This window comes from Trichogramma pretiosum, unplaced genomic scaffold (assembly GCF_000599845.2).
Source record: "Trichogramma pretiosum strain Unisexual culture from Peru unplaced genomic scaffold, Tpre_2.0 scaffold80, whole genome shotgun sequence".
Lineage (NCBI taxonomy): Eukaryota > Metazoa > Arthropoda > Insecta > Hymenoptera > Trichogrammatidae > Trichogramma > Trichogramma pretiosum.
The window spans coordinates 577,557-646,735 of record NW_019641650.1 but is presented as its reverse complement, the minus strand read 5'-3'; the positions used below and the strand labels follow the sequence as shown (position 1 = coordinate 646,735).

The following is a 69,179-nucleotide window of genomic DNA, read 5'->3' as shown; positions in this document are numbered from 1 at the left end:
TCGAACGCGCCACATGTTACGAGGAAAAATCCTGTCGAAAATATCGAGCACCAGCAGCGAAGCGACGAAAAAAAAAATACCGACAAATTCAATCGTTCGTGTAAAAGCTTCTGGTGGAAAAAGGAAACACGTGTGCGCCTGGCTACATGCTGTCCAACAACAGCCGCATTGTTTTCATTATTAGGGACCCAAACTCGAAGCATACCGCGGATATTGCAATTAAATTGCCGTTGAAAAAAAATGTGAACAAAAAAAATCAAAAAAGAAACTGGGCGAAAGAATTGAACTTTAGCCGTACTCGCGCATATTATAAATAGAAAAAAATTGGTGACGCCGCGATTAGTCGCTTATCGAGCTTTCACGCAGTCTATATATATATGAAATATGCAGCGGTTTTTCGTGGAAGCTGTACAGGTCGCTGCTGCTGCTTCAAGTTGCCCAATCGGCCGTGTACACTCGTGTTCGTTACACAAAAACGAGTAGCTGTTTTTAAAAATAAAAAGCTGACCGCGCGATGACCACCGATGGAGGTGATGTGTGCTGCGCGCCCGCGCGCGGCACGTCGTAACGAGCTCTTTCTTCTCTCGCTTGTTTTTTTTTCTTTCTTTTTTTTTAGTCAGCCGCGCTCGGTAAAAGTTTGCTCGAAAGCTCGCTCGCTCGCGCGCGCGTCAGCCAGTTATAAAGTTTCAATTATCGAATCTCTCTGTCTCTGTCTCTCTCTTTCTCTCTCTCTCTCTCTCTCTTTCTGGCAGGATACGGTCGATATAACTCGGGGCCACTCTTGGCTCTTTGCACTCTTGTAACACGTGGTCGCGAATGCATATGATGGAGAGAAAAAAAACTCCACCGCATTTCGCGTAGACAAGGTACAGAGAGAGAGAGAGAGAGAGAGAGAGAGAGAGAGAGAGAGAGAGAGACGCGAGAAAGACGAGGTTTATTGGCTTTTTCGGCTCGAGAATCGAGAAAAGAGGTAAAAGGCTTGTGCTTTATTGAAGCCTATCGCGATTAATCGTTTGTGTTCTTTGCGCGCGAAAGCTTTATAAGAAGACCCGTTCGCCTTTAGCCCGAGCAAACAAGCCGCGATCATCACATAGCCACCGTAGCACCTTTCTTCATTCTTTTGTACACGTCCGCACAGAATCGAGCTTCGTTCAGTTCTTCGGTGACGACTTTCTGCGGCTGCTGCTGCTGCGCTACGTGTTCTGCGACGTGGTGCTGCACCTGCACCGCTCGTTCCGGGGCCGGCAGCAGAGGCCGCGCTGTCATCCGCCGCTGCCCGAGCCCGAGCTGCTCGAGCACCCGACGCTGCACCACCTCGTGCTCGAGCTGGCCAAGTGCCTCGACGCGCGAGATCACTTCGCCGACGGCAACGAGCTTGCCTGACCCCGGCGTTTGCCGGCTTCGGTCGACTTCGCTGATCAGCACTGGTGAGTGGCTAGAAGAGTCAAATTTTTCGTCTTATTCATATACTACCGATGTGACCTTTCGAGTTATGTATATCGTGGAAATTTTCGCGATTTCAGGGAACAACAGCAGCAGCATCGCGCCACACCGAAATCGCATCACTACGGGCCGGCCACTCGCGCAGGCGACTACGACTACGATTACGACTACGATTACTCGGGCTCCGGCTACAACTACAACAATAAGATGAACAGCCTGAGGCACTAATTGCCCGTCGTCACGTCTCCGCTTCATTATTATCAACAATAATGGCATGTACCATTTGGGATAATTGACAAAATAAGAAAAAAAGAAGATTATAATATACAATGTAGGAGTTCACAAAGTGCACCGAAGCGCGTAAAGTTTGTTAGAGTGAAGGTCGAGCGACGCAGGGCCGCGCCTCAATCATATTTTTCTACGCCATTTCAACACGTGTTTCGACTTTAGACGGGTGGGCTCCTTATTAAATGCGAGGACCTGATCTTGCCGCCTCGTGATGACAAGACTGCAGCGTTTCAACGTACACATACACACAACTACAAATGTACACTCATCACACACGGACGATGCCCGGCCTTGAGAGCTGATGTGCTTCGATTGATAATAAATAATTATTAAAAAAAAAAACTGTTACTTGTAATTGAGCCTGAATTGAATGAAAAAACGTACCGAGAGGTCCCATTCGCGGCCTGCTATATCGTACGAAGATCGCGAAAACTCGCTACTTGTGTCGGCTAATCTAAATTATAATGCTAAAAAAATACGGGCTGTTGCGTACCTTATATTCTGTCATATCGCCTGCATAAACACACTTATATATAAATTATACATATGTATCGAGTAAACAAATCAATGCCACTATACATTAACAAACAAAAATTGCATATACATAATATAAATATATAAATAATGTAAAGTCACCACAAGAAAACGTCCTCAATCTTTAAAGAGCTATATATTATATACGTACTTATGGCCTGGATGACGTTTATCGTGATCCAACTTTAAAACAAAGTACTATTATAAATACCCAAATCGAACAACATTGATGTGAACATTTTTTTCCAAAATCCTGGTTTCTTGCGTAACTTTCATATAGAAAATTTTAAAGTTTAACTTTATAATCATAATTATCATAGTAACTTTTATGATCAGTCTAAAAAATGAATATCTTTGATTTTCATTTTTATCAAAATACAGTTGATGTATTTTTGTCATAGTAAACAAATAAGCCCAACAAATGTAAGCCGTGGATCTCGAAATTTGCAGATACTTTATATTTCATTGTACGTATCCAGATCAAGTATTTACTTAGTACTCTGTGACTGGACTCGATCTCTATGAACGTGATCCAGGCCAAATATATCTATATACAGCAACGCACGGTGCACGTGTCAGTGTCATGACTATGAATTCACGCATACACATATATATTATATATATTTCTTTATTTAACGCTCACGTGCATTAGAAATTATATGTATACAAGAAAATTACAAATAAATTGAAATAATCATCGCGATTGTAAATATGCGACAACAGAACTCATATCTTTATTGAATTTGGACTGCGCGGTGTCTCAGCGAGGTGCCTATCTATAAATAGGAAAAAATTATGTGTACATTAAAACGCGATTAATACGCGAAAATTTGCAGTGCGGTTTTGTCTTTTCCTCATTATAGGAAAAAAATTAACTCGTGATGTGTATATGAGTAGAGCTTGCAGCGATATAATAGCACAACACTTTGATTGCTACTCTTTCGTACAAATAGCTAACACATATATTTCGATTGTTTGCGTTTTCAATCAATATAAAAAGAGAAGCGCACGCAGCCGGTGAGCTGTAAATTGATACGGAGTACAGAACGCGAAAGTTCGAAAGCGCGTCACAGCATTACGTTGAACAAGAGCTGCTAAATATCAATGTTCATCGCGTCTCCCTCTTGATGTAATCTATAGCTTCTTAATACGAGTGACAAAAAGAGCCGAGCAAAAAAAAGCTTTGGGATGATAAATCTCTATTTTCTGATACCGCTAAACAGTACGTAATTATAATTCCAAAGATAAACGGTGTTGTGAGTGCGATTGAATTTTTTTGGTATAATATACTGACTATTGGCCGCGTGCAGTATGGCTTGAGAGAGAATTTTGTGTATAAAAAATTACCGCATTAACTGCGTTGTGCAGCGTGAGATAAAAAGAGTCATGGTGTTTTTCGCAAATTGTAATATAACAATTGTAAAGTTTTTAAGCTATACATAAATATACATAACTAACATGAAGAAAACTGTATAACTTCTATACAAATCTTAGACTTTAGCTAGGAAAAAAAATTCAATTTACAAATATAATATATTAATAAGTATATGAAAACGATAAGACAATTTATGGACTATTAAAAAAGAGAGAATAAAAATAATGTTGTGAAATACTCACTATATTTAAGTTTCTTAACAAAAAAAAGCGAAGCGTCAAGTGTAATTATGAAGCTTATTGATATTCGCCACTTGGGTTGGGTTTGAAAACTATATAAATTCATTTTTACAAACGATCGACAAAATTTTTAATCATATTTTTCGTAGTCAATTTATACCTTGTATAAATGGACTCGTATCTCTCGATATATAAAGTATACGCTGCCCGGCTAACCAAAGATTTTTCAGCAGTTTCTCTGCCTCGTAGAGTACGAGACAAAAAAGTGATATATAAAATTCAAAACGCTCACTTATATTTCGTCCTACACCCCGTAACTATATCCACTGAAAATAATTTAATGCCTAATGATAACAATTTGTATTAAGTTAACTTTTTATACTTGAACCTTATAAAATACTTGAAAAATCTTCTATCTGGCCGAAGAGAATGTCATTAAGATACCAAATAACTAATTACAATTCACAATGATAAAGTTGTAAGTTTAAGAAAGTTGCATACCTAAAGCCTACGATTAACTCTATTGTTTTACAAGTTAGCCCCTACGATAAACCTTGTCATAATATAGTGCTAAATAAATGAGAAATATTTATCGGACGAAAAAAAAGAAAAGCCTTAACAAACAACTTCATATCTGCAGCCAAATCTGCAATTATCATCGAATAGAAGAAATAAATTCAAATAATAAACTCTATACTGCGTCTGTTTACAAGTAAATTATGTAATATTTATCAATACGCAATTGGGGTGAATCTTCAATGAAAAAGAGACTCGTAAAATTGTTCTCTTTGATCTATTTAGCGTGTGTGCGTGAGCGCTTGTGAATGTACTGTGATTTCCCTTTTTTACAATTTAGGCCTCGGGTATGGTCAGCTGATTGCAACTGGTGAATTCTATTATATGATACTATTGATTCTACTTTTACTGATAGTTATATGTTGAATCGTAAAATATATTGTTCATTTTATTCGCAAATTATTTTTACTCATTAAATCTTGTTTTGAAGCTCATTTATTTCAAAACTATTATATTAAAATCTTATAAACCCTACACTAATAAATTATTTCATCATAAAAGCCTTTATAAAATTAATTTTTAGGAGCGCCAAATAAAAAGCGAAAATTGAATGCCGGCACATTGATTAAACATCGATGCTATGTACTGGCTTTTGTTTCCTTTATCGGTGTAACCTTTTATGACAAAAATATAAAATATCGTTACACATATTTCGTTGAACATGAAGTATGATAATATTTGTCACTTATCTATTGTTTCACGATTTATTGAGTTACATGAAAAACGTCTAATTCTCCAAATTATTCCTTTTTGATCTCATTGAAAGAAGAAAGATTCCCAGATTACTTGAACGATAAGTCTGAGCGAATGAAAAGATTATATTGTTGATCGACTTGGAAGACTCTAGTAGTTTTCTACTTATAAATACGTTATGCATATATGATATATATATCTATATGAATCGAGCATATTGATCAGTGGCTCTCGGAGTCTTTTGTAACAAGAGAGGAAAAGTAAAAGAAAATGAATCAGCTAAATCGCTAAATATATTAATAGTTATGTACAATGATGTTACCATTCAGTGAACGGGGAAAGTGATGTACAATAGGACTTCCGAATGGTAGGGATGTGCTTTGGAGGCAAATGTGCGTAATTGAAAAGAGAAAAATGATGAAAAAATGTGTTGTTAGCGCGAGTATGTAAGGAGGTGAAAAAAAGCGCTTTACTATAACGTGTAAGTGCATAGGCATGCGGGGGAATCATGTTTTTCCACGTGGCTTAATTCGGTACGTGTGATAATTTATAATGAAACCTGTAAAAATAATTTTATACAAAATGACGACAAGACAAATCTATGAAAGCAAAAAATTTACTATAATATAATAATGCGAGTGTATATTGTGAAAGGCTACCCATGTTGCATATATGATAAAAATTTGCGAGCGCGATTATATTGCGCTCGAGCGTCTCGACTCGAGTGCATAATATATGATGTGTATATGCGTACACGAGCTAACGTTGAAAAAACGTGTATTCTCGCCTGCGAACGAATTAAACGCCGCTCCCACGAACTTGTGCGAAAAATGTTGAATTATATAAGCTCTGTGTTAAATGAATAAAAAAAACGTCATGCTCTTTTTGAGAAAAAATAACTATAGACCGTCATTTGGCTCTATTTCCATCCCTCAACATTCAAAAATTGACAATATAAAATTTTTCAAAAGTACTTTATTCCAGTATAGATTATATGCATCTCAGGTTTGGGGGTCAACAATTACTTTAAGCTTCCCTTCTTATTTGGGGTGTAAATGGCTCGAATGAGATAAATAAGCTGAGAGATCTACATTACCAACGCAGGCAAAGTATAATAACTGCTGATATCTGAAACTCGAGTCGTGGCAGGTTGAGCACGTTGCATATATTTATAATATGAGCAAAAAGTGGAGCAGCACCTCTGACGTCGACGTCATCGCGGCAACGGTAGGTATATACCGAGAGATGATCAAACGCATGCTGACGTCGATTTTTGGGTGGAAATTATGCTCGCTTGCTCTTGCTCGCTTTTCAGTTCGCGAAAAATACCTCCTCTGGATGCGAGAGCTTAAGAGCGAGCTATAAAACATAGAAAAGCTCCGACATGCGCACAAGCTCTATATATACACCTGCTGCTGCTGCTAGTTTTCTGTGGCCGTACTCATGAATCGGCCTCGTTTTTCGTAAAATTTTCTCGCTGTTTGCCGTTGCCAACGATTCTCTTCACGAAAAGATAATATCACCTTGTTTATATCTTTATCTCGCTGCCCTGATTATTTTCCGATATTTGCATTTTGATACTCTTGTTCGTGCTAAAGCTGTTCACAAAACTTTTGTTAAAAGCAAATGCACCCGTGACTTATTTTTAAATCGAATAATAATTAAGATGTAGTTATGCTTTCCATAACGAGTTTAAATTGTATTTCGATTTTCAATTCATGCAGTACAGTGGGATGATTGATTCGAAAATTCTTTTGAGTTCCGAATTTTTGATTTCTCTTTGAAAGATATTTTTTTGTCAACGAAATTTATTTTTTAGTACTCTGGTAGAATTACTTGATACGTTTATGGCTAACTTTCGGCTAACGAAAAAGTTTCGTGGACATGCAAGGGTCACAATTATAATAGTGATTTTTAATTTTCTCCGTTTGAAATGTAAAACTACCAAGAAATAAAAAGGGTTCACTTCAAAACAGCAGATCACATCATTATCCAAAACTGTGCTTCAACTTAAACAATTAGTCTGACTTTGCCACTTGCAGATTTATAGACAGAGGTACTTGCCATCTAGAAGTGAAGGCTTAAAGTAATATCATTCCATGTAAATGATTGAAAAATCTGGTCTAATTTTTATGGAAACAAGGTCCTGGGCTAATGCGAGGCAGTGGGGAGGAGGAATAGTAAAATCTCTCCTGCGCACGGGGTACATAATCTCCTGCAGGCTTTCTCAGGAAAGAACGACATTTCAATTTATACTCGAAAGACCCTGCTTCAACTTAAACCATTATTTTTACTTTACCATTTGCAGATTCACAGATCGCCATCTAGTAATGGATAATCAAAGTGGTATTATCTCATGTAAATTTGAAACGTATAACTTGTACTACGGTAATTATATTGAATTTGTTTAATCAAATTTAAAATCATTATTGTTAACTGTACTCAGAAACATGTATGCGGTAATGGACTTAGTTATGTCGCATTTATTTAAGATTTATTGAAATAATGATTCATTGGAAAATTTATTGAAATAGTATCTGTTATAAAACTATACTTTGAATACAAATAAACACTTTCAGATTTTTAGAGCATTCGATATCTATTGATCGAGGTTTGAAATGGTATTACCATAGAATTTATACTATCTATAATTATAAGTAAGTTTTGTCCAAGAAACTTATATGAGAACTCATTGAATATTTTTATTAGAGTTAATACAATTGCAATAATTATTTTTAATATTTACATTTGAAATATTCAAGATCCATTGGATTGATTTTGTTATTTGGAGTGCTAACATTCAGAAAATTATCATTAATTGTACTCAGATCCTCTTACGTAAAAATGAATTTTATTACACGATACATTTTTCTCAAGTTTTATTTACTCAAACAATTACTATTACTTACTCAAAAACTTTGCTTTGACTTATACAATTATCTTGACTTTGTCACTTGCAGATTAACAGATGGAAGTACTCGCCATCTAGCAGTGAAAGCTTAGTTTAATAGTGAAAAATGGAAGTAATTGAAAATTGGTCAACATTTTTTCAAACAGTCACATTGTTCAGGCCATTTTAAAAGCGTTTAATACTTGTGACATAATTTTAAAAAAAATAGTCAAAAACAAACCAATTAATGGTAATGCATTTGAAATCATTTTAAATTGTTATTTTTTGGTCATTTCTAGTGAATTCATACCAGCGATCCGAAAGTGATCCAGTGTCCCTGTCGCTGCGCAAATCGGGAAATGCTATTTTTGGGCCGTACTACGGAAATTGGTATACAAGCCTAAGGTAATCGGATTCGCCTTGGCAAATAATTACATATTCCCTGAGACTTTTCTTTTGTCGCGGCCTAGGGCAATAAGATAAATACTATTTCAATGGCAGAAGTAAATTTGATAACAAACCGTATAATAGCAATTGAATATTTTCAGATCGTCACGATAAAAGTGTTTCAAGCGAGTGAGCAAGCTAATGAGCCAAAAATGCCTTTACAGATAGCGATCTACAAACGGCAATCTGCATACACAATGTTTCAAGTACAGTAAGCTAGCTACCCAATGAATCGCGCGCTCGTGTATAGCAAAAACAGCCAGTGTCAACACTGCCGCGCGTTTCGAATTTACACCTCGCTTCGCCAGATCTCTCTAGGTATAATAAAGTTTTTGCGCGCCTGAGATCTTGAAAAGACGCATAGGCACACACACACACACACACAAAGACTCGAGCTCATCTGGGCTTTAACGAGAAAGAGAGACAGAGAGATAACCCTGCGCATATAGTTGCAATATGAGTTGCGAGCGAAGATACGCGTTGCGAGCTCGCAGATCGAGAAACGCGAGTTACGATCGCGCGCGCCGCGGTCAGTGGCGCAGTGCCGTTGTAGTTGTCTCTCTTCGAGTCGAGCGCGGAGAGAGAGAGAGAGAGAGTCGCTCGCCGTCGACGCGACCTTGCCTAAAAGCTTACTCAAGGCCGCGACGCGCCGAACTTCTCTCTCGCTCGTTTCCCGCGTATTTCCCATCCCCGTATGATATAAACGAACCCTGCGAACCCTGCGAACCCCGTCTGGATGGGGTCCAACGTGATCCAGACATCGCCGAGTGCTATCGAAGTTTTGCGAAGATCGCCGTGCAGAAAAATGTCAGTTTAGTGTTAGATTGTGATTCGATTATTTTCCACGATCGTCAGAGTGAAAAGTGTCGATTTGATAGAAAAGAAAAGCTTGATAAAGTGTGCCGAATTCGAGTTGTAGTGAGTGCGAATCATCACCATCAAATCGTTGTCGATCGTTCGCAAATTGTTTTACACAGCGCCGACGTCTGTCTGCAGATCACCAATGTCATGGAGTTTTTCGTGGCTACTTTCGCATAATCACTCGCGATTCGCGGACGTATGGCAATTAGGTTTATGTAAAATACAATAACACGAGAATAAAGCGGAGCCAGTGATCGAATCGCATAATATAGCCGCGTAGTATGAGCGTATAGCTGCTTCTGTGTATCGTCTGTGTGTGTAGGCGCGCGGAGGACAGCCAATTGTTCAAGGCCAGTCGCGCGTACACGTATAGACGACGTTTTCACGATTTTACTTTTTGCTCTCTGCATTTATTCAAATATTATTATATCGCATGGAGCGACATTATTTATTTTCTTTTACATAACGTGTATATAATGCAGTCGGTCGGGCGCAGTGCTTGATATCGACGTTCCACGAGAGAGAGAGGCCGCCCGAGCGTGTGGGACGTGCACTATACCTTCCGCAGCGAATGGAAAGCATGTCGAACGAAATTGATAAGATCGGGTATTGGTTTGTTTGCTGTTTAGTGACCGGTTAGTACGGAGCTATGTATACTTGTGTCGATAGTACAAAGTTGCTCTCGCTATTTGGAAAAGCATCTGTCAGACGTTTAAAAATAGCGAACGATAATTGGCTATCGATTACGGCATGCAATTGTGATCTATTCTTGTTGCTATTGGCAGGTCTTTAAATTTCCGTGCAGCCATATTTTTACCGAGCGAGCCTCGAGTTCGTCTTTGTTTTGAGGCTGTGAATCGGCCTTTCGGTCTTTTTTTTTTATTCGCTTCGACCAGCATCGGTTCTATGATTTTCATATCGTGTGGAAAACGCCGTTCCGGCCGAACGAGCCGCGTGCAATATGTGGCCTCCATGTCGCCGCCACCACCGAACGCATTCGAAAACACAATTGCGGAGCAGCAGCATTCGAGAAGTCGATCGGTTGCACGTGCTTGGGCAAGCGTGGCGTGTGCCGCGCAGAAAAGCGACTTTCGATTGCGAAATCGGCGCCAACGCGCGCGCGCGCATCGATGTCAAATAGACCGAAATCGTGTGCCTCTTGTAGTTTGTTTTTTGTTTCGGACGATAGCTTATTCATGCTTATCGAGGTGACTTTTTTTGTCCACTTTGTACACAGTTTGATGAAACGCCGCCGCGTCAGCTTGTTGCAATTGACTATCATAGTATCACACTTGTTTACAATTGTCATTTTCAAGTCGGCGAAATCATTATAAGCGAAGACGACAAAAACGAGTCCGCGACGAGCACGAAAAATGTATAACCCGAGCCTTGAAATTGCGATGCTGCAGGTGACTGTCTGTGCCTCGAGGAGCGACAGGAGGATGCCAACGAAGGAAGACGTCGAGTGGAGTAGTCGCGGCGCCGAAAATACATTTTTAGACGGTAAGTGCAAGAGATTTGAAGTAGCTCGAGCCCGGCTCAACATCGAAATCAGCAGCGGCGGCGGCACGCATCCAGCAGCAGCTGCACCGCATATTGGAAGCCTAAGCTATACACATATATAGCAGGCTCGGGTGGTGGGAGCGAGAATATATAGAATAAAATATATACGATGGAGCAAACGCGCGGGCGTACGAACGGCGCGGCTCCGACGGCGAGTCCGCTGCGGCGTAGTCTGTCGGCGACGACGACGTCGGGCGCCACCGCCGCCAAGACTCCGGAGGTGCGCTGCGCCTGCCAGTACTTCGGGAGCTACTCGCTGCTGCCGGAGCGAAGCGCGCTTCTGGCGGCCAACAAGAGGCCCCCGCCTCACCTCGCCAACGTCAAATCCGCTTCTACTGCCGCAGCAGCGTACGCCAACAACAGGCGGCCCGCGGCAGCAGCCGGCGGCAGAACCGTGTGGCAGAGACCGGCAGCCGGTAACAACAATAGACAGCAGCAGCAGCAGCAGCAGCTCACGCAGTCGCGGCCCAACGGTGCCGCAATGGGGTGAGTTGTTCTACTACATGAACGATATAACAGAGGGGGTGGTTCGCCTGCGCGCCCCAACTCGACGCCGCGTCGTCGTATCGATCACACCCGCCGCACACCCTATTCTCTCGCGTCGCTGCTGCGTGCTGGCCGCACAGTCCGACGATATGCTCAGCCGCGAGAAGAGGGTTACGTTCAGATTGCGGTAAGGGTAGTAGTCGTCGTCGTCGTCGCGAACGAGCAATGGCCTCTTGATAGTTGTATCTCGTGCAGGCGTCAAAGATATATATTCGCGCTGGTGCTCTGCGGCCGTGCCAAGTTTATATACCTACATCGATAGCGGCCCTCTTCGATCCTCCGCCCGCAGCGGTGATTTCGACGAATTGTAACGAATCGTTTGCGCGGCTGCACCCCCGCGACCGCTGCCGACGACGCCGCCGCTGTAAGCACACATACGCTCGGGGTGTGTCGATAAATATAAATCGTTCCGCATCGCAGTTATGTAAGTCGCGCTACTGTATGATACGCGTTTAACACGAATACTCGCAAGTATGGAGCATTACGGAGCAACAGCAGCTAGTGGCAATTCCACCGCTCGATCGTCGTCGTCGTCGTCGTGCATCTCTGCCGACTATTTTCGTGCGTCAAGCTCGTCGTCATTCTTTTGCTTTTCGAGCCTAATTCGCGACTTTGCTTTTAGCACTCCACTCGGTACGTACTTTGCTTCTTTTTTTCTTTTCTCTCTGTGTATGTCTCTCTCTCTCTCTCTCTGTTCCTCTCTCTTGTATACGCACGCACTACATATAACTCATGCATGCGCTCGCAGTCCAGCAGTGTTTCAGCTCGTACATCTATATTTACGTATGTCGCGCGGCAAAGAGTGCTACAGTACACGTTCTCCTCTCTGCTGGCAGCTACTACTACTACTCGTTCTTTTGTACTTGGCTTTTGTGGAAAATTTACGTCGCTATGTTCTCGGCCTCTCTTCCAATCCTTCCAACTATGTATATATGTGTGTACGTGTGTTTGCGCTTATAATACAGAGTCTCGACTTTGCGCTAGGGGAGCTTGCAAGCGCCGTATAGTATAGGTCTAGGCATACGTGCACACCGACACACAACAGCTCCGCCAACAGATCGATCGTCGTCGTCGTGTACATCGCCTTGCGCGCGCGAAAGAGCTTAGATATTCCTCGAGATTTGCAGTATAGGTGATTGAACCTCGTGGTGGTGGTCGCTTTGCACCAAAGTAACAGCAGCTAGGCATTAACGCCGCAGCGCGAGCATAGTTATGTACTAACGCGCTTGGGCACGCAAAGCTTTTCAGCGAAATAATGTAATGCGGCATAGATGGCTGCGCTATATGCATGTCAGTACTCATTACTCATTGACGTATATCGTATACACTTTTAATGAGAAACGTACCACTGCAAGTACGTTTTAGAAAATTTCGACTGTTGGTGAACACTTCAATAAGCACAGCTATAGAGAGTTTTGTTTTTGGCGATATTTATGTTTTTTCGCCCATCTCGACTAATCCGTGTCAGACGAGCTTTTACCTACTTTTCGTTTGGAGGAGCAGCAGCAACACGTTCGACTATATTTTCTTTGCGAAAAACGTAGTATATTTTTTCGACGTTCCGACGATGTTTCCATTGAGCCACTAAATGAAAGCTCCCGTGAGCTCAACTGTCAGGACGCGACGACGGTTGACGAGCGATCATCGACGTCGCAGCTTGCGCATCACCTTCGTGCGATTCTTCTCTTTTCTTCCATGTGGCGCATCGTCATCTCTGCCGCATATACCGTCGTGTACAGCAACGATCTATTTTCACCTCTTTCTCTCTGCCTCGCAATAGTAGTAGTAGTAGAGAATATAAGTCGAAAAACAAAAGCGACTGCAGTAGTTCGTTTTTCTCTTGCTAATTTGTTATGCGTTGCGTGTGTGTATGTGTATAGGAGTCGGACAGGCATGTGCTGGCTAGTTTAAAATTAAAGGCTCTCGAGAGAGAATCTCCGCACACGAGTGCGAGTTCACGGCCGCGGAGTCTCGGAACAGTACATATGCGTGCATAGGAAAATGCCGAGCGAGTCGTTTGCCTTATAGGCGCCTTTTTTCACCCGGATTCTCATCGTCTCTCTGCTGTTACTGCTGCACAGCGCGAAGAGAGGTGTATATGCAGCCCCAATGAGAGACGACACGTACGTTGACCATCTATTTAAGGCCCGTAGACTAGAGCTACACGTCTATCTATAGAACCTCGTCGCGGTGAACTATGTGTTCGTATACGGCCGATGTGTGATTATACGGCGCACACCGGTACCTACGAGCTGCGGCCGTTGTCGACTGCAGTAGTGTCGCGATGGATACGCTCGAGCGCACTTCGATCGGCCGAATTTGACCCCAAACACGGTTGCAGTTTGTTCATTCGACCAACGCCGACCCCTGACCCCGCGTCGTTAAAGTTTTTCGTGGCAATTGATATCGAATCGCGAGGAATTATGAAGAACAAGCTGCACATCGTCGCCAGTGTCGAGGAAGAGAAATTAGCCGCGAATCGTCATGCGTAAAGTTTCATCTCGACTTATATACGCGCGATATTAGAGATTTTTCTGCGCTTGCGGCCGTAGTGAAACTAACTCTCTCTGTGCCTACCGCTTTTGCAACACTCGACGCAGCTATATATCTACCAATCGGCTATTTTTTCTGCTGACAATAAGTGTTGTTGTTGTTGTTGTTGTTATTGTTATTGTTGTCGTTGTGATCGTTCATTATTACTTTACTTTATACAATTTATCACCTTTGTTGATCATTCGATGAAGTATGCTTTTATATTTTTTACTAATTTTTATTTTATTTTTAAGAAGCTCCGTGTGTTATTTTTATAAGGCATTAAATTAAGTTATTGTTTAATTTTTATTATTTGTGTACCAATAATGTTCTCAGGTATAGCAAACATTTTATTGGTACACAGCTTGAGAATCAGTTTCATAAATCAGTTGAACTTAATTGAAACCAAGCCACACTGCGATCGCGCGCACGTATGCAATATCCAGATGCACGAGAAACGGGAGCGAAAATATATTAGCACCGTGGCGCAAATAACTTGAAAACATCCGTTCGAAATTAGCGCTCCTCATATCTGACCGAGTTGAAAAAGATGATACTATTTTGCTATTGGAATTTTTTTCAGACCGTACAAACGAATTTCATTTCGGAATTGATCATTTTTTAAATGGATATTTTAAAATTAATGTAGAATTTCAACTTTTCTTGACATAGTCCATACGTCCTTATAGCGGCTTTCATTCGATTGACGTTGAATGATGAATCAAAAATAATCATCTAGACATTTTAGATCCATGGCAAATGTTATTGTTACACGCTAGACAGATCTCGTGTTTATTTTTCAAAGTTGAAAATAAAACAGAAACGAAACATCAAAGGAGGTTTATAACGTAGTTTTATAATTCGCATTTGCTTGTCAATCGATCGGTAGTCAACTTTATTTTAAATAAATCGGGATTTCGCGTTCTGACCGATCCTTAAGTTCAATGCCAATTTCCAAAATAGATATAATTTATAGATTTGCTATGATTAGAGCTCCGACGCTTAAAATGTATTCTTACACAAATTTTACGTAAAAAAAGTGAGCGTAAAAATTAATCGAGAAATCCTCGTGCTTTGCTTATTTTTTGATCGACAGCGATAACGAGTATGAGCCGGTCGGTCAGCCGGTGGTGCGGCTGGCGCTCTCGTCGAGCACGGTGGCGGTCCGCATGGTCGCCCCCGTGGTCAAGATCACCGACACGGCCGTCGCGGACAGCGACGACAGCATCGAGGACCGCTACCGTTTTCAGCAGCGGGCCCTCATACTCGACGGCGACGTGATCGTGCCGCTGGACGGCAGCATCGAGGACAACGCCATGGCTGGAAAAAATCTGGGCGACCAGACGATCGACACTTTGGGGGACGACGAGGAGCTGTCGTCCGCGTCGTCGTCGCGACCGCCGATCAGTGGAGCGCACAGACAGCACAACTTCGAGTTGGCTGCGGCTATCAAGGAAGCCAGACAGGAGGCCGAAACGAGAAAGCAAAGTTTGGTAAGAAAGCTATTGTAATCATTATTATTGCAACGAGAAAAAAAAACACGAAATATCGTTAACACTTGCCTTGCTCTTATTTATTTTGTTCGAGAACGAGCTCGGAATCGCTGACTAGCAATTGGTTTTGTTTTATTGCATCTTTCAGTTTGAGCATAGAACAAACTATTCTTAGAAACAGATAGCAAATTAAAGAGCTTTTCATCGAAAGCTTCAAGTAACAGCAAATAAACTATTAATATTGAACTAGCATAGCTTTTTACTTTGTTAAAAGTAAAATAAAAATTTTGGTAGTACAATTGTGTAGTTACAGTTTACACAAGTTAAAATTTGTAATTAGAATATATCCTTTGACTTATAGAGTTAATTTTACTTAACCACTTGCGGATTTACTGATAAAGGTACTTGCCACCTAGCGGTGGAGGCTTGAAGTGGTATTATCATGTTCAAAATTGTTGAAAACTGTTCGAAATTTTTTGAAACAACTAACTTGTCATTTTTAAATCATTTAAAATGCACTTAATATTTTCAACATGAATGTTCAAATTATTAACAGAAAAATCACCAAAAAATAATCCAACTCGCGGTCACGTATAAAATATTTTAATTTGGCATTTTTTAAATGGTTATTCACACGCACTTATTTAAAATTTTTAGTTGTCCACAACATCAAAGTGATGCAAGTAACTTTTGTGAATTTATAGATCGACGAAGCAGCAGCAGCCAATGTTGAATCTCCCCTTCGCCGAGGCGCCCGCGACTTCCAGCAAAGACTGAAAAATCAAGCCGGTCGAATACACTCGAGACTCAGCAGCATCCAGAAGCCGACGTTCGGCAGACGAGCGAAAACGCCGACCATGGCCAAGCCCATGAAACCCAAGCCAAAGACAATGACCGTCCCACCCTCGCCCAGAGCCGAGCAAAAAGCCAGCCGCTTGGAACGCTTTCGAATGGCCCTGCCGGAACGCCCGAAATTTCACCTGCCTGACAAATCGAAATTTCACCTGCCCGACAAATCCAAATTCCACCTACCGGAGAGGCCGAAATTTAATCTTCCCGACCGTCCAAAGTTCAACATGCCCGATACTACGAAGTTGAGGAGCCACCTGAAGAAGCCAAATATCCAGATGCCAAAATCGTTCAATCGCGTCAGACGCAGTGCGTCGCAGCGCGTCACAAGGGTAAGTATAATTGGAAAAGTGTATCGGTGCGCACTTGGCACGTCGATACTAATCAGTCAGAATTTGGAACGTACACAGACTCAAGAGAGCGTCGAAACGGCTGCCGTCGCCGCCGAGGAAGGAGCTCAGCAACGTCGGAGCATCTTCGACTTCTCGACCTATCCTCGGCCGAAAATTTTCGAACGCAAAGCCAAAGCCAAGGCCAGCGGCGAGGAGTTCGCCACCTCGTCGCCCAAGGAGTCTCGCGCGCAGTCGACCGAGTCCTGGTCGACGTTTCCGCGAGTGAAGAAGGCCGGCCAGTCTCTGGTGGCTCGCTGGTCCCAGCGCTTCGGGGACACGGCCCCGCAGCATCACTTCCCCGAGCCCGAGGGCAGCGTGGATCGCTCGAGGCCCTGGCGACATCCGTCCCTGGAGGAGCCGAGGCTGTCGCTGAAGCCGCAGACATCGCAGGACGACGAGCAGATGCCCTGGGAGACGGCCTCGAGGAAGAACTACGACCTGGAGGAGGCGAGCGTGCCGCTCGAGGAGGACGAGGACCGATCCTACGGAGCCAGCTTAAAGGTGGTACATACATGTTAAAATCTCTTGGGAATAATAGTCTTTCGTAATCTGCCGTAATCTGCTTGATGTTCTTTTTTTTTATACCGCTATCTTGCACGATTTACTTTTTTTGTTTATTATTATTATCAAAGTGGGCTAGTGCTGGAAATGGGCATGTAGGTATTGTGATTTAATTTTTCATTTGGATTTCACTTTTTAAAAATGTTTAAGTTATTTAAATTTTATTATTATTATTATTATTATTATTATTATTACTACTACTCTTTTATTATTTCTATATTATTATTTCCATTACAAATTGTGTCATGTAAATTTGTTATTCATTATGGTGATGGCTAATCATGTTATTATTATATTTAATAGGCGTTGGATTTTGTTTAATTTTAATAATGGAATATGCAGGAGGCGACTCGAGACTAAAAACACTTCTCCACCATTTTCCGTGTTGTTTAGCGCAGTGATTTGTACATTTGTAATGATTATTCCTGCTTTATTTATTGAGTATATGTAACTACTACTTCTATTACTTACTACTATGATTACACTTTATATATGCAGATATATTACAACTACAACTACAAAAAAAAACGGTGATGAGACATTTGTTGCACGTTTTTTTTCACTTATCATGCACTGATGCGTACTATATATATAATTGGTTGAAGGGTTTGTTTTCTGTTCATGGAAGCGAATGACTTAGCTAAAACAATATATTTGCGGAATGTTATATACCATCTGTTGTTTATTGGCATTTGTTGGCACCATTTATAATAACCAAAATCAATTCATGGCAATGGCAAAATTGTGTTGCATTTATCCCGCAAGGACGACGTTGTTTCCGGAAATATCATTATGCTGTTTGTGCCGGTATTGTGTCAGTATTGTGTTTAGATGCAGATATACATTATTATACTCACCAGAGTAAATAACCATTTTGGAATGTTCGAACTATTTTTTCTATATGCTTTGCATCTTTCTCAGTGATCCTTCACCATTGATAAATAATATAGCTACATTTTCTGTCATGAATATTACATTGCTGTGATATACAACTAGAGTATATACAAATATATAAATATATATAATATCTATATATTTTTCTGTAATGTCCGCCTTTTTGATACGTACCTATTTTATAGAATGAAGGCTGCAGTGTGTGATGTTCTTTATATATACATATTTTATTACTATTCTAGAGGCTGTGATATTGTTATAACTTTTTCACGTAACTAATAGAGCTATATATATAAATTGGACCTGTTGTCTCTTGTATAAACAATTGTTATTATTATTCACTTTGTAATCCATGCAAGTTTCTTCTCATATCATGCGTGGCATAAAACAAAAAAAAAACAAGCTTTACTCCCGAATGTTAAACAAAATAAAAAAAAAACCAAAATCTTTCATGCACGTTTTTAGTTGCACCGATTGATTGACCGATTGATCGCCCGGGGTTTTTTCGTAAATTGACTTGTACAGTTGAGAATCATCCTAGAAGGCAAGAACAAACTAATACAACTTAGATATTTTGCATAAGCGAATGTGCTAGATTTTATATCTATATATGCATTGAAAAAATATATATATATATACACACGTACGCGTATATATAAATTTATATATAGATAGAAAAACATTTGATGAATTTTGATTCATATTGCTGTGTTGCTGATATATATCACGAAGTATCCAAATAGAGGCCGCATATTTGACGATTTAGTGTTTTGGAATAACATTATATTGTGCATCACTTTTAGGCTGTAAAAAATAATAAAACGCAACCGCAAAACGTAAGCCGAGCGAGACTCATATGGTCGAGATGTTGAACTTTGATTAATTATTATGGCTGTTGAGAATTTGCATCCAAGTTTCTTCTCTCATTTTATTATCACGCAAGATCGACAAACCTGGCTTGGAATGATACATCATCGTTTAATGATTATTATGTACTTGCACGTTATTGGAATTTTGCACCTGCATACGAAAACATAAATAATAATACTATCAATGGTTGAGGGTTTTTCTTTAATTGTTGGTAACATTACATTAGATACGTCATAATGTATACCCAGCATTGTTGATTGAGCATATTCTCCACTAGATCAGTATTATTGAAGTATCTAATAAAATGCAAGAGTATGTACAAAAAAAAACAACAAAGTTTTAATAACAAAGTAAGCACCAAAACAGTTTGTTGATCCACGCAAGTGTGTAGTAGCAAATCAGTCAATAACAATTGGGAATGCTCGTCAATAAAAAAAAAAATAATAGTCTCATTACCGCATTTACAAAATCTAGGCAATTTGTGCAGATATCCAACTCTCCATGTACAAACCGCTCTTGTGAATGTTTTTTTCTCACTTTGCCTCTCTACTCGCAATTGCAACAATTATTTCTGGTGATACTTTTTTGTATGTTTATAATTAATATAATACCATAGAATGAACTTTCTATACTATCGCCTCTCTGTATATAATAAATAATTATATATATAACATATGTGACAATTTGGCAGTGATTAGATATGCGACATGCAGCAGTTATCGTACTTTTACAATATATATCATAGCTTAGGCACGACTTTTTTTTCTTACTCTCAGTGTTAATTCCGTAATATTATACGTAAAACATAATATGTCCGCTTCTGTATATTTTTCAAAATTCGTGCAATAAACAACAAAATATATTGTTCATCATGCATATAATATCTCTTGCACTATTTACAAATATATATATTCGTTGAATTGCCTAATAGATTGTTGACATGCGAACTCTTTTGATAATTCTGTATAACAACGCTACATTTTGTTATATCCACGTAAAAAATAATCATGTATGGCGGCATCTTTTATTCTGTTTTTTTTTTTGGTATAATTATGTGCAAGGCTGTTTACCAAAGTGATACATATATATTTAGAGGAGTGAATAACACAAGTAAAAGGACTTGAACTCTAGACTTTTTTTTGGCAGTGCACGTTTATGTATACATGCAGATATATAACATCTATACATATACATATATTACGACTTGACGCATAAGCTATTATAATATATGCATATATATACATTTATATATGTATTTGTTATGAGTTTAGTGCTAGGTGGCGTTTTTTCGTGTATATAATATAGAATGCAGCATCTTCCTGCGCAAACTAAATTATAATTCACTATATATTATACATAGTTTGATTCCGTCGTTGACCATAATTTTGATTACTAGCCTTTTTCCTTGAATATTATACTTTTATACATTTAATACATATAATAGCTGAAGTACCAATTTTTCAAGCTCTTTGTCACCCGCAATCTGCCTTTATTACATTATTCTTACACTATTGTTACATAAATATATATTGCATAACTACATTAAAAAAAAATTGCGTGATCCATAAGACACGCAATTCCAGTGTGCACGTTCATATATTTTTGTAAAAGTTTAATATTGTGTATACCCAAAAAATCATTGCATTGCGAATGACCGAGGAATCTTTAAACTCATCGAAAAAGCCGACAGGCTTCGAGCACTTTGAAGAATAATAGATAATATCCATATTTTGAGAAGACCTACACGCAGTATTTTGATAAAAACTAGAAAATAATTATGACCAAAGGAATGTCTGTGAATAACAAAACGAAACTTTCTAGAATCTGTAATAGTTGTGTTTTTTTATCGAGTTTTTCCATTTGCATCTTGTGCAACATGAGAGTGATGAGATATTAATACTGACTTGCCAGTGATATACTTTAGGATAAATTAACTGTTATTTGCCGTCTGAGTATGTAAAATAAAATAAAAAATGAAATAAAAAAATAGAGCGAGATTCGCAATGTGCACGATATATAATTCAATTGATTAATTAATTAAATATATATAGCTTGCGACTAATCGCAGGCAGATGACGGCAGATTGCCAAGGGCTTTTTTCTGACGGATTTTAACATGTATGTACCCCTCAGGATCCAGAGTTGAGCTACGGCAAGGCGCCCGTCCGGGACCCGGGGGCGCGCGACATCGCCGTGCAGAGAGCCAGAAGCCACGAGGAGCGGGGCCCGGCCGACAACACGGTGAGTGCGATATCTATATCCTATTATGCTCGAGCTTCTCCATTGCGTGTGTATAAATTGGTGCCGAAATTTTGTTTACATCGCGTCCAAGCAGCGACTTATCACTATAGGAGTTATTCAGTATCATTGAATCGTGGAAAGAGGCCGGACGAATAACAAGCCGCCGAGGATCGCGAATTATTTCGGATTCTTCGCGTATAATCTCGAATAGACTTTTACCGTAGCGAATATTCTTTTAAGTTAAATTTGATTATTTATAATTCGGTATAATAAAAATCATGAAATTCATAAAGAAAATATTACTCATAATCAGAGTGAGCTTCGATAAATTAGAAAATGTAATCGTGATCGATTTAATGTTTAAAACTCACAAATCGAATTTTTGCTTTGTTCCACAGAAGGACAGCTCGGCGTTTCACCTGAAGAGCCTGTACGATGGCTCGTTCCCGGCCGTGGACCCGCGAGACTTTGGAATTCAGCACATCGACGACTCGATCGAGCACTCGGAGGACGAGGAGTCGATGCGCTCGGACCGGGAGATCCAGCAGTCGAGCGGCAGCTCGTGCGAGCGTCGCCGTCGCGGCGTCATCGAGGAGATCGGCTCGGACGAGTTTTTCCTGCGCGCCAAGGGCATCAGCCAGGAAAACATGAGATTCCAGCTGATCGACGAGATCAGGTAAGTGCGCATAAAGAAATAGAATGAGCCCCTTGCGAGTTGGTGAAAAAAAAAGAATTACAAAACGAGTCCCTTGCTGCTGAATTTAAATACCTCGTACTGTGTACGCGTTTCTACTCCCCTCTTCGAATCACCCCTCGAAAAGTAGCTACGTAACCACCCTGTAGGCACACTACAGCTGATTCAGCGGGTATCTTATATTCTCGACTCGTTTTTTTTTTCACTCGACGCTCGCGCAGAGATGCCATCCGACCTCGCAACAACGCCACCGCTGCCGTCCAAGACAGTCCACCCAAGCGTCCTCAGCGTCGCAAGCGCAAGGAGGAGTCCGTCGAGTCGTTCGGCGAGTCGTCCATCGGCGCCGACAGCAAAGCCCCTCAGGCGCCCAAGCGAGATCACAGCTCGCTGCAGCGCAGCCCCGAGTCGTTCCGGCGACGCAGCTCCATCGAGCGGGCCAGCAGTCTGCAGGCGACCCATCGCGTAGTCTATCAGACCGAGTCGACGCCGAGCAAGGACTCGGACACGACGAGGATGCCGAGCGAACCCGCCCTCGACGATCTGGTGGTGATCAAGCCGCAGCGCAGAAAGTCCAGGACGTCGCTGAGGAGCTCGAGCCTGCTGCCCGAGGAGCAGAACATCATGTTCGTGTCGATGGAGGGCTCGAGCGCCGCCGAAGAACTGGCGGAGCAGAAGCCCAGCCCCATGGCGCCCAGCAGAAGGAAGAGATTCCGTACGAGCCACCAGTCGTCTAGTCTCAGGTGAGCGCGTGACTCTTTCGAAACTGATGGGCGATTTTCTAAAACCATATTTTCACACAATTATTATTTTATTTTATATTAAATGCACAATAACGCAGATCCCCGCTAGCTATTCCCGAGAAAGCGTCTTTGGAAACAATGCCGTCGGCTTCTTCGCGCGTCATGATTATCAATTAGTAATGTATTTTATAAAATGATGGCTTCTTGAACCTTGTATTAATTATGGTAACTAAACAATCAGTGTATCTCGACTTTCCAATCGATCTTCAATGTTTTTAACAATTAATTAAATGTCTCACGTTTATACATTTTCGAGCCATTCAATTTGTTTCAAGTCCTTTATTTGTAACTCCGATCAATTATCTACGGTACTATTTTTGCAAACAATATCTTGAACATCTTTTTATCGCTCAGCATAAGGACCAACGACAGCAATCTCTGCAACGGCTATCCCGACAACGCGTCGCCCCACCAATCCGTCGACAAAATCCCTCCAACGCCACCGCCGAGTCCTCCGCCGAACGGCAACGAAAGGAATCGTCAAAGTCGTGCCATCGACGAGCTGGATTACATCGAACGATCGCTCGAGGAGCAGCCCACCACGAGACGAGCCGCCGCCACCGTCGCAGGCACCCCGATCCCGCCGAAACGAACGCGCTCTCGAACCGCCTCGATGATCTTCGAGGACGACCGCACGTCGCACGGCGCCGACTCCCTGCCCGGCGACTTCGACGCGCCGGTATTGCCGCGCGACTCGTCGTCGCGCGAGCCAAGCCTGCCGGGTTACGCGCGAATCGAGCGCAAGGACAAGCCTCCGAGAGCACCACCCCCGAGGAGAAAACGCCAGCAGGGTAAATTCGCCACGACTCCGAGACCCTCGAAGCACGAGGCCAAGAGAAGCCCGAAGACCTACTCTCACGCGGCTGGTACTCTGAGGTCTGCCAGGTCGGAATCCATGAGGTAAGTTTTCACGCGACGATCGTGAGAAATCGGTAACAAAAGGTGGTGCGATATGGCGTTGTGCTGCAGGAAATCGAGCGAATCGATCCCCTTCATGGACGCCGACTACTCGCTCGAGCACGACGACGGCTACTATCAGAGCGACGTGCTGCGCAGCGACGAGGTGCTCAATCGGATGCACGGTCGGCCGCTGCCGGCGCCGCCCCGTCCGCCCCGCCATCGCAAGTCCTTCAGGCGCACGAGTCTGCCGCGCGAGATAACGCCCGACTACACGGAGACGATCGCCTCGACGCAGACCGATCCCCTCGGCGACGATCTCATCGTCGAGGAGGAGGTCACGGGCAAGCTCGTGATGACGCCCTCGAGGTCGGGCTCGACCCAGGTGCTCATCAGCACGGAGCGCGTCCCGAGTCCCTCGGCGGGCAGCTTCAAGAGCGTCTCGGCGAGCACGCCGCCCATACCACCGAGGCCCGGCAGCGGCGCCTCCCACGCCAGACACAGACCGGACGGTACCGGTGAGTTTCGCACTGATTCTGAGTTTCGTTTTTACGATATGATCGAATTTTCGTTCACGCATCCATGCTCGTTCTTAGATTACGATGGGACGGATTCTAAATCACCGGCGCCAGACAGATCCAGGGTATTCGATTTGTCCCAGCTGGATATGCTTCGAGCCGCACTGTTCTCCGGCGACGAGCCGCTGAGGATCCCCAGCCTTGAAGTTGCCGATCTCAAGGTCGACCGGTTGACGGTGTCCCAGCTGGAGGCGTACAAAGTGGCGGCATCGGAAATCGACGCCATCGTCGTGTCGGCCACGGAGATGTCGAGCAAAAACGAGCAGGACGGCGGCATATCCGCCTCTCTTGTCCAGGAGTTGATTGCCATCAGAAACCAGTTGGGTAAGTTGAACGAAACAGCGCCGCGTGTCATTTTCTTGTTTTAAGTGATCGATGAAATTTCATGCGAAAATCAATCTGTAAATCTGTACAGAAATCTACATTTTCGTATGAATTTCTAGATTTTCATTTGGAAATGTATTTTTTTTTTGTTATTTAATTAAACAGGATCGTAAAAAAAATTTTTTATCCATTCATAGAATTTATCGATGAACGTGACATTACAGAGGCGGTGGCGGCAGCCCAGTCTCGGCCCCAATCGGTCATGGAAGACGCTTACACGTCGACGAGCAACGAACGCATCGATCTGAGTCCCGATCTGCGACGATCCTACACACGGGAAAGTACTCCCCTATTGGTGGTAGAGCCTCATGCTTCGGAACAGGAGGCGACCGCCTCTATGGGCCGTACCGTTTTTCCGCAGAGCGGCTCCTCGACGGACCTGCGTTCCATTGGTATCCCTTCCGAGGTGAGTGTCGGATTATTTTTTGGATCGAGCTAATCGTGCTCACGCATACATAATTAACGCATCGTAGAGCACGAAGAAGCCCGTGATCATCACCACGCCGGCGGAGTCGCCACCTCAGAGCGATCGAGACGACGTCGGGTCGTCGACGAGGCCCGCCGCCGCAGGATCGGAAGACTCGCACTCGACGACCCACTCGCGTTCGGCGTCGCCCGGTGGATCATCGCAGGCGGGACGCGCCCTGCGCCAGACGGCCTCACCGGTAAGGTCGCTGCCACCCGTGATCTCGGTTACGCCCGACGCCGTGCTCCAGCAGCTGCGTAGCGGTGACGGCAGCAACGCGGCGGCGGACTGCTGCGACGATCAGTCCAACGTGTCCGACGCCCATCATCACGTGACGAGCCACGGGGCTCGGCCGCAACGTGCTGTCATGTCGTACCTGAGCGGCTCCTCGCGCTCCCCGTCGCCCGATCCATCGGCGTCTGCGTCGGTAATAATTCCATCGTCAGTAATTCCATCGCCACCATCACAGCCACCACCTCGCAGCCCGAGTCCGAGCGTCGATTCCAGCACCAACACCGAGTCCCAATACGTAGCCTTTCCCCTGCCCCCGGAGTTCTTCTCATTAGCTCATTCTTCTGCTTCTAACGACCATCTCGATCATCAAAATCGCGAACATCACCACCTACAACACCATCACCATCATCACAACCACCAACAACAACATCTCCATCGTCACGGCATTGCCAATGGGCTAGTAGACAATATGAGCGGCGTCGAGCCGAGTGTAGCCGAGACGAGTCGGCAGCTGCTGCGGGCGCTCGGATTGACCGGCAGTCGAGCACTCAGACAATTTGTCGATTCTGTAGTTTCTAGATTCAACCGGCAACAGCAGCAGGACGACGACGACGGATTCCCCAGCGAAGAAAAAGTCCGCCGAGTAGAGCTGGCCATCTGCGCCCTGCTCGTGCTCATAGCCGGCCTCATTCTCGCGTGCTTCTGCTCGCCGAGGAACGTCGTCACTCACCACCACCACTGGGACTACTTCAATCCGCCTCAGTGACGCACAGATAATCTTACTACTACTGCCAATGTGCCGATCTCCCCGTAAAATTCAATGCCACCGATCGTTCGCATAATTTTTTTTCCTTTTTTTTTTTTTTAACGCCAAAACTGTAAGTATGATTACGATCCAACATCGCGGTCTTATACTGCAATCGTTGCGTTTTTTTTCTTCTCGGCGCAATTGTTATTTTAGCGAATAAAGTCTTAGCCAATTTTTTATTCTCTCGATGACGATGTTAAATCGTGAACAATTTTACCACGCAACTGACACAATATTTTCAGCTTTTAATATACATCGAACGCGCGCTGGGACTTGAAAAACTTATTATACGTACTTTTATTTTAAAACTTATCCGATCAAGCGGGGTCACCGATTTTACGAGAGATCAATGAATACATGTAATTACTTTGTAAGTAGAATTTTTGTTGAGATGGTTTCGTCAAGTTTGTATTTATTGATGAATTGACGAATTAACGATTTGACTTGAGCACGTCGGAATCAAACGACAGCAGCAATAGCCACTGCCGCTGTGTACATCAGAAAAGTGACTCGCCGTTTCGCCGATAATCACGATTGATTAAAAAAAAAAAAGAAACTTTATATTATACGAACGCACATAACAGTCAATCCATTTTCGAAAATTTTACTTATTCCTACGAGAAAATCAATAATGTTTTTACATACCTATTTTTTGTGACTTTTTCACATTTTTATCTACGAACGCTCACGCTCAAAATCATATATTAATTAAAAATATCGTAATGACTTCATCAAATGAAGTCGAATCGACGATTTTCAATTATCTCTTTGTTAATTGTGTAATTACAAAATTATGAATGATATAGTATTTTAAAAAAATATATATTTTATTCTATTGTTAAAAAAAAACGCAGGTGCGAGATTGAATTGAGTTTAATAATTTTGTTATCGTATGTTACTAATACAATACGTTTAAACGTAACGTTTTTAGAAACGTTACTCTTAACCCAAGCTCTATTCTGTTCAATTATTTACTATCGATCAATGATTAAATGATTTGTCGATGAAATCAGCTTACAGAATTTATACTGTGTAACTAAACTCTTATCAGCAATTCACGAATGCTATTGAAAATTGTTTCTAAAAAAATAGCTAGGCACCTGCGAAAATTTTTGTAATTCAAGAAAATTGTTCTTTTTACTGTTGTTATTTTATAACATTATTGTTACTACTTATCACAAGAATGTGAATAAACTATTCGAATATTTAAGAGCTTACTGAAAACTTGAATTATATGTGTTGTTTGATTTTTTATTCATTAAATAGCATAAATTTAAATTTCCTACATAATATTTGAAAATACAATATATTCACGAAAGTTTCACATTCCATCCATTATGTGTACCTTTAGATAGTAGAAATGAAAATACTAACTTGGATTGTCTAAGTTGTAAAAAGAAAGAGCATTGTAAACATATTTTTACTACTATTTTATTGGAAATTTACATTTTTTACAGATAGAATAAAAGTTTACTAACTTTCTAATCAATACATAATATTTCTAATTTTCATTTTACCTAATATATCCTCATGCTTTCAAGTTTTAAGTCCGTTAATTTCTTTAATTTCAGATTATGAATCAAATAATTTTTTATCTTTCACGCATTACTTTCATACATTGAATCGCTATGATATAATTTTTTTCTTAACTTATTATAGTTTACAATCATTTTAAGTAATTTTCGTCATTTAACAAAAAGTGTTCATTCATACTATTCATGCATACATGATATAATAGTTGCAAATAACGTCCTCAATTATAAAATTATAAATTTGCACAAATACATTTTTGTCACAGTGTAACAGTGTTTTTATACAATGATTCATTTTCATAAGCTTCAAAGTAATTTAATTCATCTTCTTACTAATCAGTGTTGAATATCTTATAAGTTAGCAAATACTCTATTTACAGTCATAAATATAAGAATAAGAAGAAATCTAACTAAAAAGATCATCTTCGTAAACTTGTAAATTTCTTTTATCCTTGTGTGCAGATTTTTGTGTATAACTTGCAGCTAAGTTAGACCACATAGAACTTGAAGTTGTATCATTCACAGGATCTATAACCGGTTGCCTTCTTGCCATTGACACTTTCAATTGTATTGAAGATGCCATGATACCATCCATTTCACTGATTGCCCGCTCAGCTGACTCTGGCTTTTCAAATGTTATAAATCCTCTATAAATGTAATAATTTTATTAAAAATGTTTTATGTATATACGATAAAATATAAATAATTTTGTACTCACTTTTTTTCAGCTTCCATTGTAATTTTAAGTATGTTACCAAACGCAGAAAAATGTTTTTTAAGTAAATCCTCGCTAATCTTATACCCACTGACAAATATCGTGTTTCCTTTGGCAGGTTTTATTTCTTGTTTCGAGGGCTGTGATTTTTCTGAAGATTGTTTATCATCTGTGTCAGAAGCTGATACAAAGCTATCATATAATCCCTTCATTTTTTGTCTAGGAGGTTGTTCTGCTTCTTCTTCTGGTTGAGTAGCTGAGAATGGCTGATAAGAACAGCTAGTCTTTTCTGCACTATTGAGCTTACGCTCTAAACCTCTAGGCCTTTTAAATGTTTGTTCTGGACGTTTGGCTGTTTTTGGAGCTGTGATCACTCCTGATTTTATTAATTTTTTTGCAACTTCTCTAGCATCTCTAGCCTCAATAGGCCTTTTAGGTGCTTGTGGTTGTCTTTCTGGCTCAGTTTTTGGTGCTTTCAAGTCTTGCAGAGCCTTTTTCTAGATAAATAGTGAGATTTTAAATTTCAAATTTATAAAATTAAATAAAAAATACTAGGAAAAATACTAGATGAGGAAGACATCACAATATCAAGTTCACGCGCGCATCTTTGGCATCTTTCTAACAATAGAATGTATGTATGTAAACATAACCTGCAGCACAAATAAACAAGCCGGTACGAAACATTCTTACAAATGAATTTTACGTACTATGTACTGAATTATAGTTAGATTCTGAGGTCAATATTTATCTCAAAAATTGCAATAATTATGTTCAAATATAATATTCTTCTGAACAATGGTCGACTAGGTGCATAATTAAAAAATCGAGTTGATAAAAAATGTACCTTTCGTTTTAATTTGAGATATTTCATCTGCAACATTTTCTCCTCTTCTGTCAAATTTACCGGAAAATGTATATAAACCATGATTATGGGTGGAAATTAATCTTGTGGGAAGCTATATTAGAACTCAAAACTAGCGTGGCTTGGGCTTCGGACACAGACACCCGCTCGTTGCACTATCGCAAAGTGTACTGCTTGGCTATGTTTGGAAATTGAACAACCGTAACGCAATGCCATTACAGCAGACGCTTTGTCACATGTGAAGACTGCATATATAGAGTGATGAAGTTTCATTGAATCATTAGATAGTTCTGGGCATAAGATTAAGGTGAATCAGAATTCGACGTCTTTTCTATAAAAAGTTTAAGGGAAAAGATGTATAGGCCAAATTTAAGAAAACTTAGAGACGGTAAATCATTCACTCGTCATAGGTGTTATAGTGTCAATAACAACAGCAAGTTTAATAATCCTCGATTAAATGGTACATTCACTCAATCCATTCATATTGGTTTATCGTCGATTTAAAAATTGAAATAATAATGATAATTGTTTTTATTGTAATGATCAGATTTTCCGGAAAAATACCAACCCAATGATTGTCGAAAAGGATGGTATGAGGTTTGGGAGAAAAACCAATACTTCAGACAAAATAAGGATGCCAACAAAACATTCAGAATGATTTTACCTCCACCTAACATTACAGGATCACTTCATTTAGGTCATGCTTTAACAACAACTGTTCAAGATATTCTGGCTCGATGGTATATAAATATAGAATTTTTCATAATTTTTGTATTAGAATTAAATTTTAAATCTAAAAACAATTTTATTCATCTTTATAGGCACAGAATGAAAGGTGCATCTGTTGTCTGGATTCCAGGTTTAGATCATGCTGGTATAGCTACGCAAGCTGTTGTGGAAAAGTATTTGTATAAAACTAAAAATATCAAACGTAGTGATATGAAAAAATCAGATTTTATAGACACTATTAATAAATGGAAGAATGAAAAATCTCAGATAATTGAAGATCAATTAAAAACTTTGGGAGCAAGTTTAGATTGGTCAAGGGAATATTTCACCATGAGTAAAGTAAATAAAAACAGTATATTTTCACTGACATAATCTCTAAATAAACTTTTTTTTATAAATTATTACTCACAGCACCATAATCGAGCTGTTCAAGAAGCATTTGTTACTCTAGATAAAAGAAATTTACTGTATCGTCAGAAAAGTTTAGTGAATTGGTCCTCAGCATTAGGTAGCACATTATCTGATATTGAAGTAGATAATATGATTTTAACCGGAAAAACTGATATTGAAATACCAGGGTATAAAAGAAAAGTTACTTTTGGTCAAATTTTTGAAGTTTGTTATGATTTAGAAGATGGATGTGAGTAGACGTAAAAATAATTTATTCTTAATAGCTGATTATACACTTATCAAAAACTAAACAATTAAATACATTCTTTCATTTATAGCAGAACAGTTAAAAGTAGCAACAACTAGGCCAGAAACAATTCATGGAGATGTAGCACTTGCGGTACATCCTAATGATTCTCGCTATAGTCAATTTATAGGAAGAAGAGTGAAACATCCATTAAAAGATTCATATATACCTATTATTGCAGATGAAAATGTTATAATGGATTTTGGCACAGGTATATTGCTTGAGCTATTTTATGAAATATATTGAAATTTAAAAATATTTTTGAATGCAGGAATTGTTAAGATAACACCAGCTCATGATCGTTTTGATTACAAAGTGGCAGTGAAAAATAATTTGGAAATGATAGATGTGATTGATGAAAATGGTCAATTAACAGGACAAGCTGATGAATATGCAGTAATGTTTTAAAATTGTTTTTGAATTTTAAGATTAAAAAATCTTGACTTCAGGGCTATAAGTTTCTTTGTGAAATGTTTTTGTAAAAAATTATAATATGACTGGAATTTAATATTTTCAAATAATCTGTATCTAAATACAAAGAAATAATCTCCTCGAATGCAAGATTATTTTTACATTGAGTTGATTTAAAAATAATTGATTGAAAAATTTTTAGGGGTTGCCAAGATTTATTGCCAGAACTAATATCATAAATCAGTTGCAAAGTATTGGTAAAATAAAATCAATTAAAGATCATCCCATGCAGATTCCAAGATGTTCAAGAACAGGAGACATAATTGAGCTAATTTTAAAAGAACAATGGTTTATGAAATGTAAAGATATGATGACTAAAGCTTACAAAGCTGTTGAAAATGGATCTTTAAGACTTAATCCTTCTTTTCATAATCAACTGTGGTTCAATTGGCTGGATGAAAATAATTGCAGGGATTGGTGTATTTCAAGACAGTTGGTTTGGGGTCATCAAATTCCAGCATACTTTTGTAAAAAAGATGGAGTTACAAAATGGATAGTTGCACATTCTGAAGAAGAAGCTAAAATTAAAGCTACTGAATTATTTGGTGAAAATTTTGAAATTTATCAAGACAGCGATGTACTTGATACATGGTTTTCTTCAGCCTTACTTCCATTTAGTGCTTTGGGATGGCCTGAAAAAGTAATTACTATTTTAACAAAGACAAATATTCATAATATTATAACATTTTTTAAAAATATATTTTACAGACTGCTGACATGAAACAATACTATCCTTTGAGTTTAATGGAAACTGGTCATGATATTTTATTTTTTTGGGTGGCTCGAATGGTTATGCTAGGCCTTGAATTGACTGATCAACTACCATTTGAAGTTTGTACCATAGCATATTGTAGATTGTATAAGAATTGATAATTTTATGTTTATAATCCTATAATTTAAATATTACAATAGGAAGTTTTGTTACATGGAGTATTGTGTGATGCTAATGGAAGAAAAATGTCAAAAAGTAGTGGAAATGTGATATTACCTGAAAATGTAATCAATGGAATTTCTCTTGAAGTATGTTAAAATTTGACAAACGTAATTAATCATTTGAAATCAAATATTTTTAAAATAACTTAATGAAACTGTGATAATTTTCAGGATTTAAATGCTCAAGCTAAAGCTAGCCACAATTCAGGAATATTGAGTGACTCTGAATTAAAACGAACTACAGGAATGAACAAAAAACTTTTCCCAAATGGAATCCCTGAATGTGGAGTTGATGCTTTGCGATTAACTCTATGCTCTCATAATATAAAAAGTAACGTAAACCTCTGTTATCAAAGTGATAGTTTTTTTATAATAATAATTTAATTTACTTTTTCTTAGAGCCTACTATTTCATTTGATGTTCTTGAATGTCAGCAAAATAAATATTTTTGTAACAAAATCTTTCAAGCAAGCAAATATGCTCTTCTTATGACTGATGATAGCCCTATTGTGGTGCCTGAAAAGTTCACTGTTATTGATGAATGGATTTTAAGTCGCTTAGCATGGATGGTTGAAACAGTTAATGATGCTTTTGACCACAGAGATTTTCATAAAGCTATGGACGCTATAAAGCAATTTTTATATTATGAATATTGTGATTACTTTATTGTAAGTAATTTTTGAATGATATAAAATATCAGTAAGATTATTCACCATGTTACTAAAAATAATTTTCATAAAAAAATTAAAACAGGAAGGGACAAAACGTGGATTTATGAGTGAAGACAAGAGTATTGTAAATAGTCACAGATATGCCCTGACAAAATGTTTAGAAGTATCTATTAAAATATTGGCGCCTATTGCTCCTTACTTTTGCGATGATTTATATTTAAGACTATCGAAAAAATTATCAATTTTTACTACCCAAAGCTCACTATGTGAAAGTGCTTACCCGGATACCAAAGACTTATTAAGTTTTAGAAACGTTAATTTAGAAACTAAAATGGAAAGGCTTATCCGAATTGTTTTATCTCTCAGGAGTTTACTTGGAAGTATTTCTGATAAATCTGACCTTGAAGGTATTTTCTCATAATCCAATATAATTGTATAAATTTAATGTATTGGTAATAAGCATAAAATTATTTTCAGGACACATTGTTGTAAACAATACAGAAGATCTGAAGCTGCTTGAAAGCAGTAAAAATATTATTGTCGCTGTTAGTAAATTGTCGAATATTCAAATAATTGAAGCAGATGATTATAAGAAATGTAGTAATTGTATAAGTGGTTCTGTTGATGAAACTGCTGCAGTGCATGTCATAATCAACAATGAGACTGTACTGAAAAATACAAAAGATCTTTTAGAACGTAGGAGAGTAAAGGCTGAAGAAAAGTTGCAAAAATTAATAAAAAAGACATCTTCGAAAAAATATTCTTCAAATGAATCAGAAGAACAAAAAAAAGCTGATCAAACAACAGTGAGTATATTTTTTGAATTAAAAAGATGTTACTACTACCATTAATATTGAAATTATCACGTCAGATTTCGACGCTTCAAGGAGAACTAAAGAAGATCCCATTATCATCGTGATTAAATAGACAATTTTGTATATAAATTAAAAATATATTTATTGTACATAAATTTCTCAATACAAAATAATTTTGTATCATTCATTGTCAAATGAATAATTAACTACGTTAATCGTCCTCATCAGACTCATCATCTTCATCATCCTCGCTGTCGTCTTCAGATTCTGAATCACTAGATTCATCGTCAACCCAAACTTGAGAGGATAAATCATCTTTCACTATAGTGATCCATTCATCAAGTTTTTTACAATCTGCAAAGAAATAATTTTTTATTTTCTAAACAACTTTTTAACTTAGTTTGATAAATTTTCATTGTACTTTACCTAAGCTATAAAAATCATTTAAAGTGTATGTTTTATCGCCGTCTTCAAAGAGACCTCCATACATGTACAAAACATTATTTTTAACAGCCAATCCAGGGTTTATCCTAGGAGATGGTGTGAATGCACATGAAACAGTTCCATCATTGGTTGTAGAAGTTTTACTTGTTGTTGGTGCTGGGCCAAATGATAGCTAGAATTTTTAAAAAAATATGTTAAAAATTATGTTATTAAAATATTATTCTTTGGATAATTAGAGAAATTTTTTAATTACCGTGAAAATTCCATCATCATCAGTGACTTCAGTTTGTTCTGAAACTACTTCCATTGGTTCATCTGCTATTTCTTCAACTTCTTCATCTGAGTTATCTTCTTCCTCATCACCTTTGGCTTTTCGTCTCTTTTTTTTATTATTTTGATCAGTCTTTCCAGTCAGATGAACTAAAACAATATTTGCAAACTGTTACATCTGTAAACTTTTTTTAGTTTTGTCAATTTTAAAAGTTTTAGAAAATATACCTGTATGCCATTGTGATTTACTCAAGTTCAAGCAAAATAGATCATTGTAAAAGTTTCCATTTAATTCCTCATCGTTTTCTTCTTCATCATAAACACCTCCAAACATGTAAGCTGTGCCTGGTTGTATCAAAGTAGCTGATGCACTACATCTAGGAGATACATGAACTCCACTCTGCTTCACAAGTGTCCACTTCCACTTTAACCCAGTTTGATCATTTTCTATAAAATTCAATAAATTATAAATTAATTATTAATATCGAAAATTCATAATTATTAAAAATCAATTTTCAACTCACTTTCTGGACTCAACAAAAACATATCTGTGTGAACATGCCCCTTATCAACATCCATCTTAACTCTATTTTTACTGTATCCTCCATAAACAATAATTTTATTTTCAGGAGTAGGTAACAAAATACAACCAGATCTGGGAGCAGGTGGGTTTCCTGTTGAAAAAAACATAAAAAACAATGCATAACAATTTCCATAAAATGTTTTAATTTTTGGATATATATTTTTAAAATCACTCACCAGAAGTTTCTAGTTTACTCCAAGCGTATGTTGCCATATTGAAACAATAGATATCATTGAAATACTTATAGTCTCGAAGATTATCATGGAAACCTCCAAAAACAAATAGATTTTTCTTTATATTAACCATTCTATGTCCACTTCTTGCTGATGGACCACCGCTACTTCTGCAATAAAAATAACACTTTAGTTTCATAATTGATAAAAATACCTTATCAAATTAGTAATTTTAAAAACTTACGATACTTTGCTCCACTTTTTATCTCCTAAATGAAAAACCCAAAGATCTCTATAATGATGAAATTGGGACTCTGATGGACTGGAAAATTCACCTCCAAAAATCCAAAGTTCACCTTTGTTGGCCTGAGTAGCTATGGCTTGATGGCCACAACGTGGTGGAGGAGCTCCAGGGGCTTTGACTACTGTCCACTTTTTCTTATCCAAATCATAAAAAAATAAATCACCATACACAACAGTCTTTTGTCCATCAAAGAATTCGCCACCAAACATAATAAGTTCATTTTTAAAGGGATGAGGGGTCAGGGAAAAGTTAACTCTGCGAGAAGGAGGTGCTACAACAGTCTCTATAACTTTTTGTCTGGCTGCCTCCTCTCTTTCTATTTGAGCAATGACTTTTTCTATGTCTTCCTGTAAAAATTAAAATTAAATATTAATATCTTTGTGTTGAAATAATAATTAATAAAATTGGCGAAAGTAACCTCTCCGAGAGCAGCTAGTTCCTTTTTTTGTTTGGCACTCAATTTTTTTTCAGTTTTTTTTAATGTTTTTTCGATACCACTGCCCTTCTTCTTCTTGTCTTTTTTTCCCATATTGACTTATTACAAACTGCTACGAAAAATTAAATAATTGAAGTTATTTCCAACTCCTCTGGCTGTCAATGCACGAGTAACGAGGCTGAGCAGTAGACACCGCTAATGCCATGTGCTCCGGCCTCCGAGTTGTAAATAAGCGCCCGCCTCCCTCCCCTCGTCAGTCGGCGTTTTAATCGTATTCAGCGTCATCTGTAAATTCAATGCGGCCGCTCCGTAAAAACTATCGTGGGAGTTTTGTTCACATAGTCGGGCGCCTGTAGAGCTTCTTACGGGTTATCCGCATTGAATTTGAAGAGAGCGCTTTATCCCCTAAATCGTACATAGTGCATACACAAATTCGCCGCTGTGCATTCACACTAGTAATGCGAGAAATGTCAAATTAGATACTATTGTCTGCATTGTTTAGTTTATACTCTGTCACTTAGATCTACTGGGACTCAATCACAGTTCTTGCGCTTGTGCAATAATTTTACTCATCGCCGGTGCCGAAATTCAAAGTTTGCACATCAGATAGTTCGTGATTGTTTAATTTAAAAACTTTTGTTCAATTAAGGTTAGTTTTTTTATTTTTTAAATAATGAAAGAAATAACTTTTTGCTAAAAAAGAAGTGCAGTTTATATCAATGAATTTACTATTTTTACAGGAGTTTCAATACAATCCTAACAATGACAAATTACAAAGAACAGTATAAAGAGTTAAAAAAACAGCTCAAGTATTTGTTGTATGAAAATGAATCATTTCAAGAAGCTTTGAGATCAACGCAAAGACAGCTTTTGAAAGTCAATAGGGATAAAAATTTTTTGTTAGATCGAATATTAAATTTTGAACAAGTTTATATGTCTATGAGTGAAAGTAATAATGACACTGATTCATCGGAAGAAGAAAGTGCAGAAATAAGAAACTTGAAAAGGAAAAAACCAGACTATCCAGAAACCAATTCTTCCCCTTATTATGCTGTAGAACAAAATAAAGTTATGGCTTCATGCAAAAGGAAAAAAACTGTGAACAAATTAATCAAACAAGAAGTATTTTCACCAGAAGTCAACAATGCACATCCTGGATCGTCTATATCTGATGGACATATGACACCAGAAGAAGTTGAAAAGCATTTAGAATCTCGCCGCAGTTACCTAGAACTGGTGCCTGAAAAAGCTCCACCAACAGTTCCCATTGATATGTTCAGTAATGACATCTCGCCAGGAAAATTATAATGCAGAACTACTTTAGGCAACTCAAAAAAACTCTAGTTCAAATATTTTTAATAACAGCATCTTCTTTGATAATTTGTATTCAAGTGCAACAAAACTCATATAAGATGCATCAGTGTTGATGAGAGACAATATTTTTTAAGTGTAAATATGTTATGTGTAAGTCTTGCATCTATAAATAGAATATATAATGATCGTGAAAATGATTAAAAACAATTTAGTATAACCACAAATAGATTTAATTTTAAGTAAAATAACTTTAAAAATAAGATTATTTTTTAAAGATCACAACTAAAAATTTTTTTATTTATACTATCAATAGTGTTAAAATGAGAAAAAAATTTATGTACAAATTTTAATTTTGTACTTAGAAAGATAAATATATTGATAATATAATTGTATTATACATTTTTTTAACAAGACCCCTATTATTAAACTTAAAAAATTTTACAAGATTCATTATTTTTCACATTATCACTTTGTCATGAGTTTTTTTTATCTTGGTGATTGTTGTGCCCTTGTAAATTTTCAGATTCTTTTGGTGCTTCAATTTGCTTTAATTCTGGTAAAAGTAAACATTTTTTCTTCAACAATGTTCCTCCTGTAAAACCTGCAATTTATTTTTATATTATTTTAAATTGATACAAGTATCATTTTTTATTTATAAGACATACCAAGTAACCCTCCACCAATTGCCGCTAATCCACCTAATTTCAAACCAACTGCTAGACCTACAGGTCCACCCAAACAAGTACCCAAAAGAGCTCCGGCAATAGGATATCCAACTAATTTATATTTGGCAGCTTGCTGTAAGTTTTTGTTTCCTTCTTTTATATTGATTTGACTTTCTTCAACAAAGTCCTCAATTTTGTCAACCGATTCAGCTTGTTCCTGATGTGATAACATTTTTATTGAATATTGATACCATCAAATAAAAAATTTTAGTTATTCATACTTACATGAACAAGCTTATTAAAATCTAAAAACAAATGTTGCAATTCTTGCAAATCATTTTGCAAGGAAGTCCATGCACGAAGACATGCTTCTTGTTGATCAAGATCTTCTTGCTCAGCTTGAATTTGCAAAAATTGATTGTCTAATGAAGAATTTTCATGTGTCGGAGTTTCTTCTTTTAAAGAATTTTTGTCAGTAGAAGATAGATCTATTTGAAATTCTATTGTAAAAAAATTTGGATAAATGAATATTAATTCAAAATACATGCATTATATATTCCAAGAATTTCAAGGTTTTACCTAGATATTCATTGATAGCATTTAAAGTACTAGTTCGTGCCTTAATTGTCAATTTATCAAATGTTGGTATATCATTGTCAATTACTTGTCCTCGCAGTGTATCCATTTCATATAATAATTGTTTTAACTGTTTAACAACCCTTGATGCATTAATTTGCTCCGTATAAACTTTGTCCCAGTCACGAACATTTTGATACTAAAGTAGGAAAGCCATATGAAATTTATACTTCCATTTTAGTTGAAGTTAATCGAATTTTTAATTAATTTAGAACAAAGAACATACTTTTATGATGTTGTTTTTGTGTCTTTTGAGGAGATCAGTGTGATGAGGAATTGCTACATCATTGAATTTGTTAATTGGTATTTCTAAGCGCTTAATGGGCTGTTTGGTCACAACTTCCTTTATAGGAGACGACATTTTTTCTCAAACCCTGAATTATTTATTTTTCAAGGAAATTAGTAAAACTAAAAGACATTTTTGCGAAAACGTCATGAAGTACCATGAATGGTGCTAAAATGTTATGTAATGACCAATAACCAATACTTCAGTGACTTTTGTTGACCTGTTTATATTTAATAAGCTCAGATATAAATGAAGATAAACAAAAAATAAACTGAAATCAGCTGCTAATGTAAACACATACAAAGGTCTGCTGCGCAACAAATATATGACGAGCGAGAACTGTCAATTTATTGTCTGAACTGTATTACCGTCAGCAGATATCAACACAGGGAAGAGGGGATGAGTGTATATGGATCTGCTCTGAGTTCCTTTCCTTTTCAGCTTGCACGTGTTAGCAGGTGAGATTTTTTGTTTTCAAAGTTAAAAGTGACAAAAATAAATAGTGCGTGAAAATATAAAATAATTTCATTCTTCTAGTGTATTTAATAGTACCCTTAGTTTATTTTTTAAACCCTAGTATAAATCTGATTTCTTAGTAGCTTATAAAATACGTGTGCTTTACTACGCCGACTAACCTCTTTTGTAAATGTGCATTTTCTAAAAATTTGTATGATACTTATTTATTTTTTGAAGTTGTATTATCACACTTCAAAATTTATTTTTGCTTTGCATAAACCTTCAGTTTTTATATTGTATATTATCAGTAACATATTTTGTTGTCAATCTTGGGCATACTAATACTTGTATTCATTTTCAATTTCATCCAATAACAATTGATTTAATTGATGAATATTAATAAAAATATAGTTATTTTTAAAGTTATATGCACTAAGAATAATTTAATTTACAATGGTTTCTTTTATTATAAGATAATATTTTTATTTATCATTTAAATATACAATTTACTTTTTCATATTGAATGTTTCTATATGATTAGTGGTTTCCAGTGTTATATAAACAAAAAATTATTTATTACAGAACTGCAAGGATGAAGACTATAAACACTTATCAGACTGTGAAAATCCCAGCGGGTTTGACAGTTTCTGTCAAATCCAGAATGGTCACAGTTAAAGGACCACGAGGTGTTTTGAAGAGATGTTTTAAGCATCTAGCTCTTGACATCCGCGTAAGTTATAATTAATAACTTTGTCAATTTTACTTTGCTTAAAGAAAATAATAAAAGTAAATGACCCACATTTGGAACATTGTTCATAATTTGATATGTGTTAATCAAATGGGCTCAAAAAAGTATTCCATATTACGGCATGTTAAAAAACGCTATGTCCATATTATGAAACAAAATACTTTCAAAAAATTAGTATTGACATTTAATTTACACATTCCATATTATGGGACACTTCATTATAGAACACTGAACCAAAGAAACAAATCGTTCTATAAATATGGACACAGGATCAGTTTCAAACATGTATAAAACAATATTTTGATAATCTTCAAACATAAGTAATAGAAATTTACCATCAGAAGGACGATCTACTTTGATTAAAACACATATGAAGGTTTTTAAAAACTTCATTTATATGTGGTTCGCTTACAAAGTCAAAACACTTAAAAGTAGTGTTCCAAACATGGGTTGTTAACCTTAATTCTTATGATGATAACGTGGATTCCCCTTCATTTAATTATAAATGATTAATTCGTTTCTGATATAAAAAACTTAAATTTTCATTGCAGTTTGTCAAGTTTTATACAATTTTAACATGTTTATCATAAATGACATTACAGATGGTGAACCCAAGACTTCTTCGAGTAGAGAAGTGGTTTGGAACCAAAAAGGAGCTGGCTGCTGTAAGAACAGTCTGCTCACACATAGAAAATATGCTCAAAGGAGTTACTAAAGGATACCAATACAAAATGAGATCTGTATATGCCCATTTCCCCATCAACTGCGTTTGCACTAACGAAGGCTCCACCATTGAAATCAGAAATTTCTTGGGTGAGAAATTCATTCGCAGAGTCGAAATGGCTCCAGGAGTCACAGTAACAAATTCAAAAGCTCAAAAAGATGAACTGATCTTGGAAGGAAACTCTCTGGAAGATGTTTCTAGATCAGGTGAGTTATAATTGATAAAAAAATTCTTAGTTAAAAAATAGACTTTCTTACTTCATACAATATTTTTTATTTCTATGTCTTAAATTTACATGTTAGATTATCAATTCTTAAACAACAATCTCACGAAATGAAAATTTATATGATTTCATCAAAGTCAATATTATCTTTTATTTATTGTTTTTAATATTTTTTGAAAATATATAATTTTTTAATCTGATTTTTTCAGCCGCTCTTATTCAACAATCAACATCTGTGAAAAACAAGGATATCAGAAAGTTCTTGGATGGACTTTATGTATCAGAAAAAACCACTGTTGTGCAAGATGAAGAATAAATTGCTTCGTTTCGTTAATAAAAATTTATTCATAAAAAAAGTTATAAATTGATTATTTATTATTTTATATCAATTCAGAAATCATAATAGAGATACGTTTAGTATAGTTGTTCAGTATATTATTTTTTAATTATGTTGTAATTAATGTGAGTCGCATCTTCTGCGATTTTTTTTTTAAATTATTAAGTAGCGAGGTAAAAGTTCCGATTTAAAAAGAGCTATGCAATAACAATTTTATACCAATAGTTTAAACAGATCTTCATTTTATCGAAGTAATTGTAATGATTCGTGCTCAGCTTCATGCGTATCAGTCCAAAACTCGTTCAGAACTATATGCGCGCAGGTGAAAATTCTTCGATATGCTTCTCTAATTTCACTGCGGTATTTCCGAATGAACGTTTTTTTTTGGCCAATGGAAAATTCGCACGCGGCCGGATACGAGCCAATTCTTTCTCCCTCTTCCTTGTCGGAAAGGTTTTGGCGAAATTCCATGCCGTGAAAAAATAGTATAAAGCTCCTGCCACCGCCACCGCGCCGATATCTTACCGAGCCAAGCGTCGAATGCCGCATGCCGAACGAGCTAGGTAACGAGAGAACAGCGTCTCGATGCTTTCTCTCTCTCTCTCTCTCTCTCTGGCTCGTGAGCTTTTTGTCTTTTTTGCTTTACCTGTTGTAGATCCGCACTCGAGCGTGTGTATCTTTGCTTTCTCTCTTGTGTAAAAAAAAAGGTAAGATCGGAAGGGTAAAAAAAGCGTAAAAAGACCAAAAGATTGGATTTTCACGCAAGCCGCATGTAAGGATTTATCCGATTTTTTGGCAAGCTGCTTTGTGATCGTGCAGCTGCAGCAGCGCAGGGCCCAAGACTTTTGCCGTGCATGTACTTTTGATTACTTTTCCGATTGAGCGGCGTCGACGGCAGTCGCGCACGGCCGCAGCTCGATCATTATTTGATGAAAAAAGCTCCCGAAATTCCGTTACATCTCGAAACTCTCCACTTCTTGGCCGAACCGCTGATTAATCGACATTTTTGCCTCTCTCGGGGGGTTGAGCCGTCGTGTCGTGACAGAGCAGTGTGTCTCTCGTCGCGTCGAGATCGGCTCGATCGACTCTTCCACCTATATACATAATACGTGCCCGGCCAACATCAAAGCGAAGCTCGCGGTGCGCAGAGCTACTACTCAATTTCATTAACGAAGCAGCCTGCTTTTTTTATTTTTATTTTTATTTTTATTTTTATTTTTTTTTCATTTGCTCCTTCTCTCTCCCTTCTGTCTCAAAGTAATCCAATACGTGGAGCCACGCGGCTTCAAATTAAAAAGTACATGCAGCACGCGGGTACGGCCGCCTGTGCGGTGCAGCAGTGCCGCCGCGGCTACCCCCTCGTATAAGCTCCGCATGTGCCATGCTCGGCCGCATGAATCACGTTCACGGAATGGGCGAAATTGATTAATGGCCAGGGCAACATCTTCACCATCGTGGCGCACTGTCGCGAACGACGGTGAGAGAGAAAAAAGTCGCCACACATTGAGTTTCGTGTTCGATCAACATAGTAATTTCCGGCTTATTGGTATAAATGTGAGTGTTAAATGCGAGAGCAAAAGTTATTCTTGCAAGAAAAGCGAAATTGCAATATTTCCTCATGCTCAAAAATAATAATGGCCTGTTAAACCAAAAATTATTAATTAAAATGTTTTTGTGCAATAGTATAACAAAAATAACTATTAAACGCTTCATTCATCATATGTTGGCTAGTATCTGAAGATTTTTTGTTACAATCATATTACAAATAGTAAGCGCATTTCAAATGATCTAAAAATAACAGTTTAATTGTGACAAAAGAATTCGATTAGTTTTCGATTATTTAAATGCGATAATATCAGTTCAATACTTCACCACTAGATGACGAGTACCTTTATCTGTAAATTTGCAAGTGGTAAAGTACAAATATTTGCATGAGTAGAAGCACGGTTCCAGTACTCTTTAATGTATCACAAACAGTTTTTGATTATTTTAAAAAGTATATCATAATCGTTTATTTTTTCATATCCCCATGAATATTTGTATAAAAGAAAGTGTTGAATTGGGATGAAAATGTTTGCAAGTCGCGAGGCGCCTACAAGAGCTGATAATCGCGAGCGAAAGCAAAGCAGAACTTGCAGCAGCAGCAGCAGGTTGTATACACACGAGAAGGAAGCGAGCTTGTACGAGTATTATACAGTCGCGCGTCGGGCATCGAAAATGAAAAATGGAATGTTGGCTGTTCGCAAAGTCCGAGAGCTGCTGCAGAAGCTCATGGCGCGTATAGACGCGCTACCCAGCTCTCGTCGTCGTTTTTGCAAGTCTTTTGCAGTTCATATCTCGCTCTCTCTCTCTCTCTTTCTCGGCGAGTATTGAATATTCAAAAGTTTCCTCGCCATGCGCTAGCTGCCCCCTCGTACACTGCTATACAGTGCGCGCGGATTCGGGGGGTTGAAAGTTTTTCGTCCGTGTTTAGCGCGCAGCACGTGCAGCAGAGAGCTTGCGTAGATATATATAGAAGAACATGTATGCAGGAAAGGATAGCTATACGTGTATTATAGGAACGCACAGAGGATGTATAATAATAGCGCACGACGGAGAAGGAAGTTTCTTTGCTCGGCTGCTGCTGCTGCTGCTGTTGCTACTGGAAAGATCGCGCGCAGAGAAGACGTTCTTTTTGCTGCCTGCGAATGCCGAATATCGCGCGGCACGTGGATATATATATGCGCGAAAGGATCGCCGAGCTCCACTCGGCTCCAGATACGTTGCGCTGCACTTTTTTTTCATCTTTTCATGATATCTCGCTCGACTCTGTGTGTGCACTCTGTATATTCGGGAGGATATAGCTCGCTCCGTCGCAAGCTGCATCGCGCGAAATCTGCATGGCTGCTTTTACACATACAAAATTACGCACATCCGGGAACGGGGATTCGAGCTAGTTGAGGTCCTTTCTTTCTTATCGCGCGAAAGTTGAGAGCGAATCAATGCGAGGCTTCGACAGCCAACGCGGCAATTCTCTCCCTGCCTGTATAGCTATGTATGCCATATGAACAAATACGCGCGATTCTCAGTGAAAGCTCGCGAAAGCTCGAGAACGAGCTGCTGCTGGAGGTCCTGTATGCACAGTGCGGGACTACTTGTCGAGCAGCGACGAAACTTTTTCGACTTCGCGCTGACTCGTGTACGTGTGTCTGTGTGTGTACATGCGTAAATATTTCTTCGCAATTTCTTCGAGCCGGCGAGCTCGAGTTTATCGCATCTCACGCCCAGCTGCGTGCACCGCCGAGCATCGCCACCGCCGCGTTTCTGAGACTTTTTTCTCTCGCTCTGTGAGGCGCCCGGGCCGTGTCGCTCTATATACGTATACACGTAAAACTGTATTATACATATATATCTAAGCTAGTTCCGCGACTATTTGCTCGAAGCTGACGACGCTGAAATTTTCTCGTATATACCCGTCCATCAAACAGCCTTCGGGACGCTATTCGCACAGCATCCGAACGAGGTAGAGAAAGAGAAAAGATAAAAGCAGCGAGAACATGTCAACATTTTGCTACATTGCAGCGGCAACAGCAGCAGGCCAGCAACGAGAGGCAACTTGCTGTGACAAACTCTGATTTCGCTGGATATATTTATACGCGGCCTGTATTGACGCTGCAATTCTACTAGCAGCTTCTGCTCGTTCACGTCTCGTTGAGGCTCGCCCTCGGGGCACAACTTTTCCGTATCTTTACATTCTTTTATGCGAATTAATATCAAAATTGCTTCCGAGTCGAAAGTATTGAGGGATTCATGACCACCCTTATGAAAAAAATCTGCAAAATATGCTGCAAAAAAAATCTGCAGAAAAATCTGCAGAAAAGTCTGCAGAATTTTCTGCAACATTTTCGCGCCCACAATCTGCTGGAATTGCTGGGCCAAAGAACGTGGTAACACGCTCATTCTACAGAATTTTCTGCAGAGCAAGGTGGAAAATCTGTTGGAAAAAACGCTCGCGACTCTCGTTCTGCAGATTTTTCTACAGAAGGAAGTTTATGAGTCTACAAAGTACGTACAGTTCTGCAGAATTTTCTACAGAAGGAAGTTTATGAGTCTACAAAGTACGTACATTTCTGCAGAATTTTCTACAGAAGGAAGTTTATGAGTCTACAAAGTACGTAAATTTCTACAGAATTTTCTGCAGAGCAAGGTGGAAAATCTGCGGGAAAAATGCTCGCGACTCTCGTTCTGCAGATTTTTCTACAGAAGGAAGTTTATGAGTCTACAAAGTACGTACATTTCTGCAGAATTTTCTACAGAAGGAAGTTTATGAGTCTACAAAGTACGTAAATTTCTACAGAATTTTCTGCAGAGCAAGGTGGAAAATCTGTGGAAAAAACGCTCGCGACTCTCGTTCTGCAGATTTTTCTACAGAAGGAAGTTTATGAGTCTACAAAGTACGTACATTTCTGCAGAATTTTCTGCAGAGCAAGGTGGAAAATCTGCGGGAAAAGGGCTTGCGACTCTCGTTCTGCAGATTTTTCTACAGAAGGAAGTTTATGAGTCTACAAAGTACGTACATTTCTGCAGAATTTTCTACAGAAGGAAGTTTATAAGTCTGCAAAATCAAGTAAATTTCTACCGAATTTTCTGCAGAGCAAGGTAGAAAATCTGTTGGAAAAAACGCTCGTGACTCTCGTTCTGCAGAATTTTCTACAGAAGGAAGTTTATGAGTCTACAAAGTAACACAATTTTTTGCTTAATGTGTATTTTAAATCTGCGTGATAATGCCGGATTCTCTTAAGGTAGAACAGAACAAGCAAGCGTTTCGTTTAACATTGTTATTGCTCATTGTACCTTTTTTTATAAAATATAAGTTTTTTACGTATGTATAGAATGATTGACTTGTGTCGATATTCTCGAGTTAATTCACCGCCTCATAAAAAAAGGACGTGCGAGTCGCGTGAGTTCGTAACCCGCGATGTGCATTCTAAGGCTTACTCTACATCAGCCGTTCAGACCGAGGCAAGCGTCGAGTCAGTCTATAACCACTGTGCTAGTTGGCGCGCGCTCATTGTGGTACGCCGTTAAAACTTGCATTGTTATTTGTTGTGCTCGTTCATACTGTGCAGTTGGTATCTCGCTACTGATGTTGGTTAAGTCTGCTGCACATGTTAATTATTTTATAGCAGTGCAGGTGAGTATGGTGTATCCGTTTGTATTAAAATCTTATATTGTTGACTGATGCACTTTTGCTGTGTGAGTATCAGAGCTGCAAGAGGTTCTCTGAACTAACGAAGATTCCAAGTCTCGTGCAGTGGTGCAGGTCTCGGTATCTTCAATGTCGTCCATGGAACTTAAGAAACGTCGTCGAGCTAAGATAAATGAAGAATGACACGTACTTTACAAGTTTGAATATTAATAAATAGTATACTCATATCCTGAGGGCTAGTTGGCTATGCAAAACCCAAAAGAATTTTTTAAAGCTGATTTTCTGAGCCGGTTTGATATAGTGTCATTTAGTCGCTTGGACTTGGAGATGCTGAGAAATCTGGTAAGAACTTAGACTTTATCATTCATTCTAATAATAAAAATCAATAAAAATAGATATATGAGTGATTTTGAATAATTAGCGGAAAACCAAAATTTTTATCATAAATCACTAATTTGTAACTAATATCATATAAAATTTGTATGATTAATATAGTATATCATGTGAGGGCATTAATCAATGCATATGAATGGTAACTAACAAGAGTATTATCCACTTAACTTTCATTTTGTTTATATTTTTAGATAATCATTGTTACATTTTAAAACTGCTACTCACACAATTTTTTTTCTTCAATACTATTGCCTACTTTCAAATTATTGTTTTATTACATGAGTATGATGTTTCACAGATGGATTAAAATGGAAAAAGATCACTCTTTATTGAATTTGATCTTTTGGATTGCTATTACGTGGCTTTACAGTCACCCTGACTAAGAAATGCTTTGAAATCAGGTGAGAATTTTAATATTCATTATTAAAAGTAAATTTATGATTAATCTTTGATTGATTTTTTGTAATATGTACTACTAATTCTTCAGTAACACCTCACTCAATCCATTTAATCATTAGTATAAACGTTTACTGATGAATTAAAAATTTTAAAAGCTGGAGCTTACAAATAATAATTTTTTCATATTCATTGTAATTGTACTCTTTGTAAAAATCAAAAAGGTTTAAATTTGTCTTTGCAATAGCACGATTCACAGTAAAAGCGTTTTATTAGTTTAGGCCAATAATAACAAACAATCTTTTTTTCAGAATCTGTTGCTGCAATCAACAACTCCATTGATTCACCGACCAAGAAATACATAATTAGATATAATTTGTTTATATGTAATTTTTATATATATAATATAAAATAATTTATATATGTATGGAAAAACATATATATGAAAACTTCATCGTATGTGGAGTTATGTGAGCGAAATGCGCTTCAAAATATTCTTGTAGTATTAAAACAGCATCAAAGCTTTTTTTTCGATTATTTTTCATTTCCTAGAAAGTTGAATATATTTTCTAACAACAGCTTGTTGACTATTGGAGTACATTAAATTCAACCAACGATAGCGCACCACGTGCAAATAGATTATGACAAACCTAAAAAAAAGTATAGATAGATGTACTAAACATAAAAAGTAGTCTATGAGGTTTAAATTTAGCGAAGCAAAATTCACCTGATTTCTTATGATAAATTTTTAAGTATTTTTAATCAGTTTCCATTGTATTTATTAAAGGTACTATTATTACTTTATTATCCTTGTAAGGAACTGCTGCACATTTTTTAGATAGCGACGACACTTCACAGCAAATCAATTTCGATTTTGGCATAACTATTGTAGATATTAAACTAGAATCTGCAAAGGGGGTTTGAAATAAAGTCTCATTGAGAATTTTCATTTCTTCACCCAAAATCAAACATTTTTCCTCTGATTCTTTTACTACAGTAACCTGAATAATTTCAGTCATGCAGATTATTCTACCATCATTTAATAGCGCAATGTTATTAATTCTTTTTTTTAACCGCATATACGTTGAGGTATGATATAGGGTTTTTTTATAAACAAATCTATTGTACGACTTATAAGAACAGTACACTGGGCCAGTTATTCTTTCAATTATCACTTTTTGGATTACTGTTAATTTTTGGATTTTTTCTTTACCGAAAATTTTGAGATTCTCTGCATATTCAATACAGCTTTTTACTTCACACTCTTTCATCAATTTTATGAAGAGATTTCGTACATCTTCGTTATCTCTTGGCTCGCTAAATATGTGGCTGTTATTTTTTATGTATCTTAATCGGTAACTCATCTTACAAATTTGTTCAGGAATGTACTGAGTCCCATGAAATAATTTTGTCAAAATTCCGTTAAAATTTTCATACATAAAAGCAGACCAGCTCCATAACGCTCCATACATTTTAACAAATTGAGGGATGTGAGTTAAAAGATGAACATTAAATCTCATGAAACTAATTTTTTCATACAAAGGCTGTAAGTCTTCAACAAATTTCATTAAAGCTTTAGAAGCTTTTTCAAACTCAATGTCAGAAATAGTATTTTTGGAAAATATGGCCATGCTAAAAATGAACAACTCCCAGTGTCGTAGGTACTTTGGGGGTAAATATTCCTTGAGACATGAATGAGATGTATATATTATAAAAGTTTTCCACTCACTCGCCTTGTAATCATTGTTAATTGCTTGAGGAGTTCTCGTTATCTCTCTTGGTGGTTTGAACTCCAACAACTTCTTGGAGAATTCGTTCTTTTTTTTTCCTATATAAAATGGTTCATTTTTATTTTCTGTGTTAAACCATTCTTCTGTGAGAAATTTACCAACGCCCAAAAGACATGAGTGCATGTATTCAGGGGGACATGCCTGTATTAAATTGAAATTAGGTATAAGACTTATCAAAGATGGCCCTTTTACGCCTTTAACAGAATCAATCTTTCGGTCTTTTAATTTTTCGGTTTCTTGCAAATGCTGCAAGTAATTTTGCTTCGTTCGTGGGTCACTGTTGCAAAATGGGTACACACGTGCATTATTTTCAAGTCTATCACCTTTTTGTAAGCAATAGGTACAACCATATTCGCCATTGAATTGCTTCATATTCATTACCGCTGATCTGGCTGGAGAGTCGGATGAAAAAAAGAGCGTATGAACTTTTACATGAATTTTTTTTTTATCATACGTGATAGTTTCAAATCCATCATTGTATAATTTTATCAGTTCATCCACAAAAGGTTTTAGGTATAAATTGAATGATGGTTTTTTATCTCCATACCACAGCCCACATAAAAATAGATTATTTTTCCTCAATTTGTACGGTAATTCATTTACTCCCACAATAATCGGCCACATGCTTTTTTTCGATGACCGGCAAAAGTGTACGCCATCCGTATTCCACTGAATAGAAATATCATCATCGGCTATGACATTTTTATTTCTTAATTTTTTGTATACTGAGCCATTCACTATATCACTTTCTTCACATTCTTTACGAAGATTTTTATATAGTCTAGAGCTAAACATTTCTTCTAGTTGGTCTTTCAATGGTATGTATACAAAAAAATCGCCCCCTTTTATTAATTCTACTTTATTGTATTGCTTAAGGCAATTGGTGCACTCGGCAACTGAGAGATTTCCAAAATCAATGATATTCGTGCATGTTTGGCAGATGAAAATTCGCTGCAATATTGGATTGGGAATATTTTTAAGGAACCTGTATTTTGACTTGTGCAATTTGTATGGCAAATGGCAATCTACAAGATGTAGCATATTTTCTAATGCTACATCTGGTAAATTATGCCTTAAAGCTGTTGCCAAAACAAGCAATTCACTTTCTTTTTTATTCACCAAACACCCATTGTAAATTATATCTTCATCCTAAATGAAAAATATATTTATATATTTATTATAGAAAATATAGCGGGACTTCGGTATCACTTTAAGATGATGCCTTGGCCACAATTTTTACCATCCGAGCACGGAAAATGTATATTTTCGTAATTTTTTTTCCAGGCTGATTTTCCGAAAACGCCTCTGTGGAGCCCTCCGTATTGTGAACAACTGCGACAAAGTTCAGCCAATTTCATCGGATAGTTTTCCCGGAAAACAGGATCAAAATTTTTTATCCTGCAAACAGTAATCAAAATTTTCGATCCTGTTTTCCGGAAAAACTACCCGATGAAATTGGCTGAAAGTTGGTATAGTTATTCACATCGTCGATACGGAGGGCTCCACAGAGCCGTTTTTGGAAAATTGGTCTAGTATAAAAGTTATTTACACTTATAATGCTCGTTCGGTCAAAATCGGGACTTCTGCATCACCTTAATGACGCAATCTAAAGTTGGATTAATTTTTTTTTATTTGAATCAGTTATTCAATCGTCACTCTAGCGCAAAACCCACACAAGTAAACTCGAGTGAAGGAACCAGAATCAATAATAACAGAATTCAATAATAACAGAACTCAATAATGAAGTCTGTTTGTCTGCCGATCACCAAAAATTGAGGGAAATAGAGCTTTGGTAGTGCCGATGAACATATTACAATATTGGCATAATCGATAGATACAAACATATTTATTTTTGGACTTTAATGCTATTTTTTATAATTTAGGGGTTTTGAGGTCATGAATATGATTTTGGTTAACAAATTTGGAATTCCTCATCAAATTTTACATAATTAATCATGTTTCAACAATTTTTTCACATTCACCATTGGGAAGCAGAATAAAATTTGAAAAATCAAATTCCGATTTTGATCCAAGAGAGAGAGGGACAGTAGACACTAGAAAGGCTAGACTTTTATTTTGAATATTTTTTATTCGAAACAAATTGAAAACTGATAAACTTATTAACCCCATTAAAAAAAATCTTGTTTACAATCGTACTTTCTCACTCTCTAGTGTATATCTATTTCAAATAATATCGAAATGTCAGTGCCATTTGCATCTAAATGCTGCTTAAGAACAGAAGAATTACTATTAATGAAAAGGGACTTTTTCAACGCTATGGAGTGGTCAATTACTCATTTTGAAAAAGAAAACTACGGTAAATCGGTACGAAAGGCTGATGTCTGGGACTTCAAGCTAATTTTTAAGGAAGCAGCAATGTGGATTCGAAGGAAACATAATTTATTAGATAAAAAATATTTGAATGGTTATATTATAGAACTTTAATTCTATATATTGATGCATTAGTTTGCCAATATAAAATTTATAATAGTTATAAATCTGTTTGCAGGTAAAAATATGCGATTATTGTTTGTAAAAACTCGAAAACAATACGTCGCTGCGTTTACTAGCCGCTCCGAAGTGGCGAACTTAACGAATGAAGAGAAGGATTTTTTAAAAAAGTTTGTAGAATTTTACAGAAAATTAGAAACTAACATATACATTATGAATTTAACATCAACAATTAAACTCAATAACTACTAAACTCAAAAGCAAATAAAAAATCGTTCTAAAGTAAGATGAAATTTGATCTTTTTATTATATAATTAGTCAAATGAACGATTATTCTAATTAAATACGAGAACCTCTGAGAAATTTGAATTGTGTATGTAGCACAAGCAAACATAATATAGTCTCACTCTCAATCAGAGGTAATTAAAAAATCCAGTCTTCACTAGATGAACAATAGTCTGCCCACGCAGCAGCATTTTTCATAAACAAATAATATTTTGAAGCATGCAGTACTGAATTAGTACTGAAAACTGTAGTCATTTCCTTGAATTTTCCATCATCTTGAGTTCATCACTGTTTTATTTTCACCAGTGGTAACATGACCTGTTACCTGTTGCAGAAGTAGCGCTCACAAGTCGAATATATTGTACTCCCAAAATAAAACAATAATAATTTAGTATAACTTATTAAAATTAAAAATATTAATTGTGTATTCACTAGTCAACCTGGAATCTGTACTTGATGGATTTGATTTGGGTTAATTGTTTGATTAGCTAATAACCTTATAATAGGATTGTTATTGTTATTGGATTGTTATTGTTGAGCTGGCTATTGTTGAAAATAAAATAATTATGAAGTAATCTTTAGATGAAGACATTTTTTTTTTTAATATGTACTTGTTTTTATCCACTTGATGGTAAAATATGTTGTACTTTATTTGATGATTGAATGAGACCTATTTGATGAGCTTGGGCAAAAGTTAAAGTTTTTGTAGGACTACCCATACTTATATTTGACGCAGTGTTTAAAACAAAATCAATAGTTTGACCAGCAGCTTCATCAGGAGTTGCAATTAAAAGTTGTTGATAACTCTGGGCTGGAGTATTGGAAATTATCATCTTTGTGGTATAAACCTGAGAAGATGGATTTATGTATTAAAGAAATATTCTGCAATGAATTAGAAAATGTACAATAAACTTATATTTTTGTTTTAATGAAGATTTTTTTTACTAGCTATTGATTGCGTTGATTTTGCTACAGTAGTTCCAAATGTTTCAGCCAGTAAAACAACATTTCCATCTGGTGTTTGACCAGGCATAATTGTTTGAGTCAGAGTTTGCAATTGATCTTTAGGAATTGACACAGAGGAAGAGTGTGATATTTTCAAAAAGTATCGTTGTCCACCAACTGCAGACTGAATAATCAGCATTGCTTGTGTTTGAGTTGCTGGTGCAATGTTTTGTATAGTCTGCAATCATAAAGAATTATATCAGCAGAACCGTTTTGAATATTAATAATACTTTACAAAAGATATAAATAAAACTCACAGATATGGTAGTGACTGGAGCAATTTTATGCAGTGTTTTTCAGGTACCAAACTAAGAGCTCCAATTGGATCAGCAGTAATAATAAATTTGGGTTGAAGACTTGATGTTGTGGGATGTTTGTAACTAATCTGACTTGAAAACTTGTGTTTGATCATCGGATCATCATTGTATGTTAAATACACAGGGATGAATTTCTATTTAAATCACATATTTTTATATCTGCCCCTGCAATAAAATGAACATTTATTTATTTGGACATTTAACAAATACTCATTTGAATCACTTACATTTGAAAAAACTTGTTTGAATCATTAGTAGCTATGTTGTGATTTTTCTTGCGCCCTGGATGGATGATACATTTATTCTTATGCAATTTTTTTCAGCTCAGAATTATTACAGTGCATCAAAAAGAATTAGTAAAAAATTTACATATATATACTCACCTAAGCTTCAATGCAATAATACAGCACCACAGTAGCAGCAACAGTAATAGTAACAGCAACAGCAACATCAACCACAACAAATACTATGAGTCTTTGCTATTCGCTAGTCCAAAAAACCTCTTGCATATCTGGTACCAGCGAATCAAAGAGAATTAGTAAAAAAGTAATTATAAATGCACATGATACTTGCATATACTTACCTGAGATGCAATGCAGCAATGCAGTGACACAGTAATAGCCCAAAGTCGAAGAATATAATAAACCAAAATTTCACAAGTCTCAATGAAAGGTCGGTGTTAGGCTCTGCACGCGTAAAATGTTGAGTTGTCTGCTAGCGCCTCGTACGAAACGTACACACGCGTGAAGGCCTGTGCGCGCGTAATTATGTATAGACTATGCCTCGGAAGAGAAGAGGCATGTCGCTACTGCTCTCTACGATACTTACCAGACGGAGCACAAAACTTTCTTTGATCATGTTACTAGTGAGAAATTCAAAGTATAAGATACACGTACGTAAGTTCATAACTATCGAATTAAACAAATTTAATTATCCAAAAAAAATTCTAGAATAAAAAAGGCAGGTTTTTCACTCGAGTTTACTTGTGTGGGTTTTGCGCTAGAGGGACGATTGAATAACTGATTCAGATAAAAAAAATTAATCCAACTTATTATCACGTCATTAACAATAATTTTTTTATCCTTTTCTATCAGGCTCTTTTAATACTACCTTAAATTGTAAAACGTTAACGAAGATACCGAAGCCAGATTACAATTATTTTTTCCTAAGAAATTGTTTCAAGATTTTTTTGTTTCTCTACTGTTAAGTTACGTAAATTTCTAAATTACAAAATTAATGCATCCACATAGTTTTCAAGCCACGCATTCAGTAAAAGAATCTCAAATAAATGTCTTGGGAAAAAATCATTTTCGCCTGGCTTTGGTCTTAAAATAAACATTCACTTGCATCATCAGATGATAATTCAATATCAGTATCGCTATGAGATTTTGTGTCATCATCCTCATCTTCATCATTGTCAGTATCATTGTAATTAATAAACTCGTTATCATCGTCTTGATGATCATCAAAGATGCCATTTTCATTGTTATCGTTATTATTGTCATCATTAATATCATCATCACCATCGCTAATGTAACTTTCAAATAAATGATGATTTTCATTATCATTCTCATTATTTTCATCATCTGAATTATTCGCTTCAGGCAATAATTCGATAAGAATTGGTTCGCAATGTTCATGACTTGAATTCACTTGTATCAATGCATTAGGGGTAGTAACATAGTCTCTTTCACCATTATCGACTGCACAATTTTTACTAATTTCACTAGTACCTTCCTCATTATTTTCAAGATTATTTTGTGATTTAATCGCATTATACTCGTCCTACAATAAACGAAATATCTTTCAAAAGATAGCGTTTATTTAAGTTAAATTTAAGAACAAAGATAATTGATAATTTTTCAAGTTTTCATTTAAAATGTACTTGAAAAATAATTATGCAGATTTTTTATTCGTTATTTTATTGTTGGTCACAGAATTTTACGATGCTTATGCGTGAGAAAGGGGGTGATAAGAATAGATAACTGTATAGTTTAAAAGTGAGATCATCGAAAAATGGCGAATTGGACGCTATTTATTGACAACATTGTAAGTGCGATTAAAAATCTATAATGCGATATGATACTTGAAAAATTCAATTATATTGGTGCAATACTTGAAGCATTTCGTGCGTTAGCTTCGTATTAATGAATTATTTTTTTCTCACTGTGGTTGTATATGTATGTACACTTATATTCATTAAAAAGGGCATGTATATATATTTTTTAAAACTGCGTAGAACAACAAGTACATGCCAATCAACTGACATTATCGGTTTCAAGTCGGTTCATTTACTATGACCTACCTCAAGCTTTTGTCTTTTTATTCTGGATCTTATTGTTGATGGTGGAATTCCTAGGCTTGGATTTAAATCATAAAGTTTGTAAGGACCTCTTTTTCTTTTGTTCGAGATATTCATTGTTTAATAAAACTTCGATACATTCAAATCTAGAAGTGTTAGTGCACTAGAGTAAACAGTGCAATGTGAGACGAAGCTAATTGTCTGAATTGGTTCGTGAGCTTCGTAACGATTAACCCTTCATATACTATTATTTTATTATGAATCTCTTCAACGAATCAAATTAAGTACTTACCTTTACTATTTGCCTGTTGCCAACGTCTAACGGGTGTAGTGTGCCCCAAAGCCGCCAATGTGCTCTGTCAAGCCATGCCGAACTTCTACACCAACTTCTCCAATGACGCCGATTATTATCCGAGAAAGATGTTGCTACGTGATCGGAAATAGATTTCGGATCATTATAGAACATCGAATTTTTTTTTTAAATTATTTAGGATTGTAAGAAAATATTTTACTTGGAGATGCTTCAATTCTCGCCGATGATCGCCGTCGTAAATGCCGCAATGCCGACGATGTTGACTGCGAAAACGATCCAAACTGCGCGTTCTCCAAGGTCACCTTGATTGATGATGATGAGAGATCGATGAAAAAATATTTTACTCAGTGTGTCAATGCCCCAATACCGACGATCTTGACTGCCAAACGATCCGAGCTGGTACAACGCGTTCTCTAAGATCACCGATTATCACTCCTGAACGATGATGCTGCAATATGATTGAAAACAATTATTGATTATCGTGAAAGAATTGCGATTTTTCGATCGCGTTATCAAGGTTAATAAAAAATAAAGTGTACTCGCTTTAACTTCGATTTGAATTATGCCGCTTACAATACGAATTGAATGTTGCTAATGAATGTACAGTCACAGTTGCATTATAATGCTGTACATTCGTATTGTAATAAGCGGCATAATTCAAATCGAAGTTAAAGCGAGTACACTTTATTTTTTATTAACCTTGATAACGCGATCGAAAAATCGCAATTCTTTCACGATAATCAATAATTGTTTTCAATCATATTGCAGCATCATCGTTCAGGAGTGATAATCGGTGATCTTAGAGAACGCGTTGTACCAGCTCGGATCGTTTGGCAGTCAAGATCGTCGGTATTGGGGCATTGACACACTGAGTAAAATATTTTTTCATCGATCTCTCATCATCATCAATCAAGGTGACCTTGGAGAACGCGCAGTTTGGATCGTTTTCGCAGTCAACATCGTCGGCATTGCGGCATTTACGACGGCGATCATCGGCGAGAATTGAAGCATCTCCAAGTAAAATATTTTCTTACAATCCTAAATAATTTAAAAAAAAAATTCGATGTTCTATAATGATCCGAAATCTATTTCCGATCACGTAGCAACATCTTTCTCGGATAATAATCGGCGTCATTGGAGAAGTTGGTGTAGAAGTTCGACATCGTTTTACAGTAACTATTGTCAACTTTGTGGCACGAAGTATATTCATTGGTCATCGGCAAGGAATAAAGGTAAGCACTCAATCCGAGTCATTGATAAGCATCATTATTTGAAAAATATTACTCGAAATGTTATGCATACGGTGGCAGGTCATTTAAACTTTGCTAAAGTTTGTTTGTGTGCAGTTTTTACATTATTAAATCGTTTATATTAGTTTTTAGATGAGAGCCTTTGATTAATATTTATAAAGTAGGTGGATCCGAATATTTAAATATTTTGTCATGGATTGTAATTCCTTTAAGCTTCTAAGTAATACCTAACTGATTTGCGTGTACATTTGTCTAAATGAGATAAATTCGATTTTTACACAGTGAGATCGTTGGTTTAATTTTCGGCTTAATTTAATTTTTCAAATTTAAATGCTAGATGTTTTTCTTGGAATACTTTTTGAACTGCAGAAAATTTGCATACAACATTTTTTTTTCTCTAGAATTTGTGAATTTAAAATTATTAAGTCGAACTTAACGGAAGCACTGGCGTTAGTATTTGCTTATCAAATATTTAATTGTATGAAGTGCGTTATACTTCAATATTATATTTCGCAGTCGCATTTTATGCGGCACTATCATTCAGAACATTTGAACTATAATACTTTCTGGTATTATAATGGCATCATCAATCTTAAATATCATTCTTACAGTTTTCACATGAATTCCGAGATTTTAGAAAAATTGAAAGATATAAAAGATGAGCATTGCATCTTGGTAAAATTTGTGAATGAAGACGAAGAACCAATTGATATTGGGTTTTTACCTTGGATTAAAAATGATATTGATAAAGGACGTCTGACAAAAATAGAAGAAAATAGTGAAGATATCGAAGTATATTGGCCTAATTGTAACACAACCTCTGCTCGTACCTTGAAAAACCAATTAAAAAGTGTTGACTTTCGTGCAGAACCTGTCAAAATTCTGGGGTCTGGCTGTGAGTATACATATAACTTTATTTTTCTTTTGATTCCGAAATACAATCTCAGACCAGACACTCTTACAAAGCGTATGTTTTTTAAAAAAACACTGTATTTATTCCACATTTGCTTCGATTTGCACAGAGTTAAAAACGATATGGCTTAGAAATTCCGAATGATTTTTTTTTATTTTTCCGATTAATGATATCAATGGTTTCAGAAATCAGCGATTTTTCCGAGTGTTGGTTGAGTTTCATTTATAGAATTTATTATTCCTTTGGTATGGCAATTGATTTTTTCATAAGTTTTTCATGAGTTTTTTATACAAACTCGCATTACACAAGATAATTTTTCAAGATTTCAAGGTTAAGACGCAAATGGTTCGAAAGTTATGGGCAAAAAATGATGAAAAGCCATAGTTTTACTAAACTTTACTGCGATTCTAGACTCGGCGTATGCTATATGATTCTTTTGTTGCTGTATCGTAGGGTGATGCTCAGAGCTCGACTATGAGTTTCTTTCTTTTTTTGAATTTTTGAACAAATTGAATCATCTTGAAGTTTCAGTATTTTTGAATTTTTGAATATTCAACATTGTAATGACTTTCTTTTTGAGCGATGAAGGAAGTTTTTATACAATTATTTAGAATACTTTGAGACTTTCTTTTCTGCTTAAATGATAGGTGTCCGGAACTCGTAGAATCGTATAGTTATTTACGCAATACAGAAAGCTCATTAAAAATTAACTTGGTGCTTTGTACGTCTTTAATCAAATTAGTTTAACTTTAAGCATTATATACCGGCTGATCAGCCATTTGCTGTGTGAAGTTGTTCCTCTTGCTGCACATGCATGAATCAATTTTAATTAATATTCTTAAATATTAAAGTCACAATTTGGGGTTTCTACTTCTTAAATGGAAGATCTTATCGTAACCTACTCTCAGATAACGACTTTTTTCTGAACCACTGATATTTACAAAGTAAGAACATTATTTAGACTAGTGTCTTTTCGAGATGTTATTTTTCGCTTCGTTCAAGTTACAAAATTTTAATGAAAATCACATCGTTGTAATACTTTCGGATCACCTCATTTTGAAAGAATTGTTCTTATAGCGGGGGTTTGAAGATTGATCTATTTCTAATCCTTTTGTTTATTTATTCACGCAATATTACTTAAATCTAAGTATATTTAAAAATTATACAGCCTGGACTGAAATGAAAGAAAAAATGGAAAATTTGAAAAATTATGGATCTCTAAGCCCTACGAAGGGTTCAAGAAAAAATCGTTCAAAAAAAATTGATGAAGATTACGTGTACGACTCGAAAAATAAAGAAAAACAGACTGGAACTAAAACAGAAAAACCGAGAAAAATTCAAGAACCAAAGGGTAAATCAACCCAAAAAATCAATGATCTAAAAAAAGTTTTGGACGAATTGAAAAAAAAAGATATTTTAGTAAGTCTGCGATACTTTTTATAACGATCACGTAACGTTATAGACGTTTTATAATTCTTAAGGTGGTCTGTACCCCACAGAATCGAAAAATTTGTTTAATTCATATCTTTTTTTCTAAATCGAATATCGAAAAACGGCTCTGTGGGAACATTCATTTTGTTGCTCTGAATAGCTGGTAAAAATTTTAGCTAATTCCTCCGACCAGATTTCGTGTAAAAAATGTTTTGATTCTAAAAATTATTTTTTATTTTTCTTAAACCGAGTGAAAAATACTTGAGTTGGTTGATTTTTTTCGTAGGACTCCGATGAGGAAGTTGATGAAAAAAGCAATTCTAACTTAAATAATACATCGAAAGTAGAATGCAAAAAAACTCCAGAATTAGATAACAAGTATCAAGAAAATACTGAAGAGATTGATTATAAAGATGATGAAGATGACGAAGATGACGAAGATGACGAAGATGATGAAATGGTAAAGACATTAGAACAGAAAGATGAAGAAATTGAAAAATTACAAGCTCAATTAAAACAATCCGAAAGTAAAATAGTTGATTTAGAAATTGAAATGAAGATAAAAACTAAAAGAATAAATTCCTTGAAAGAGGAACTTGAAAGTGAAAAATTGAAAATAAAATTCAGTCAAGATGATATGAATTTTATTGAAAGTTCAGAGACAAGTAATACAATTTTTGCATTTAAACCAAATTTTTCTTTTTTATCCCCTACGGAAATTCATCGCCACACTCATTTTAAAAACTATGAAAAACTTTTAAAGTCTGAATAAGTCTTAAAAATTTTTATAAATATACGGATTTCGTACCATGATTTTTAAGACTTATTGATGTCTGTGGTCGATGTTCAATCTTTTGTATTTCACATATTTCACCTCTGATTTTACAATAATTCATATTTTTATCAAATTGTAACTTTCGCAGAAATTAGTAAAATAATCGAGGAAGCACAAAATGTGGCAAATAATTTGAGGAATTTGAGGAAAAGAAATAACCAAGATGATATTACTATTGAACAAGAGTTTAACAAGAATAAAAAATATAAAGTGGAGCTCAGTGATATGAAAAAGGAAGTAAATAGCATGGCTGCGACAGTAAAGACAAAAGTAACTCATAAATGTTCATTACAACCATATTTTCTACTTACAAGGAGAGCTTTTCAGGTCCGGGTCATGGATTTGCTCCAAAATTTTTTTGCGATCTCCTGGTACCCAATACTGAAGCTCCCTATGCTTAGTTTGATCTCATGGGCCTTAGGGCCCATTTTTTAGAGGATTTTCCACATTATAAAAAAATCGTTGTTATTTTTTTTATATCGATATGGAAGCTTCAGTATTGAGTACCAGAAGACCCCCAAAAAAGTTTGGTAAAGATCTGTGACCCGGACCTGAAAAGCTCTCCTTGTTAGTCTCAATTTAAAGTCAAGATAAGTGCTTTATCCTCACTCGCTACACTCATTTGGTATTTTAGACTTTTTTAAAAGAAATTTCTGATTTTAATTAAAAAAAAAATTACTATATTAGTTCTATATATTTTATATAATACAGTTCTATTATAGTACTATTATAGTACTTTCTTTTTTTGGAATAAATAAAAAATGTTAGGGATACAAGCCCTTTTTTGAGCTTCGCTGCGTAATATATAAGAGATATAGCTAAATGCTAATGCATTCATTGACAATTTCCTTTCTTACAAACTAAAAAAAAAACTTTAATTCAATTTAGAAAAAAGCTTCCAAGAAGGAACTTGATCCAACAAATTACACATTAACTGACAAGCAAAAAGCTGGTTTACCAAGGGACTCAATCAAGAGTTATGCCGGTGTTATACTCGGCCGCCTTTTCCTACCTGCAGAACTATCAAATTCTAGTTTGACAGGTAAACCATCAAACTATTCATTAGCAATGAATCCTAATGCAGTAGCACGTCCGGCTCTGTCCCCAAATCGGCTGCACGCAGCACGAAGTAAGTGCCTTCTCGGAGATTTGGAAAACGATAAAAGTGAATACTAATAATATCACTTTTACAGATTATACTGCTGAACTGTTTCCAAAAACGAAAGATTGGAAAGCATTATTCAACAGTGCAGCCAAGAATAAGTTGGGTCGTTAAGATTGAATTAAGGAGTTGTTGTTAACTATTTTTTACAATACTCTTGCATCTTGCGTAAATATGATATAGATTTATATTTTTAAAGCTACAAATTCATTTGCATTATTTATGCTTTAATAAACTTCATTGTTTTTTGTAAAATCCAAGAAAAAAACTTATACTGTGTAAAAATAATAAAAATAATATTGAAGATAAAAATCTTCCCGATTTCATAAATAAAAGTTCCTCCATCGTATACACGTTACAAATAATAATACAAAAATATACATAAATATATTACCTAATTCTGTATTTCTGTATCACTGAATTTTGATATAGTTCTTGATTGCAGCGGCAGATGCTAAAAAAAGATAGTATTTAATTACTTGGCTTATTTGTGTGAAACAGCATTTCCACTTTCTTCTGTAGAATATTCTGCCGAACGAGAGTCGCGAGCATTTTTCCCGCAGATTTTCCACCTTGCTCTGCAGAAAATTCTGTAGAAATTTACATACTTTGTAGACTCATAAACTTTCTTCTGTAGAAAAATCTGCAGAACGAGAGTCGCGAGCGTTTTTTCCAACAGATTTTCCACCTTGCTCTGCAGAAAATTCTGTAGAAATTTACATATTTTGCAGACTTATAAACTTCCTTCTGTAGAAAATTCTGCAGAAATGTACGTACTTTGTAGACTCATAAACTTCCTTCTGTAGAAAAATCTGCAGAACGAGAGTCGCGAGCGTTTTTTCCAACAGATTTTCCACCTTGCTCTGCAGAAAATTCTGTAGAATGAGCGTGTTACCACGTTCTTTGGCCCATCAATTCCAGCAGATTGTGGGCGCGAAAATGTTGCAGAAAATTCTGCAGATTTTTCTGCAGATTTTTTTTGCAGCATATTCTGCAGATTTTTTTCATAAGGGCAAAAATGCTAAATGTAAAACGAATTGAAAGATCCTTGATAAAATAAAAAAGCTTTCGAGGGACTTGCTGCTGTATCGCTGCGGATCGAGTTAGTTCAAATCGACTCTTGCTTGTGAACGGCTGTATTACAAAATATCATTCAATAAGAAAATGTTAACTTATTTACTAATATAAATTAACGGATTCGTCTGATAGACGCTCGTAGAGCATCAAGTGAACCGAGAGATAGTTTTCCCGAGTTGTTCGGAAAGCCGTTGAGATAGAGTGAGTGCGTGGTAGTTTCGGACCCCGTCGAAGAGTGACCGCGAGTAGTGTGACCCTAAGCCCTCGAGTATTCTTTTTTAATACTTACAGCATGACTTACATCTACTCCATTTTCTTCATTAACTAATTCAATTAAAATGCAGTCATTGATCTCCATGATGTTATTGTAGTATAAGCAAATGCAACAAATTCATGAATGACTAATTAAGGGGACACATACACCTTAAATTCAAAAAAATTTTTATTGCATTTTTGAGTAGGATTTTTCCTCCTTTTTCCATTGCATTTTTCGAAATTCCAAAATTTTAATTTTCCCCTGAGATACAGCTGTTTCCGTGAACCCTTTTCCTATACTTTACGTGTTGAATTTTTTCTTCTTTTGCGTTTTCTGGCGAGTAGTGGTTTTGGTCATCTATCGTAACTTTCAGAGGGTACTGATTTTTTTTTATTTTTTTTTTTTTAATTTTGTCAAGGTTTGTATACTAATTAAATATCTCATGGTCCGAACCACTTACCTCGATTTTTTGGCGAAGATCCAACGACGTTTCTACGATGATCCAACGACGAACGCCACCGGGCCACGTGAGCGGGATTTGAACCCAAATCTCTATATGTCTGGCCAGAATCATATAGAGACCCGAGCGTCATTTTTTTTTTTTTAAAGAATTATGTTTATTTGGCAAATACTGTGTTTTTACAAGTTTTAAACATATACAGGAAACATAACTATATAATTAGGTCGAAGTTAAAGGAATGGTCCCTTGGGACACTCGCCAGTATATAATGAGTTATAATGAAATTATAATATGACTTACATGTTAGTACATACTGTGATATTGAGCCTCTTAGAAAAATGTAAACTAAGAATTTGCTACATTGTAATTTAAAATTAGTGGTTTTTGGTTTTTGGGTTAACAAGATAAACTCTAATAATAAAAAAAAAGAACGAAAGGTACAAATATATTTACAAAGTTTTCTTATAGTAGTTAAAGTCTTTTAACAAATAGGCGTCAAATTCTGTTAAATGGTCACAATAAACATGTTGACTACTATCAAATAATTCTATGAATATTTTTTTGTTGAGATTGTTTCTACTCATCTGGTAAAGAACATGTTTGCCATCGTTATGTATTATTACATTATATCTATCTAAGTAGAAAAAGGCTTCTGGGGGCACATACCCATTGCCTAGTGCTTTTCTAATATATTCATCGTTATAAATATATGGACCATAAATTAGGCTATTAACTCTACTGTTAAGCGCGCACTTAATATAGTTTCTAGTTAAATATACAATGAACGAGTCAATTCTGGGTATTTCAGCTTGTTTGAGTAGCTCATAGTTCCTTACTCTTTTTACGTAATTGCTGCTTACTGATCGGTATTTGTTTAAGCAGGCTCGAATTATTTTTCTTTCGAATAATCTTAGTTTTTCGACAGCAGACGCAGACGCGTTGAACCAGATGGGGCAACCGTATGTGAGCAGAGGACAAATTAGGCATAAATAGCAAATTATTTTAGCTCTATTGTTTAAAAAAGGTGAGTAGAATAAACTATGTAGCTTCTTAAACATTGCTCTGGCTTTCTCCAGCTGTTTCTTCATATGAGTGTTGAATTTTAGGAGATCGTCAATGAGGATTCCCAGGTATTTGACTTCCCTCTTATGAGGGATCTTTACATTTGTAATAGGGTCATATAGTGCAAAACTCTTCCAATTCTTGCGCGTGTATGCGCTTTCGTCTTTATGGGTTTTGCGTATGAGTATTGTTTCGCATTTATTTGTGTTAATTGTGAGTTTCCACTGAGTGTAGAAGAAATAAATTTTGTCAAATATCTCTTGTCTGCAGTATATAAGATTAAATCATCCGCGAACGCTAGCGCAGAGACCTTCCCCATATTAAGCTCAAATAACTTGAGAAGATCAGCTGTATTTATATTAAATAACAAAGGTGAGTTGACGGTCCCCTGCTGGAGCCCCTTAGTAATAGTAAATATATTGTTTGTGTTTATGATGTTGTTGCTAACTAATTGGAATTTTTTGTTTTTTATCATATTTATGATTATTTTAAAGAGGTGGGGGTTTATATTTATTTTTTTTAGTTTATAAATTAGACCATTGTGCCAGACCGAGTCGAAGGCCTTTTGTAGGTCGACTAGGACTGCACCCGTCATCTCATCTTTGTTATAGTTCCAGCATATGTCCGAAATCAGTTTATGTACAGCGTGTATTGTCGAGTGCCCTTGCTTGAAACCAAATTGGTGTTCGGGAGCAGCATTGGTTGATATGGAATTTTAAGAGTCTTTCAAACACTTTGCTGATCACCGGCAGCAGGCTTATGGGTCTAAGATTATCTAACTCAAGGGGTAGTCCGGGTTTTTTATTCAAAACTATCAGTTTCGCCTTTTTCCAAGCTTCTGGGTAATAACCGTTATTAAGGCAATTATTGAAAATAATCGTGTAATTTTTAATATAGTGGTAATTAAGTTTTTTAAGTATGGTGTTGGGAATTTCGTCCCAGCCAGTCGATGTTTTGTTTTTTAATATCTTGATGTTTTTCATTACGGTGCGCGTATGAGTGAATAGTGAATTGGCTGAATTACAGTAGCGGTTGGGTTTGAGGCCCTGTTGCTGTTATTGAATGTCGTAATAGCTGGTAGCGCGTTTAACTTATTTTTAGTTTCTAGTACTTTTTTGTTAATTATTTTTTCCAGCTCTGACCCCGAGTCAGCGTCTTTGGAATTAATTTTATGGAAGAAATTTCCTATGATATTATTAGACCCGAGCGTCATAACCACTTACCCACGAGGACCTTCACTTATTCATGTAAAAAACTTCTACATAAACGTCTCAAGCAGTTACACTGCTGAATTACATTCAAGACGAAAGTAAGGAGAAAGACGGTGATTTTGTCTGAGATTTCTACTTTATCGACGATAAATATTTTGTTTTTTTATTTGATTCACTTGGCTTTCTCTTTAAAAAAGAAGCACGAATTTTAAAAGGAATCTTGAAAAATTATTATTCAAAATAAATACTTTTCCTTATATTCTTGACCTGAAAAAATTCTTTTTACATCTTCATTGATGCTTTCGTCGCGCTTCGGCCCAAAAAATTCTACAGTAAAGAGCCTAAAATCAAATGAGTTGGTATATGGTTTGTTTGACAATAATCTCAAGAACGACGGGAAAAATGACGGAAAAACTTTCAAGTCAGTTTTCTCGAGTAAAGCGGAAAATTTCGGGAAATCTGACCTTACAATTGGAAATCTGAGACAATTTTCCATCGAAATGATAGGTTAATTTTTTCTTCTAGGTCCATTTAGGTACTTTTCCGGTCCAGCTATTAGGACCCGAGCGCAGCGAGGGTCCTAAACTACGTTGTGCCAAAAGGCGTTGCTTGTGCCACTAGTATAGTAGAGTACTAGCCCAATACTCGTGACATGGGGTACTATTATGCAATAGTATGACTAAATTGTACTTTACGATACAAGTGGCATAAGTAACACTTTTTTGCACGGCATAGTTTAGGGCCCGAGCGCAGTGTGGGTCCTAATAGCTGGGCCGAAAAGTGTTTTGTTATTGACACGGTCGTTCGCGCATTGCGATTATTAAGCAGACATGATCGGGCAGTGGCAGCAGCAGTTTCCAACGTTGATGCAATTGCGAACACGTTGGCCCGCGATTATCTATCGCATTCGTTTATCAGTGCAATGATTATATTGTATATCCAATCGTTCGGTTTACCCTATGGGTGGGCCAAGATCGTACACGTAGCACCGATCGATATGCTTCGCAACAAAAACAATTTTCAGAGTTCATGAATGATGTATTTAAAGGCAGAGTTCGCGATGCTTCTTATCAGCGATACCAGTTATTCCGGATTTTCATTTTACTTGAATTCTAAAATCGTACGAACGGCTAGAAAAATAACGTGGAACCTTCGATCTTTAGTCGAGCGCCGGGCTTTTGTGAAACGATTCAAATTAAGTCGCAAGGCAAAGATCGTCCAGGCAAAAAACATGGAAAGTCGGCTAATTGCAGCGCTTATTTAGCTAAAATCGCAACGCAACGAGGCGAAATTGCAACAGCCGCAAATATATATTATATATATGTAAAGACTTGGGCTCGTTGCTGCTGCTCGTGCAGGTATATAATAGCCACAGCGGCGGGTCAGACTGCACACACGCACACACACGCACACACACACACACACACACACCGCAGTCCGGTATATGCGGCAGGCTTAGGCGAAACTAAACGAACTGGTTCGGCGAGTGCGAGCGAGCAGATATATAGTCTGCTTTCGCGAGCTCGCAAGTATAGCAGCAGCAGCTCCGAGCACGGTCGAGATCGTGAAAAGGAAGGATAAACTTTGAAGAGATTTGCGCGCGTAAAATCATCACAATCATCGTGCATCGCATCTCGCTCGGAGCTCTGCTCGCGTCAAGGACGGGGACTGGCTAAAAAGTCGCTCGCCGAGCTGCTGCCTGCAGTTCGCGATTTGCAGCAGCAGCGACGGCTGTGATCGCTATATACTACACATACATATACTTGTGGCGGATATATATATCTATCGGTCTCGCCGATTCGCGCGTACTTTATATTAATGCGGCGCCCGTCTTAAGCACACCAGTCGTACTTGGATTCGTGCAGCGAGCGCAAGTTCACCTCCTCTGCGATCGGCAGTGCGTTGCTTATTATATATAGTCCGGCCGCGCGACGACGAGAGAAAAACGGATCCACATAGCTCATGCGGCTGGAATGATCACTGCAGCGGACTACATATGCCGAACGACAACGGGCAAGGTGTGTGTGGGTGTGTGTGCTGCATCTTGGTGTCTGTGTTTATAGCTGCATTTTTTCTTCAACCAGTACTACTAGTTGTTTTTTTTTTTGGAGTCGCAATCAACGCTCCACGATTGAAGAAGATCGATCCAGAATTGATCATTTGTAATTCATCGTTTTGTAATCAGTGTCTCGATGTTTTTACATGCCAGTTTGAAATAGTGACCCCACCCGCCTACGTAAAATAAGAAGAGAAAAATGCGAACGCAGCGGCTCAACAGCGATCGCCGTAATTGCCTCGCTTTGAATCGTTCTTGACTCGACGATCTTCGATTCGCGCAATTGGTTGTATCGTGTGCCGTCGTACGCGTGAAAAATCGGGCTGCCCGAGCGATTCTCGCGTACACACACACACACACACACACACACAATTATAAGACGTCGCGAGGCCAATGGCCTGCTTGCGTGTGCGTAGTGTGACACATAACGCGCCGACGAGCGAATTAGCGACTATTTGTCATATTTTCCGCAGCCGGAGCTCGCGAGCAGCGCACACGCGTGACACGCGCTGTACTTTCGCTTTCGTTGTGAATATTATACATGACTGCTGCTGCAGACTCGAATTCGCGACGACCGTCGTCGAGCGATCGCCGCTGCAGCAATCCCATGCTATACAGACGCCGAGATTGGCTGCCGCTGCCTCTGCATTATGCGTAAGCGACGCGCCGAGTTAATAAATCCCGAGTATGTGTCGCGAAGGAAAAGATGCACTCGAGCGCGTGTTAAAAAAAATCGATATTATTACTCATTAATCAAGCCGGATCGGCTTACTACGTATTATACTCGAATGCAAAAGACGACGATGATCGTGTCGAGGAACTGCGACTGTGCGACGACGATCGGCAACTCTCGTGAAAAAGTTGTTATGCTAATCGCTGTACACATTTTTATCGCGCGCTTTATTATTCAAACGCACCCAAGAGAAGACACGACGAACGCAGTCGAACGGGCAAACATAGCGCGCGTATAATATTCAACGCGTCGAGATTCGCTTTCTCGCTCGCTCGCGCTGCATTATTATAATAATATAACCGCAGCTGCAGCAGTGCGCGCGCGTGTACGAGTCAGCGACCACTATATAAACTATATACGTAATATCTCTCTTTTTCGCTCGACTCTCAAATCTCCGAGCAACTGCCGAGCAATTATTTTTTTCTTCCCTCCGTCTCTGATTACGAGAGACGCCGCTTTAGAATGTGCTAGTCGCTTGTTGCGCGCTCGTGGATGAAAAGGAAAAAAAGTATCGTTGTTTCGTGCGCGTGTGTAACTCCCTTACGACGACGACGTACGAAGCGTAATGAATCGCACGATACACAATTGCACTTTCACGCCGGAAAATCTCGATGCCGCGCTTTTACTCAAGTTTGGCGAAATTGCATCAATGAACGCATGGCTATAATTGTGTAACGTCTGATGCTGACATTGGCATTGACGAGTATATAAAGCATCCTCCGCGTAAACTGCATTTCTCAAATGTTGTGTTTATGTTATGAACGAGCTGATAAGCTTATACCATAGTCTAATATTAGAACTGAGATAATGGCTCGTGTCGTACGTGATATTAAAAATTAGCTATAGAGCGTCTTATTTTGCACAAATAGAGAGACGATCGGACGTCGCTGGTAGATCAATGTTGAACGATTCGTTTATAACGGACTTTTGTCTTTCGCAGAAGGTCCGAACGAGCGGCTCAGAGCAGCAGCAGCAGCAGCAGCAGCTGAAGCTACCACAGCATCTGAGCAGCAGCACGATCCGATTCTGGCCGAGAGCCTCGTGATAGACGACGAGCTGCCCTCCTCGGCCGCCGAGTCGACGAGTTTCCTCAACGACGACGATCCACCGCCCTACTCGTCG

General features: G+C 37.3%; 10 protein-coding genes and 1 long non-coding RNA gene across 19 annotated transcripts in view; 7 read left to right on the top strand and 4 right to left on the bottom strand.

Annotated features, from left to right (window-relative positions):
- The window catches only part of LOC106649891 (protein SCAI), a 15,856-nt gene extending 10,458 nt beyond the window's left edge, over positions 1-5,398 (top strand). Inside the window, exons 6-7 of the mRNA XM_014367616.2 lie at positions 1,139-1,427; positions 1,524-5,398. Coding sequence (XP_014223102.1) covers positions 1,139-1,383 — 245 coding nt within the window. The 3' untranslated portion in view covers positions 1,384-1,427; positions 1,524-5,398. The remainder of the gene's footprint in view (positions 1-1,138; positions 1,428-1,523) is intronic.
- Positions 5,399-9,011: 3,613 nt separating this feature from the next.
- On the top strand, positions 9,012-27,371 carry LOC106649756. 8 transcript variants are annotated; one of them, XM_023459916.1, is made up of 15 exons: positions 9,012-9,292; positions 10,756-11,395; positions 15,084-15,480; positions 16,185-16,661; positions 16,740-17,222; positions 21,179-21,286; positions 21,685-21,962; positions 22,202-22,720; positions 22,819-22,896; positions 23,135-23,680; positions 23,750-24,195; positions 24,274-24,579; positions 24,777-25,045; positions 25,113-25,304; positions 25,912-26,086. In XM_023459916.1, the coding sequence occupies exons 2-15, from the start codon at positions 11,019-11,021 to the stop codon at positions 25,984-25,986; spliced, it is 4,551 nt and encodes a 1,516-aa protein (XP_023315684.1). In that variant the 5' UTR covers positions 9,012-9,292; positions 10,756-11,018; the 3' UTR covers positions 25,987-26,086. The 8 variants fall into 8 exon arrangements, with proteins under 8 accessions (XP_023315684.1, XP_023315683.1, XP_014222834.1 ...); XM_023459915.1 differs by having other exon boundaries at positions 25,113-25,532; XM_014367348.2 differs by having other exon boundaries at positions 24,804-25,045; positions 25,113-27,371.
- Positions 27,372-27,478: 107 nt separating this feature from the next.
- Positions 27,479-29,405, bottom strand: LOC106649841 (negative elongation factor E). Its single transcript, XM_014367496.2, has 3 exons — positions 29,239-29,405; positions 28,398-28,891; positions 27,479-28,326 (listed from the first exon to the last, which is right to left on the bottom strand). The coding sequence occupies exons 1-3, from the start codon at positions 29,317-29,319 to the stop codon at positions 28,086-28,088; spliced, it is 816 nt and encodes a 271-aa protein (XP_014222982.1). The 5' UTR covers positions 29,320-29,405; the 3' UTR covers positions 27,479-28,085.
- A 62-nt stretch (positions 29,406-29,467) lies between these two features.
- On the top strand, positions 29,468-33,717 carry LOC106649840 (valine--tRNA ligase-like). The gene is made up of 14 exons (XM_014367495.2): positions 29,468-29,716; positions 29,804-29,996; positions 30,078-30,324; positions 30,397-30,625; positions 30,714-30,893; positions 30,954-31,078; positions 31,296-31,793; positions 31,862-31,984; positions 32,066-32,173; positions 32,258-32,417; positions 32,486-32,754; positions 32,840-33,164; positions 33,235-33,563; positions 33,629-33,717. The coding sequence occupies exons 1-14, from the start codon at positions 29,611-29,613 to the stop codon at positions 33,674-33,676; spliced, it is 2,940 nt and encodes a 979-aa protein (XP_014222981.2). The 5' UTR covers positions 29,468-29,610; the 3' UTR covers positions 33,677-33,717.
- Positions 33,718-33,737: 20 nt separating this feature from the next.
- LOC106649842 (kelch domain-containing protein 4-like) lies at positions 33,738-35,982 on the bottom strand. The gene is made up of 8 exons (XM_014367497.2): positions 35,765-35,982; positions 35,287-35,693; positions 35,046-35,212; positions 34,811-34,960; positions 34,515-34,733; positions 34,270-34,436; positions 33,999-34,188; positions 33,738-33,926 (listed from the first exon to the last, which is right to left on the bottom strand). Exons 1-8 carry the CDS (start codon positions 35,873-35,875, stop codon positions 33,784-33,786), a joined length of 1,554 nt encoding a protein of 517 aa, XP_014222983.1. The 5' UTR covers positions 35,876-35,982; the 3' UTR covers positions 33,738-33,783.
- A 218-nt stretch (positions 35,983-36,200) lies between these two features.
- LOC106649818 lies at positions 36,201-37,313 on the top strand. Its single transcript, XM_014367453.2, has 2 exons — positions 36,201-36,431; positions 36,523-37,313. Exon 2 carries the CDS (start codon positions 36,545-36,547, stop codon positions 37,088-37,090), a length of 546 nt encoding a protein of 181 aa, XP_014222939.1. The 5' UTR covers positions 36,201-36,431; positions 36,523-36,544; the 3' UTR covers positions 37,091-37,313.
- A 202-nt stretch (positions 37,314-37,515) lies between these two features.
- Positions 37,516-38,976, bottom strand: LOC106649814 (syntaxin-17). 2 transcript variants are annotated; one of them, XM_014367447.2, is made up of 6 exons: positions 38,841-38,976; positions 38,624-38,771; positions 38,341-38,536; positions 38,047-38,261; positions 37,762-37,978; positions 37,516-37,697 (listed from the first exon to the last, which is right to left on the bottom strand). In XM_014367447.2, the coding sequence occupies exons 2-6, from the start codon at positions 38,756-38,758 to the stop codon at positions 37,570-37,572; spliced, it is 891 nt and encodes a 296-aa protein (XP_014222933.1). In that variant the 5' UTR covers positions 38,759-38,771; positions 38,841-38,976; the 3' UTR covers positions 37,516-37,569. The 2 variants fall into 2 exon arrangements, with proteins under 2 accessions (XP_014222933.1, XP_014222932.1); XM_014367446.2 differs by having other exon boundaries at positions 38,624-38,975.
- Positions 38,977-39,051: 75 nt separating this feature from the next.
- On the top strand, positions 39,052-41,190 carry LOC106649807 (60S ribosomal protein L9-like). The gene is made up of 4 exons (XM_014367436.2): positions 39,052-39,141; positions 39,722-39,869; positions 40,490-40,817; positions 41,044-41,190. Exons 1-4 carry the CDS (start codon positions 39,083-39,085, stop codon positions 41,148-41,150), a joined length of 642 nt encoding a protein of 213 aa, XP_014222922.2. The 5' UTR covers positions 39,052-39,082; the 3' UTR covers positions 41,151-41,190.
- Positions 41,191-46,261: 5,071 nt separating this feature from the next.
- Positions 46,262-47,674, top strand: LOC106648304. The gene is made up of 4 exons (XR_001339269.1): positions 46,262-46,344; positions 46,418-46,701; positions 47,051-47,153; positions 47,460-47,674. It is a non-coding gene; the product is annotated as an uncharacterized LOC106648304 (long non-coding RNA).
- A 638-nt stretch (positions 47,675-48,312) lies between these two features.
- LOC106648128 lies at positions 48,313-53,854 on the bottom strand. The gene is made up of 5 exons (XM_023459920.1): positions 53,825-53,854; positions 52,648-52,857; positions 52,322-52,522; positions 48,412-50,087; positions 48,313-48,355 (listed from the first exon to the last, which is right to left on the bottom strand). Exons 1-5 carry the CDS (start codon positions 53,852-53,854, stop codon positions 48,313-48,315), a joined length of 2,160 nt encoding a protein of 719 aa, XP_023315688.1.
- A 12,970-nt stretch (positions 53,855-66,824) lies between these two features.
- Positions 66,825-69,179, top strand: part of LOC106660131 — a 3,364-nt gene continuing 1,009 nt past the window's right edge. The window contains exons 1-2 of the mRNA XM_014382978.2: positions 66,825-67,286; positions 68,998-69,179. The exon at positions 68,998-69,179 is cut by the window's right edge and continues 268 nt beyond it. Coding sequence (XP_014238464.1) covers positions 67,265-67,286; positions 68,998-69,179 — 204 coding nt within the window. The 5' untranslated portion in view covers positions 66,825-67,264. The remainder of the gene's footprint in view (positions 67,287-68,997) is intronic.

Excerpts from the sequence above, each read along its gene's own strand:
- LOC106649756 (XM_023459911.1), top strand. The coding sequence starts at position 11,019 with ATGGAGCAAACGCGCGGGCGTACGAACGGCGCGGCTCCGACGGCGAGT. Across the intron at positions 21,963-22,201 it reads CAGCTGATCGACGAGATCAG|AGATGCCATCCGACCTCGCA; the intron begins GTAAGTGCGCAT and ends ACGCTCGCGCAG. Across the intron at positions 22,721-22,818 it reads CACCAGTCGTCTAGTCTCAG|ATCCCCGCTAGCTATTCCCG; the intron begins GTGAGCGCGTGA and ends ACAATAACGCAG.
- LOC106649841 (XM_014367496.2), bottom strand. The coding sequence starts at position 29,319 with ATGGTTTATATACATTTTCCGGTAAATTTGACAGAAGAGGAGAAAATG. Across the intron at positions 28,892-29,238 it reads ATCTCAAATTAAAACGAAAG|AAAAAGGCTCTGCAAGACTT; the intron begins GTACATTTTTTA and ends CTATTTATCTAG. Across the intron at positions 28,327-28,397 it reads ACAATGGAAGCTGAAAAAAA|AGGATTTATAACATTTGAAA; the intron begins GTGAGTACAAAA and ends TTACATTTATAG.
- LOC106649840 (XM_014367495.2), top strand. The coding sequence starts at position 29,611 with ATGTATAGGCCAAATTTAAGAAAACTTAGAGACGGTAAATCATTCACT. Across the intron at positions 29,717-29,803 it reads TAATAATCCTCGATTAAATG|ATTTTCCGGAAAAATACCAA; the intron begins GTACATTCACTC and ends TGTAATGATCAG. Across the intron at positions 33,564-33,628 it reads AAAAAGCTGATCAAACAACA|ATTTCGACGCTTCAAGGAGA; the intron begins GTGAGTATATTT and ends TTATCACGTCAG.
- LOC106649842 (XM_014367497.2), bottom strand. The coding sequence starts at position 35,875 with ATGGGAAAAAAAGACAAGAAGAAGAAGGGCAGTGGTATCGAAAAAACA. Across the intron at positions 35,694-35,764 it reads AACTAGCTGCTCTCGGAGAG|GAAGACATAGAAAAAGTCAT; the intron begins GTTACTTTCGCC and ends TAATTTTTACAG. Across the intron at positions 34,961-35,045 it reads GAGTAAACTAGAAACTTCTG|GAAACCCACCTGCTCCCAGA; the intron begins GTGAGTGATTTT and ends TTTTTTCAACAG.
- LOC106649818 (XM_014367453.2), top strand. The coding sequence starts at position 36,545 with ATGACAAATTACAAAGAACAGTATAAAGAGTTAAAAAAACAGCTCAAG.
- LOC106649814 (XM_014367447.2), bottom strand. The coding sequence starts at position 38,758 with ATGTCGTCTCCTATAAAGGAAGTTGTGACCAAACAGCCCATTAAGCGC. Across the intron at positions 38,537-38,623 it reads ACAAAAACAACATCATAAAA|TATCAAAATGTTCGTGACTG; the intron begins GTATGTTCTTTG and ends TTCCTACTTTAG. Across the intron at positions 37,698-37,761 it reads AATTGGTGGAGGGTTACTTG|GTTTTACAGGAGGAACATTG; the intron begins GTATGTCTTATA and ends AATAAATTGCAG.
- LOC106649807 (XM_014367436.2), top strand. The coding sequence starts at position 39,083 with ATGAGTGTATATGGATCTGCTCTGAGTTCCTTTCCTTTTCAGCTTGCA. Across the intron at positions 39,142-39,721 it reads CAGCTTGCACGTGTTAGCAG|AACTGCAAGGATGAAGACTA; the intron begins GTGAGATTTTTT and ends TATTTATTACAG. Across the intron at positions 39,870-40,489 it reads ATCTAGCTCTTGACATCCGC|ATGGTGAACCCAAGACTTCT; the intron begins GTAAGTTATAAT and ends ATGACATTACAG.
- LOC106648128 (XM_023459920.1), bottom strand. The coding sequence starts at position 53,854 with ATGATCAAAGAAAGTTTTGTGCTCCGTCTG. Across the intron at positions 52,858-53,824 it reads AAAGTTTTGTGCTCCGTCTG|ACTATACAAAACATTGCACC; the intron begins GTAAGTATCGTA and ends TTATGATTGCAG. Across the intron at positions 52,523-52,647 it reads CTGAAACATTTGGAACTACT|GTTTATACCACAAAGATGAT; the intron begins GTAGCAAAATCA and ends CCATCTTCTCAG.